Genomic DNA, 72,089 nt, shown 5'->3' on the forward strand with positions numbered 1-72,089 from the left:
TATTAGTAGTGGTATAGAACTAGAGATGCAGGTATGGGCAAAGTACCCTCCACCTAAACCCACACTCTACCCCCTCGGCCAGGTAACACATTCACTGCTCAGTGGAGCTCTGAGAGATAACACGGCCATGTGGCTAAATTCCTTATAACTTTATAACCCTTGTCCTCACCTCACTTTTCCTTTTCTTTCTCTCATATGTCCCTCCCTGCTTCTCCTCCATGCTTGTAATTAGGCAGCCCCCTTTCTCTCCTCCTCTTCCTCTTCCTCCTCCATCACTGGGTTTGCCCCGAAGGCATCAGCAGACCAGCCAATCGGAGTGGAGAGGATGTGGCACTCACCCCCACCCCGCCTAAACCACACACACTCACCAGCCAATGAGATCACACTATGTGGGCAGGACTCATGTCCAGGCCCTCCCTTCCCCTTTCTCTCTCTCTCTCTCTCTCTCTCTCTCTCTCTCTCTCTGCAGCTAAACCTGCTGTCTCACTCATGCTTCCTGGCTACACTCACATGCACAGACAAGGAAGGGCTGTAGAGTCTTAGCTGCTCTGTCTATTTTAAACCACTCTGTGTTGGACTATATTTATATCTCCAGAAGCGTGTGACTGAGTGTGTGCACAGGGAAGAGCCAGGGCAAAGACTATCCATCTATTTTTTTACTTTTATTTTTTTAATTTTGGGGATTTTGCCTCCAACTTACTGTGGCTCACCGTGTGTGTTACAGAGAAACACAGTGTGTGTGTGATCGAGTGAGCCTGCATGTGTGTGTGAAAGAGGAGAGAGGAGCAGAATGATTGCAGCCCAGCTACTTGCCTATTACTTCACCGAACTCAAGGATGACCAGGTTAAAAAGGTGAGTGATCTGTGTTTGTGATCAGCCTCTGTTTCTGATGTCGGAGGGAAAAGGAGAGCATGTGTTGTAGAGGTCATTGGGTTTACCCACACGGTCACCATCACAACTTTGCCATGAAGAGTTTGCCAGTGCAGAACATATTAGGAAATGTAGAGACGTCTCTTTCAGGAAGTGAATGAAAAGATTCACCATGTGGGGAGGGCGCTTGCATGAATCACTGATGTGGTACGTGACAGTTTTGGTGTAGTAGGATGTGTAAGGAGACATTACACAGGGGGCGAGTTATTGGTGTCAGTTGAGAGAGGTGTGGCGAGGAGAAGGAAGCCGGTCAGAAGGGAGGAAGACAGATAAGCAGAGGGATGAGAAGGAGGAGGTTGGCATGAAGGAGCAAAGTCATTTTAGGGGTCACTGACTTTTTAATGATGTTGTCAAAATGATACTTACACCTTCACTTCCTTCAGAGGAACTCGATGGATAAGAAAAAGGAGAACAAGTTAAGAGGCCTAAGTTACTCAACCTGACTCGTGTAACTTCTTTTCAGTAAGTTTTGAGTTCAGCTTGTAATGGGGGGGAGAATGACATGAGGTGAACACCATGAATGTGAGTCTTTCATGACTCCTCAGCTGAGCAGCCCCCCACTGTAAGACCTCCAGTGTAAAACTGACTGGACCCGTTTGAGCGCCCCTCAGACTGAGAGGTGAGTGTGTCGGTCGAGCTTTTCCTGTTACTCAGACCTGCTCGTGTAGTCTCTCGATCGACTGTGCCGGAAAAATCCTGTTGTCAGGCAACAAACACAGTCATATGCTGCAATCTAAGGTCTTCCGAATAAATATAACTGAGTCAGAGGACGGTAAAATACTTCCAGACCCACTAGTGTCGTCATATTTTGCTTAAACCTAACATGATTCAAAGGAAATTTCTCAACATGTTTCCGTTTAGTTCACACATGATGCAGGGGCCCTTTAAGGTCTCCTGCTGATGATGTCACGCGTCATCACCGACTGCAGATCATGCATCAAACACTGGTCTTTTTCCTGCATAGATGAAAAACGTTGCCACACTTCCTCTCTCCGTTTTCTTCCCCTGTCCTTCTCCGCTCTCTGATTTACATGGTGCACTCTTTAATCGCACACAGAGACGCACAGGAGTGTCGGCCCCAGTTGTGCTTGCTGTGCCAATGTCACAATCTGTTAAGACGAAATACATCTCTCAGCTGCAAGGATCTGATGTAATGCTACACATCTACCTCCCTCCTCACTCCCGCTGACTTTCTCTCCCTGAAATAGGCCAGCTTTGAGCCATGTGACCATAGGTGTCAGGAGGAGAAGGCTTATACACAAATACGCCCACACACACACATTCATACCGTCAGGGCCAGGTGTGTACCTATTGTGTGGCTTTTTCAAACAGCAGGTTTTAGTCTAGGACTCGAGGAACAACTTCCAACACACGGCGCAGGTTTCAAGCTGCGATGAGTGAGAGTGTTCAGCGGATTTAGTCACGACCTCGGGTGGAATCTGCAGTTGGCAAAGCGCCTCAGTCAGCTGAGTGCGTCTCCTCTCAATCCACCGCACTGTCCTTGGCCAGGTCCTTGATACACTGTGGGTGGTTAGTGTGAATCCAGAGCAGTGTTTTAATCTGTGTGGGTGTGTGTGTGTGCATAAGGTGTAAGAAGGAAGGTGCAGGAGAGGGCAGTGTAGAGGACAGTGTTTTTCCACATGGCGAGGCCGTGCGTGTGCACATGTACACACACAGAGGAGTCGGGTTTCAGTGCGTCCCCCTGCATCACCTCGCAGGGACAAGGAGAGCCGGGCATTGTTAAGAGGTGGAATGCGAACAGAAAGGAGAAGGAGGGACAAGGAGAAAGGGAGGGGGGGAGGGAAGGAAGGAGAGGCAGAGGGTGTGATCTCTCCCTGAAACTCAAACCATGCTGCTGCTGGTGTCAGAGAAAGTTGTGTGTCAGAGGTGTGTTTTGGGGAAAATGTGGCCTCTACTGACTCATGCGTGCAGGCGACAAGGGCCTCATGTCCCCTCACTGGGGAACGTTACTTTGCTCAACATTACTGGAAAAAGTAGAAACTCCTTTTTGGGCCAGAACTTGTATAATTCAATTGCCTAAGGAGAAGCTTTCACCCCAGTCTGTTTGTCGGTTAGTTCATTGAGTGGATTTCCATGAAACTCGGTGGAAGTGTGTGGTATGGGTCAGGGAAGAACCCATTATATTATGGTGCGGATCTGGATCAGGGGGTGGATCCAAGAAGTTTTCTTCACTTAATTTAATATATTGAGCCCTTTTCCACTAAGGAAGTTTAAAGGACGGTTTGGAGCCAGTGCCTAATCTAGAACCAACTCTTTGTGTTTCAACAGCCAACAAACTGGTTCTTGGCCAGAACAAAAACTGTTCAACTCCATCCCCAACACTTTTCTGGTTGAGAAGAAAGAACTGGGCCTGGACCAAATTATTGTGACCTCCATTTGAATAAGTGTAGTTTGCAAAGGCGATTTAATTATTTTAAATATGGGAGACAAAGTGAAGCAACAGTGGTCTGTGGAGGACACAGTCTCACTTGAAAAGAGAAGCTGTTGTCCGCCATTGTTGATATTGTGCTTGAAGTCTGCCACGGTGTCGCTGGGTAATCAGAGACGTATGAGTAATGTATACAGTGATGTAATGACGGGGGCTTGATGTTGACTGTAGCCCATGGAAACGCAATTTGGTCCTTAAAAAGTTTGCAAGTTAAACCAACTCCGAACCAGCACGAGCACCAGGTTCCCCTCGGTCAAAAAGGTTTATTTAGGGAGTGATATCTTTGAATGAGTCCCATTCTAGTTGTTAGACTGATGAAGTGAAGTTATTTGTGAAAAATGAGGACGAATCATTTCTTTTTTTTTTGTCTGTATTCATGTGAGTAATAAATCCTACAGCAGATATATTTATCTGAGCTGAGTGAGGTGCAGTCATGCTCTGCTATCATAAAGTGCTTAGACATGGTTTCTATCTGCAGAGCGCTGAGTCATAATACGGCGCTGTTTTTTTCTTCCCTGCGGCATGAACTGAGTCTAGTCAGGGGTTCAGTGGATTTATCTTAGTTTGTTGTGGAGAACAATGTCTGCTGTTAATCCTCCCCTTTGTATCCAGGCCGTGGCACATTGTTATTCAAACCAAGCTAAGAACTAAGAACTCATCCTCCTTCAGTTGGCTAATGAGGAATTCATTCTTATTTTAACAGAGCAATTTGAATAAGAATCCATGTTAGCTGAGTGGACATATACACTTTATATAAACTCATAAAGTGAGCAGTTATGTATGTTAAACAAATGATGCAGCACAGTTTCCGTCATCAGCATTGATTCATGGCAGAAGAGGAGGAGGAGGCTGGGTGGTGAGCAGAGGGAGATAGGGAGCAGCAGTGGTGTGCACACTGATGTGTTATCAATTTCAGTGGATCACTGTGAATCGAGGCACCCAAACTGAATGGATCTGTTTACATCAGCTGACACAGCATGACCTACATGATCCGCACTCAACTCAGAACACAGGTGGTCTGTCCTGCAGAGGTGAAAATAGTGTTATGACCTCCACCAAGGAGATTATGTTATCACCCCCGTCCATTCGTCTATTGGTTTGTTTGTTTGTAAGCAAGACTACGCAAAAAATAAATTAACCGATTTCCACAAAAGGATTGGGTCAAGGAAGAACCCATTAAATTTTGGTGAGGATCCAGATCAGGAGGCGTATTCAGGACACCCCCCCCCTTTCTTTAGAATCACGAGTTAAGAAATTAATGGATCTTCATGAAAAAAATCAAGCATGTTGTGATGTTGTGCTGATATTTGTGTGTATTAGTGTGTGGAATTTGTTGCAGAGGTATGCGCTGTACTGAGTGATGTTCTGGGTTTTCTGAATTGCTAAATAAATTTTGGATGTTGCTTCTTTGAATGAAGGTCTCGCTGGTACGAGGCCTAAGTGTTATTTAACCGATTCTGTTAAATAATGCAAAGTCAGAGGAGTTGGAGAAGAGGTGGATGGAAGCAGCCACAAACACCACTGAACTTTATAAATGAATTACACAGACAATTGATTGCCAGTAGATTCACCAGCAACAATTTCACATTAACATAATTAGTTTGTCCCAGTGTTAATACAACTTTAATACGGTTTCATTTAAAGAGGAGCTCAAATGTTTCACTACAGAACCATGCAACCTTTTTTTTCCCACTACATTATTCAGCCATAAACTTTAAGGATTTTCACTTTTACATTCTGTAAGGGATGTTGTTTTTGGAAACATTCAAGCAGACGTCTGTGGGGCAATACCTCTTGTTCAAATCTGCTTTTGATTCTTCATAAATACACGTAACATTCAACAACCTCTTTGTTTTCGTTTGCAAGCTGTTTTACCATAAGGACACAATGTCACGTCAGGACAAACGTACAGGATGTTAGGATAACAAGCTGACTTTTAAATGCATTCAAATACTTTAGACTGAGTTTTTTGATAAAGCTTCTTATGTATCTGCATACCTACATAAATCTATATTATATACCGAGACATTTAGTTTGTGCATAGTTTCAAACGATATCAATCATTTTTGCAATATAATTTCACTCAATAGCAAAAACGACAATATATGTCGATTTAATTCTTATGCATTTTGCAAGCACAGTGAGGAGGTGTAAAACCCATCAAATGTTTGTCATGTGCTCGCGGTACTCTGTCCACACAGAAAACTTCAATCAAAAGTTTAAATCAGTCTTCAAAGTTTTGACTGAAGATTTTGATCTTTATATAAACCAATGCACTCTTGGTGTAAGAAAAAGCAGTTATTGGTATGGCTAATACATGGCAAAGTTTAAAAAAATATATAAAAAATGCACCTACATGTTGCGGCACACTGTCTGGGTGACTAACAACCATAATAGTAATGATAATAATCTTCCTTTTAAGTGTTTAAAAGGAAGATTGTAATGTTGTTGTGTTCAAAGAGTTGTGTAGGGGAAGCGTTAACTTTGCAATAGAAATAACAGATGCTGAGGACTGACAGTAGCTTCATGAGGAGTTTTCAGGCACCGACATGTCTCTTCAAATCACAGACGAGACTTCAGTGTAAATTACAGACTTGGGTTGTTGACCTTTTTTATGGCATTTTCCAGCAGTTTCCACTACAAATGTCGTTTACTGAGCCTTTGAGGGTCAGATGTCTCAGCTGCGGACTCCTGTCTGACAGAGCATGTGCTAATGAGCTTTTGTCCCAGAGGCAGACTCATTCCACATGTAGACAATATATAGGGAATGTAACACCAGTAGAGGAGTTAAATGTTCGACAGTGTTGTACTCTTGTATGTGAGTCTGCAGCCATTTTGGCTCACAGCCTGTTTATATTATTCAGCTGCCTGTTAACACCCAGCTACTGTATCATAAAATCTAGGCTGACCATGTACAGGAGCCAAAACCTCATGACTAATCATGACCTTTTCTCCGCTGCCCACTAACACATTGTTATCATGTTCTATTTCACTTTGTATACATTTATTTGATTGTCTTCATTATTATAATTTGAGTTTATATAATTTGCTATCTGCAATCAAACTATAGTTGTTTATACATTAAGGTAAAGGTAAACATTTGTTTTGTGCTATCGGGCCATATTCACCATTTGACACATGGGCCACTTTAGGTTCACATCCAGATTACACCTTGTGAAGAGCACCACATGTTTGCCATAGAAGGCCAGCATTTGTTTTGGGATATTTGGGCCACATTTGCCCCCTTAGTGACCCCTTACACAGGAAGTGGCAGAATTCCCAACTGTGCCGGTTACAATGAGTATAGATCCAGTAAATTACAGCACAAGGCTATAATGTACGTCACAGCACGCACACCCATTATGAGTGTGTGGATACTAAAAATGAGTCATGCTTGTGTGAACTTGTGTGACCCTGTGAGTGTTATATATTTCATATACATACTGTATATACATACCTCGCATATTCTGGGACTGATTGTTAAGAAGAAGACTGGTGATAATCCAGTTATGAGCCACTGGTGACTGGAGGAGTTAATCCTGCTTAGCCCCGCTGTCATTTTACAGAGCAACTCGCAATGAACCTGACATTTGAGTATAATCCTCTGCTCTGGGTTTGTCTCACACTTGAATCATAAAGCAGCTCTTTGCTTCATCACACGGTGTGACGCAACTGTGGACTTCACCAGGATTGTTTAACATCCTGTTCCTGAAAGGTCATAAAGCTCAGACTGTTGTTTGCTGTGTTACACACTGAGCAGTTTTGACTGACTGATTTAAGGACCTGTGCAATGTCTGGGATTTTGTGAATATTCCTTAGTCGAATAATTTATGGCCTTCTTGTCTTTTTCTGTACTCGTTCCTGTGTATATCCTCTACTTGTATCACTTTCATACAAATATGGCCTATGGCATGTGGCCTTGAAAACAAGACTGATGATGCTCTGCTTTTCACTTTATTTGCTGTATTCAAAGACTTTTATTCCATAATTCTGTAATAAAGAAATTTAGAAATAGCTATGTTATATGGATGTGATTAATTTCTGGGTTAAACAGTACCTGTGGTCAGTTAACCAGGAAGTAGATTGTCCCATGGGTGACTGAAACATCATGGGATCAGGAGTTAGTCATATTCACTTCCTTATGCTTATAGAAAATAAAGGCTATGTTATATGTAAATATCTGCTACTTTAATTTAATCATAGGCCATCTCACGGGTTAGTGTTGTGTATACAGAGGGGTCCAGTCACCTGAAACCATTTCCCCATTTACTTGAATGGACTCTGTACATTTTAAAACGTGGATGATTGATAGTCCAGCTTAAGAAGATTAATGCTTCAGTTTTTGTGTCTAATCTTTCATTTTAGATCGATAAGTACCTGTACTCCATGCGTTTCTCTGATGAGACGTTGGTGGAAATCATGCAGCGCTTCCGGAGGGAGCTGTCCAAAGGACTGGGTCGGGACACCAACCCCACCGCTGCACTAAAGATGCTGCCTACGTTTGTGCGATCGATCCCTGACGGCTCAGGTGAGCATCTCCAGCCCTCATTGTCTGAAGTCCACTGGGTCAAGCACTTCCTGTGACGACAGTTTGACTTTTCTGTATGAACGAGAGTCCACAGAATACCTCAGTAAACCCAGTGTTTGCGAACATAAAGCTGTGGACTCTGATACAAAATTGGAGAATTTTATGAAAAGTAAATGATCTACTAAAAAATGTTGTCTGGTCTTCACTTGGCCTTTAATTTCATGTAGTCTAACTCTGATGTATCAATACCTTTATCATTTGGATGAAGCACAGGCAGGAAAGACTATTTTTGTCACAGAAGCTAAATCAAATGCATTTTAATCAAAGCCACTGAGCTCTACAGAGTTACAGTCACAACAGATCATATTTCAGCATTAAAGCTCAGTCATGCATTCACCATGTGTATTGTCATGGAGAGAGGGATGGTAAAAGTCAGTATTTTTTTAAATTAAAGTAGTTGCACCTCGTCTCATCTTTCAGAAGACAAGTCAAAAACTGTCATTGACATTTACGAAGTGTGTCCACTTGACCTGATCTGCATGTCTTTGTCATTTCGGGAGGAAACCAGATGTAAACATCATACAGGGAAAACACCGTTGTGTCTAGTTGTGAGTCAACAGAGCTGAACACTGCAGAAGGTCTTGTTGGTGATGACGACAAGAGAAGTAGTTATTCTGGTTTAAGAACAAAACAGTCCTGAAACCATGCCGGCAGAAAAATGTTTATCTTGTAGAAAATTACCATACAGTACTTTTCACTTAGTCTTTTGCACATCAGATGACTTGTGTGTTTATAAGCTGAGCTCAAAACAGTGAAGTGTATGTGGACGTGAATATATCTATGCCTCTCTGTCCCTAATGTCATTGTCTGCTGCATGCTGACTAATACTGATTCACTGCAGTCGTTCTGTCCTTTAAGCGTCAATGTGCGTCAGAATGTTTTTTTTAATATCCTTTACATAATGCACTCGTGGAAGAGGGTGTCTGTCAGAAATGGATGTTATTACCTTAGGCAGCCCCCCCCTCTCTGTCCCTCTCAAAGAAAATCTAATTTAGTGTACAACGTGAACGCTGTACGTCCAGACACACACACACACACTCACACACACAGATTAGCAGTAATCACACAAATCCTGCTGCCATTGTTAGCGAAGACAGTGTAAGTGAAATTCCTTCAGCACTCACAGATATTAGTTCCTAACAACAATGCATACGTATAGACTTATATGACATAAGTATTTATTTAAATGTTGAGCCTCATACTGTACATCCAACTGCAGCAGCAGCAGCCTGCTCTGGATAATGAACTGATGGAACTATCAGGGTTGTATGATACAGCAGGTATCTATGGATGAATGCACACCACAGGCGATACAACGTATAGTCAACATGTCTGTCAAGAGGCAATTCAGCATGTCAGTCTTCATTTGTTAAAGCTGCTCTTAGTGTTGTTTGTTTACGCAACATTAGACAAGATTCACAGACTGGCAGAGATTCAAAGGGATGGGATTATTCTGTCTGATTAGTGAGGGCAGAAATTAGCCTGTGTGTTGTTCACCTGATCTTTTCCCTGTGAGCCACTGCAGCATGTTTATTATATAAAATAACACTGCACAGCCATGAGAAAAATAACTCTTTAATCCATGGCTCACTCCCCTCTGTGCACAGTTACCAACAGAGATTGACAGGTTGTCTTTACTGAATTCACATTCCTTTCAGACACATTATCAGTCACTCTGACCCAAGTGAGCTACACTGACCTGACCTTGCATTTCTCATCTGCACAAAATGTTCCAGCACAGGATCGCAATAATCTGAAAAATTACAACACAAAGTTTTTGTAATCTTCATTGAACCTTTACTCGGAGTAATACACAACGTAGCATTTTGACATTTTAAATCATTATCTGTAATAATTGTTGCCTGTAATCTTTGAGAAGTGGGTAAACAACGGCTCTAGCTAAGTTTGTTATACTAATCAGTGGGTTCTTTACTCTGTGTGTGTGCAGCAGCAGCACCAAGAACCTTCTGACCTAGTGAGACGCGTTGTCAGTACTTTCTAAATGTGAAGTTGAGGTGAAGGTTACAGTTTGTACGAGATCACCAGGGAATAAAAGCTGTAAAACAGGAGTAAGAGGGAGGAAGCAGACGGTATCACCTCATACTAATGGTCAATACGCAATACAAGTCCTATTATTCAGATCCGATTCAGACAGAAATATAATCCCTTCTTGTTGTCAGGAGACCGTGTTGAATATTAAATCTATACCAGGTTTTTATGGGATTTAAAATGAGTAAAGACACCAAAGTGTTTTCTTAGAGATTATGATGCAGGTTTCTTTTTGCAACCATTAACCAATACTATACAGGAAGTTGCAGGACAGAATAGAGTCAAGCAAGACACACACACACACACACACACACACACACACACACACACACACACACACACACACACACACACACACACACACACACACACACACACACACACACACACACACACACACACACACACACACACACACACACACACACACACACACACACGAAGAAACACATCCTGTAAGAAGGCCTACAATAAAATGTATGCACCTGTCCATTTCTATCTATTTTGTGGATGTGCTCTGTCACATGTGACATCTACTGCACTTTTCTCCGTCCTGGGAGAGAAATCCTTCACTCGTTAGTCTCTCTGAGGTTTCTGTGTGTTTTTCTTTCCTGCTATAAAGGTTTCTACTTTTTAGGACGTTTTTCCTCACCGAAGTGGAGGTTAAAGGATGCTACACCTTGTACAGATTGATAAGCCCCATGTGTCAAATTGTAATTTGCGAATATGGGCTTTACAAATATAAATTGGAATAGAAATATAATGTTAGACTGCAAACATACATTTCTAGGTATGTATTTACTTATTTTGCTTTATTGTAGTTGGAGGAGTTTAAAGGTGTCATCTTTGGCCCAAAGAGAAGACATAACTTTGAATGAAAGCTATGTCTGTAAGCTTTATCTTTCCATACAAACTTATTTTCCATGTTGCTTATAGTGTGACACTGTAGAGTGATACTGAGATCTGTATTTGTTTGCTAAGCTAACAGGAGGAAGATGTACCGATAATGCATGTCCTGTTCAAAGCTTCCGTTATTATCTGTGTGCTGAAACATTGGCCCTTACAATGAAGCGAAGGGAAGACTTCTGCTACAAATGTATAAATCTATAGCCATGTAACTGTAAGATGACATTTCTCCCCGTCTCTGTCTTCTTTCTGTCTCAACAGAGAAAGGGGACTTCATTGCGTTGGACCTGGGAGGCAGCAACTTCCGGATCCTCCGCGTCAAAGTGAGCCACGAGAAGAAACAGACGGTTCTGATGGAGAGTCAAATCTACGACACACCAGAGGACATCATTCATGGAAGTGGAACGAGGGTAGGTTCATATACCCCCCCCCACACACACACACACACCACACACACACACACACACACACACTCTCGCTCAAGCTTAACCTGAGACGCCCTCCCTCTCTCTTCCAGCTGTTCGACCATGTGGCAGAATGTCTCGGTGACTTCATGGAAAAACACAACATCAAAGATAAGAAACTCCCAGTGGGTTTCACCTTCTCGTTCCCCTGCCAGCAGACCAAACTAGATGAGGTAACGCATCACATTCATCAGCCAATCAAGGCTGTCAAGCTGTAGCCAGATTTACCTTTCTTGCTTATACATATATCGATATTATATATATATACTTTCCTGTGTAGTTGACTTGCTTATGACGCACTACTGTATCCAAATATCTGAAGATTGTCAGAAAGTCCAGTTTACACTAGGAGTTGCCACAGCTGCGATAGAGTCCACAGTGACTTGTGTGTGCCACACGAAACCATGTCTCCATGAATGATTGAATCACTCTGTTACGTTTCTCTCTCTGTTGGCCTGCAGGGCTATCTGATAACATGGACAAAGCGTTTCAAGGCAGGTGGCGTGGAGGGGATGGACGTTGTCAAGCTGCTCACCAAAGCCATTAAGAAACGAGGGGTGAGTCTCATGTCTTCGTCTGAGTCAACAATTATTTTTATCCTCATGAATTTGGTTTAATTCAACTTTGGATCCAAAGAGTTTGAAACATTTTAATAATTTTTCCTTTATGTGTGTGTGTAAATAATTTCAGGACTACGATGCTGACATCATGGCTGTAGTAAACGATACAGTTGGAACGATGATGACCTGTGGTTTCGATGATCAACGCTGTGAAGTCGGCATCATCATCGGTACTAAAAAAACGATGTGTATTTAAATAGTTAAGGCCCAATCACATTAAGGAATGTATTTTCAAATGTTCACAATATGAATCAAACGAGTATAATAAAAATTGGGTAAAGCTGTAGTGCTGAATGTGTTTGTGTTTGTAGGCACAGGCACCAATGCGTCCTACATGGAGGAGCTGCGCCACATCGACCAGGTGGAGGGAGACGAGGGCAGGATGTGTGTGAACACTGAGTGGGGGGCGTTCGGAGACGACGGCAGACTGGAAGACATCAGGACAGAGTTTGACAGAGAGATAGACCGAGGCTCTCTCAACCCCGGCAAACAGCTGTAAGTCAAAACAAAGCAATCAGAGCCTCATTCATCCCTGAGATCATCAAGAACTCTTTTGAGATGCAGTGGAAACAGATGATTAGCTGTCAGCTTCTCAGTCTGCTGCTGGTGTTAATGCAATTTGGAAAATATAAAAAATATGTGAAAGTTTTTTTTAAAGAGATATTATACTATTTTTATCCTATTTTCTTTTAGTGTGTTTTAGGTTTTTCATGTAAGTAAAAGTTCTGCCAAATGAAAAATGTCCAAAGTCTGCGTGATGTCATATGACGTTGTATGTTTCCCACAGAAATAGTTCAATCTATGACGCATGTGCACACCCACGAAGGTCACTCTTATGCAAAACATATTCAGAGTGACAGGTACGCAGACTAAAGAGTAAAAGAAAAGTTCCTGCGTGAGAGAAAGAACTGCATTGATGCTGCAGCTGCAGCTGAAGTCCTCACTCCTACTACTGCTGCTAAAAACACCAATAGTGACATCTTTAACCATCTGTTGTAAAAAGTATTAACCTAAGAGGTGTCTGTATGTCTGTTTCACTCCGTTCTCTTTGCTCTTGCTGTGATGTAGATTTGAGAAGATGGTCAGTGGTATGTACATGGGGGAGCTGGTTCGTCTCATTCTGGTGAAGATGGCCAGAGAGGGTCTGCTGTTCGAGGGGAGGATCACCCCTGAGCTGCTCACTAAAGAGACGTTTGAGACCAAACACGTCTCAGCCATAGAGAAGTAAGTCAATAGTTATAAACATTTTAAATAAACCTGCTTAATCAATTCTAAAAAATCATTCAAAATGTAATCATATCATTTTCTAGTCGGTGATGGTGTCCCTCTATGTGTGTGTGTGTGTCCTGTTTAGGAGTAAGGAAGGACTGAGCAAAGCCAGAGAGATTTTAACCAAACTTGGTGTGGAGCCGTCAAATGAGGACTGTATCGCTGTGCAGCATGTATGTACCGCTGCTGAAACAACACACTCTTTAAAGCATTTTTTAGATTTAAGTATTACAAGGAAATGTATAGTACCAGACAACTATTATATGTGAGGTTTTAAAGCCGGTTGTGCTGTAAAAAAGCACTTAACATATGAGGTGTGTTGTATGCAAAGTTAAATATGCTGCTTGACTTTCTCACCTCTCCTTTCCCTTCAGGTTTGCACCATTGTGTCTTTCCGCTCTGCCAACCTTATAGCTGCAACGCTGGCCGCCATCCTCATGAGGCTAAAGGAAAACAAAGGTGTGGCACGACTCCGAACCACCGTAGGCATCGACGGATCTCTCTACAAGATGCACCCACAGTGAGTAAAATTATAAATTTGTCTGCACTGTTTTAATTTGTTTGATTTCTCTTTTCATCATGCATGTCATTATTGCTTTTCATTTCCCCACCATAATCGCTGAGAACTGCTGTCCGCGGGTTATAAACTACATTATGTTGTTTGTTACCAGTCGAACTGTTAAAAATGTCAGCTCCTCCTTTCTACCCCTACTTCAGGTATGCCCGCCGTCTCCATAAGACAGTCCGTCGTTTGGTGCCGGACTCTGACATCCGATTCCTATTATCAGAGAGCGGCAGTGGAAAGGGGGCTGCCATGGTGACAGCTGTGGCCTACAGGCTCGCTGACCAATCGCGACAAATCACCGAAACGCTGTCCGAATTCCGCCTGACGAATGAACAGCTGTTGGAGGTGAGAGAGGGAGAGAGACTGTAGTGTGTGTGTGTGTGTGTGTCTGTGTCTGTAAGATTGCATCCTTCACTGTGTCTTACTTACCGATTTGAAATTGTCTTGATATATGTAGGTAAAGAAACGAATGAGGACAGAGATCCAAAATGGCCTTTCGAAGAGCACTCAGGACACTGCAACTGTCAAAATGCTGCCGACCTTCGTACAAAGCACTCCCGATGGCACAGGTGACACTCACAAACATACACACACCTGTGACTACACATGTGCGTCTGTTTGGAATATTAAGCAGCTAAATATCTCTATCTCTACCTCTCACATTATCCAGAGCATGGTGACTTCCTGGCTTTGGATTTGGGAGGAACCAACTTCAGAGTTCTGTTGGTCAAGATTCGTTCTGGCAAGAGGAGAACGGTGGAGATGCACAACAAGATTTACGCTATTCCTCTGGAGGTGATGCAGGGCACAGGAGAGGAGGTGAGAGAATAATCCATTATCCATGTAAACAGTCAAAAACAACACAAACTGAATAGAAGAAAGAAAGTCGGACATGTGGGGGAAAAGCTTTGAACTTTACCTCAAGTGGTAGTGTAAAGTTTAGGGTGGTTAGGTAGCTAAGCTTGTTGGCTTAGCGATAAGAAAATAGAAGGTTAGAGGTAAACAGGTAAATAGGTTGACTGTTGATCAAGATCAGCATTGAGTTGAGAGTCTTTGTAAACATAGATTTGAACTTGTGCATTGGCTTAGGCTAATCCTGTCTGTGACTTTTTGGCCTTTCCCCTCCTCCACCTGTTACTCTGTCCGTCAGAGCATGTGGTGTATATGTTAAAATGCTCCTTTTATCACATTTATTCATTTACGTGTATGTGGTTTGGTGAATTCACACGTCTCCCTGTACATCTCCACCCAAAATCGGATAAACACCTGATAGTCAAGGTTGCGACAAATGTTTTAAACAATTCTTATCATCATAGCCTCCTCTTTCTTCCAGTTGTTTGATCACATTGTGCAGTGCATCAGTGATTTCCTGGACTACATGGGGATGAAGAACACTCGTCTTCCTCTGGGCTTCACCTTCTCGTTCCCCTGCAGACAGACCAGCCTTGACGCTGTGAGTGCAGTCCGCTTCCTTCCTCTAGCTTGACAACATTTCATGAGGCCAAAGACAGAAACGCATCCGATGCAAGACGTAACCATTTTCACTTGTGTGTGTTTGCAGGGCATCCTGGTGACGTGGACCAAAGGCTTCAAGGCGACAGACTGTGAAGGAGAGGATGTGGTGGGACTGTTGAGGGAGGCCATCAAGAGGAGAGAGGTAGAATATGAGGAGCATCTTCATCATCCTGCCGTTAAACATGGCGCTGTGTTAAACTGTACTGTTTGCATCACCTCATGGGTTTTCTCTCCAGGAGTTTGACCTGGATGTCGTGGCTGTGGTGAACGATACCGTGGGAACGATGATGACTTGTGCCTACGAAGAATCCACCTGTGAGATCGGACTCATTGCTGGTTAGTCTATATCAATTCTTCTTCTTTTTTTTTTTTATATAAATATTCACTTTTCTTTGCTTTGTACATCTAATGTAACTGGACCGTCTGATCACAGGCACTGGGAGTAATGCGTGTTACATGGAGGAGATGAGGAACATCGAGATGATCGAGGGAGATGAGGGAAAGATGTGTGTCAACATGGAGTGGGGCGCTTTCGGAGACAATGGATGCCTTGACGACATCAGGACAGAGTATGACCGCGCTGTGGATGACTTGTCGCTCAACCCGGGCAAACAAAGGTTAACCTCCCACACGCACACATAGAAACCCTTCACTTTCCGCACTCATATCCTCATAAACGGCTTCCAGTGTTAACATGTCTATTCATGTGTATTTCTTCCCCCCTTGTGTTTTACAGATATGAGAAAATGTGTAGCGGCATGTACCTCGGTGAAATTGTGCGAAACATCCTCATCGACATGACCAAGAGAGGATTCCTGTTCAGAGGACAGATTTCTGAGACACTGAAGACCAGAGGCATCTTTGAGACAAAGTTCCTCTCTCAGATAGAGAGGTACAAAAAATGGGCCCAGTGTTTGTTTTGTGTTTGTGTCGAGTGACAATGCATTACTCATGGAGTTGATTGGAAGTATTCTGGACTTCTGTCTTCATTGATTGTAGTCTGCACTCCCATTAGGACCCCTTGTAGAACAGCGTCTTTATCTTCTGTTTTGGGCCACTGAGGTTAACGGCCCTTAAAGATGTATTTGCATTTTTGTGATCCGACTCAGTATTGTCTGTGTGTGTGTGTGTGTCTCTTTGTCTGTCTCCAGTGACAGACTGGCATTGCTGCAGGTCAGATCCATCCTGCAACACTTAGGACTAGACAGTTCCTGTGATGACAGTATCATCGTCAAAGAGGTAAAATAAAGCGAGAAACAGTAGGAAACATATTTAAATGTTTTTCAAATGTGGACACAATCTAAACGTTGCATGCATGTCAATGAGGTCTCATGCTCAACTCCTGATAATACGCCAGCTGCAGTTATCAACACTATCTCATTTGTGCACCACACATGGTGTTTGGGGAGAATATACTGTAGACTCTATTGCAGAGCTGTTGTTCTAGACTGTGTTGGTCTGAGCTCGGTGTACCTAATAAAATGGTAACTAAGTGTATACACTGGTTCATGAACACTGTGAAAGAGCCTGAGCCCCACAATACACTGTTATCAGGTTTACTTTGTGATAGAGAGCGAGGCAAATGTGACCAACAGGAAAAGACCTTTTGAGTTATGTTTGTTTTTGTGAAAGTGAGTTCTGGCTCAGTAAACTGTGGCATGTACAGTTGGTTAACTGTTGCTATAATGATAATGGCTTGTCATTGGTAGGTGTGTGGAGTAGTGTCTCATCGTGCAGCTCAGATATGCGGGGCAGGAATGGCGGCAGTGGTGGACAAGATCAGAGAGAACCGAGGACTGGACCATCTCAATATCACTGTAGGGGTGGATGGGACGCTCTACAAACTACACCCACAGTAAGTTAAATTCATCAGTAACTATTCTTACAAAAGTGACTGTTTTTTAAACTGCATTAGATTTTAAGGTAAGATATCATGTATAATGTATGATGAGCAGGTCATTTGGTCATACAGCTAATGACACATTCGCCTTATTTGCCTATTTCATGAATGTCAGGACTGTGCAGAAAACAAGCAAATACAAAGAAGGGCAGACTCCACCTGCTGTGGACAACTAGGAGGAGAAGAGCTTCAGGCCTTTCTAACCTTGCCAAACATATGTTCTTGTTCACTTTTTAAAATTGTAAAAACGCTTTTCTTACTTAGCATGTCATGACAATTTTAACTGTATTGTTGTTGAGTCTGCCAAAGAATTTGGCTTAAAAAGATCCCGGTGATCACATTATGGAAGAGAGGAAGCTGGATCCTTCAGACGGTTGTTGTCTGTTACCATGTGGCTTCACACAACAACATGGATTTATATCTGAACACTGTGCATTTACATTTGGAGAGTGGATAAAGATTAATTCTTGAAAGAGGCGAGACAGATTTTCTTCGCTAGCTTTATACTTTGTGAATAAAGAAAACAGCTAATTGAATGACATGTTCATTTAAGCAACGTATGATTCATTTTCAAGAAATCCAAAAAGCCATAAAAAGCCACATGATCATGTTATGAATAGTAAAACAGTTCATAACATGGAGAGAAAAAGTCATTTCACTACATTCTCTGAGCAGAAACGACTCGTGCTTTGCTGCATCTTGATCGTGTTGAGTCATGCTTTAGTTATGTTACAACGAAATATGAGGTGTTGCACAAGACAAGACATACCCACTCAACCTGTTTTCTATGCAATCTGCTCAAACGCTTCATTGATGAAACATTATTTATCAAAATAATTGAATTGATATGGGTCATTCAATGGCAAAATCATTAGGAACTAATGACGTCCTATATTCTGACCAGAGAGCTCAGTTATTCCGGAACCTGCATTCAAAGATGTTACACATGTATCAGGGGAGTTTTCTGCAGCTTTGGCTTCTCCACCTGCAGACAGATTCAGCCCAACCATAGTAAAGTGTTACTCACTGACTCATTGCATGTACAGTGTTACATTTACATTTAGAGGGACTCCGTTTTGTCTAATTTGGTACCACATTTGTCACTTCGGTGCACAGTAGTGCCTTGGTTATGACCGTTGTTTCACAGCAAGAAGGTTCCCAGTTTGAATCCCGGTTTGGTTGGGGGCCATCCTTGTGAAGTCTGCATGTTCTCTCCCTGTGTCTGTGTGATTTCTCTGGGTACTCCGACTTCCTCCTACAGGCCAAAGACATGCAGATTGGGGTTAGGTTGATTGGAGACTCTAAACTGACTGTAGGCGTGAATGTGAATGGTTGTTTGTCTCTATACTGTATGTTCGCCCTGCGATTCGCTGGCTACTTGTCCGGGGTGTATCCCGCCTCTCGCCAAATGTCAAGCTCACTCAGAGGATAAGTGGTATAGATGATGGATGGATGGATGTTTCACTTCACTGTATAACATCACATCAAATCTTTTGTCTCTGTCCAGTTTTTCCCAGATCATGCACCAGACAGTGAATGAACTGGCTCCCCAGTGTAACGTCAACTTCCTGCTGTCTGAGGATGGAAGCGGGAAAGGAGCTGCCCTCATCACAGCCGTGGGCTGCCGGCTGAGACAAGAGCTGAACAGCAAATAGAAAAAATCTCCTCGTGTCTCACTGTTATACCCCCACCTCCACTGTCTTTAACTCTTTCTCTCACCCATTGTCTCCTTTTCGCTCCCAAATGAAACCAGTCCACTCAATGTATCGCGCTCCAGTAGCTGCTTTAGTCTGTCCGCGTGTCAGGGCTAGAAGGAGATCGCTTTCTCCACTGTGTAAAGTAGCAGAGCCTCGGGCACTATGTGGTAGTTAGATTGTTTTTGATTGTAACAATACACAAACTCTTAAGATTTTGGTTTTCTGAGGTTAAACTTACGTAGATAAAACACGCACATTCAACTCTTGAGAATGTAGGGCGGAAAGAAAAGACTTTGCACACTCCTGTTATGCTCCTATGTCGCCATCTGGAGGATCCCTCTGATAACTTCTGGTAACAATATCTGTTGCAATACATCAAGCACAATAGTTGCAGTAGAAAAGGAAAAAACTCAAAATCCTTGTTCAGTCGCTGCCGGGATATAAAAACACTGTTTTAGACCAAAGTCGCCAACGTGTGTCTGCTGTCGGCCACTCACACACTGTAAAAAGGCATATGAGGTGATATATAAATGTGTAATGAGATGAAAGGGAATATTTTTTGGCTTTAAAGATTTGAACGTCTTTACCCAGATATAATACAATATGTTATACATACATTGATGCTATTTATTTTATTTTTATATTGGGATGTGTTGAAAAATGTTACTGTTGCAATAATGATGCACATAAAGGAAGCCATTGTCCTCGCCAGCGCCCTCAGACGGTACCTGTCCTGTAAATGTTGGAGGGAACATTCGAGGTGTCGCGTACTTGCTGAATGTGCACATTTGTCCTGATTGAAAGCATTAATCCTCTTTAATGTATTCTACTGTAAATTATGTCCAAAGAGCTCTTGTATTTTACCAAATAGAAATGCTTTTGTTGGTACTAATCGCAGCTTTTGATCATTCGCTTTAAGAAGTACTGGCTCATCATCGCGGCGATGGCTCACCAGCCATGAAAACAGGAACGAGGTGCTAACACAGATGCCAGAGGAACAACAACGGCCAATCTGTATAACAAGAACTTTGCAATGGTGAAACTTTAAGGGGATTTTAAACATTCTGGAAATAAAGCATTTTCCTACACTCACTCCCTGTTTGCCATATGCTCCTACAAGTCAGGAGGGTGTTTTAGTGAAACTACTGTGTGGCTCATTCAAGTAGCACAGTTCTTACAAATTCAATATTTATTTTTCTCTTTAATAAATGCGTCTAATTAATCAGACAAGTTACTGCTACATATGATGTTCTTTGAGAGATGGGCTCATTTGATTTTTAGTGTAGGCTGGTTGCTTTTTAGATCTCACATAAAGATACTCCGGACTACAGTTCAGATTCTGGCTTGTGGGGAAAGTTAGCACCAGTTTGACCTGAAGCTAATACTTACAATAAATTAAAGCAATAAAACTGCAAGCTAGTTCCATTTGAATATACTGTGTAGATAAATAAGGTCAGCCTCTCCGGTAGGTCCTGAGCTACCCTGCCTTCACACACACACACACATTTTAATCTCTTTGCCTCTGTTCACAAAACCCGGACTAACTGTCCAACACTGTCAGTCGATCAGTCATTAAATAAAAACAAACCTGTGTCAAACTGACGTTGTCGTTCTTTGCACCAGAGAATCAGCACTTGTACATGTATGCTTTCTGTTTGGTGATGGTGTTTGTAAGTTCAACTAGAATGGCTCTCAGTATAGTGCATCTCTCCGCCAAGGCCCAACAGTCTGCTTATGAAACCCAATTTCACACACTCGCATGTATCAGCATTTCTTGTGTAATTTTGCTAACAATCAACCAAACAGAGAAACGCAGACAACAACATAACCTCCTTGGTGGAGGTAAGACGAACATGAGCTCCAGCCCTCGTGTCTGTAATCATTAGTCTGACATGTTGTTGATAAAACTGCTCCAGCTCTAAACCTGAACCAGACCCCTGATGCTCTTTTAGCTGGGGGCAACAGACGTTAACAAAATGGCTATTACCACAGTTTAAATTTGAGCAGTCATGTGCGAAACGACAAAACTCTAATGGGATCTCTCCTGGATACTGAAAAAGTTGTTCGGTGATCACAGCATTGCAATGTTAATACCATCTTCACATTTATTAAGCACATAATATTATATTTTCATGTTGAATAAAGATCTTTTACATCGTCACTGTGTGTATTTTGAAAGTTTAAAGTATTATTATATTATATTGATAGTTAAAAGGAATCAAAACGTTTTTATTACAATCTGAAATGTTAGCGCTGAAACACTGACAGGCTGTGTTCTTTTTATTTTATATTTTATTTAGATAATGACCTGACTGTAAATGTGCAACCATCACACCAATTGCATATATTTACATTTGCACTTCATCAGCATATTTCACATGAATATTCTCAGTAGATGTCAATGTTACATTTCACATCAGATTCAGTAGCAGCACTTAACATTTAATCAGGACTCTACACTGACCATGAGAAATATTACAGATGTCTGAACCAGTGAAATCACAACATACGCGAGACACACTTCTTGACCCCAGACGACGTGACGGAGATTTCAAAGACGTATTGCACTTTAAAGAGAATTTTAAAAGGTTGAAAAGAGTTTTCTTCATTAAAGTGAGTAACCAGTGAATCACTATGTGCAGGACGAATGGAGATAAACAGGAAATAAAGGGAAAATACAGTTCTGGGTTCAGTGGCAGCCAAAAGCAAGAAAAACATAGAAAAGCAACAACAATAATGCTTGGTGCTGATGCCAGTAGAAATCCAGTAACCACACATTTAAGAAGAACTGTACACTTTCAATAGAACATCATAGTTAGCAGCTTTTCTTTAAAAGAGAGGGAAGAAGAAAAGCAACAGTGACGGAAGGATTTAGAAGATGGAGCATGGGAGGTGCAAGAGAAAGAGATGAAAGATGGACGGATTTATGTACAGACCCAGCAGCAAACGCCAACAATGCCAGAATCAGATGTTCTTATTAATCAGTGTGCAGATGTATTTTCACATGTTGATATGACCACGTTGGCATTAACAGCAACAGCTTCTAATTCACATAGAGTCGTTTATCTCTGTTATAAAAACATGGTCATAGTCCCAGGTCACATGGTTAAGTAACTTTCCTGTCCAGGTGGATGAACGTTGCCACAGTTTGAACAGCTCTGATTGGCTGTCGGTGGCCTCTTTGTGGAGTTCAGCTCTGCAGAAGAGCCCTGCTGTCTTCCCACTAAGGGTGTCCTCATCATGACTTCAGTGGTTGGCAGCTGCTGACTTTGTGTCATCCGGACTCGTCACCCTGTGTGTGTTGTACGCTGACGTGCATTTGTCAAGACGCACACAAGCGTCGCTCTCCGGGTTCAGCTCAGTTTTGATGTCTGAGTCGGGGGCGTTTGTCTTGATGGAGGCGCGTGAGTACGAGGCGCGTGTGTACGAGGCGTCGTTGCGGTGGCTGCGTGTCATGGTGACTCTGAAGGTGTGTGTGTGCTGCAGCTCCATCTTGTCCTCCTCCGACAATTTGATGAAGGGACACCAAGCAAAGGCGTGACGGAAACCAGCACGGAACCTGCAGAAAGACGGCAGAGTGGGGTTTTTTTCTGCTTCCTGTTTTGGGGGATGATGGAACTTGAGGTTTTCTAATTTTGTTTTACCTTTGGTTTAGACAGCAGTAAATAATGGGATTGTACATGGTGGAACTCATCGCCAACCAGAATATGGCCAGGTACACCTGGAGAGGAGAGGAAACATGAAGCCCAGTAAAAAGACAACACAGATTGTATAGTGTGGATAACAGGCAGAGGGGCAGCTGCTGACCTGCTGAATGTAATGTTGTTTATAAATGTCTCTGTTGAAGGATCCCAGTATGAAGTAGATGTGGTAGGGCAGCCAGCAGAGGGCAAAGGTCATCACCACGACAACCATCATCTTCACCACCTATAGAGAATCACAGACTGATGATACATACCCATGTTACTGCTGTTTTTTTCATTTTCAGCTATTTGTTTACATGGCATCTCATTTTTCTTCAGCTCAGCTAAATCTATTCCAGCTTGTCTGAGCATTTTTATCAAAGAGACACATTAAAAGGGCAGAGTCCTTGTTTCCAACAGCAGAACAAATGGAAGTGTGTGTTGACCTTTCTCTTGGCTGTGATCTGGCTGTGGTAATGCTCTGTCGCCTCCCCTGGGATGTGTCCGCCCCACAGCGTTTGGCCGACCAAACTGTAGGTCACCAGCATCACCAGCAGAGGGAGGACGTAGATCAGCAATATCAATGCAAACTGGTAACTACAGTGGGTGAAGGAGAGAGAGAGAAAGAGAGAGAAAGAGAAAGAGAAAGAGAGAGTGAGATGGAAACTGATTTAAACAAATAAACAATAGATTCAGACGTTGGACTCTGTCCTCACTGATCATCAGCGGCATGCAGATATCCTTTTACTCTATTTTTATTTTTATTTAAGTTTTCCTTCTAATATCCTACTTTTCATTTCTGTTTTTATTCATTTTACACAAAAACAAAATACTTTGTTATTGTGCTATTGATCCTATTCTCATCTTGTTCTGTGGGTGGATTATGGAGGGGTTATGTTTTTGTTATGTAATGCACTTTGTACATTCACACCAGTGGAATCTTTTTGTATTTGTGTGATTTCAAATTTGTGCTTGTCGATGCTCATGTCTCTCTGTGAGCACTTCATCGTTGGATTGTCTAATAATCCTGCATACTTGGACTCTTGAGTCTTTAAAACAAGAACGGTTCATTAGTAATTGTTTCATATTTTCATCCCACATTTTGTGAATGTTTAATAAGTGTCTTCAGCTGAAATAACAACCCACTCCATGTGCTGACTTGGACTGACATTTACAGGTGCAGACATAACTGCATACAAATACTTCTTATTTTTAGAAGTGTACTCACTCTGTAACAGGAAGTATCAGTCATTATGTGCTAAAGAGGCACACTAGAGGACATGAACCATTCAAATGTAATAACTGTGCTCTCCTATATGAAGGCTGACAGGTTTATAATTATAAAATCTTGCTGTACACTGATCTGCAGGTGTTATGTTATAAATGCTATTTGAGTTAGTATATATATATATATAAATAAAATGTATCATGTCATATTGACAGTAAATAGTGTGTCTTCACTCACAAGCAGATATATGTTCCATGTTTCCATGCATGTGTGGAAAATAGACCGCTTGTTATTTCATGTTATAGATCGGCCTTGTTGTAAATGTCACAGTTTCTTTCAATTAATCTTGTTTATTCACCTCAGTTGATGTTTTCCTCCGTAATCATCAGGCCAGTTGACCATGCACACGGTCCTGGGGTAATAAAATCGGGTCACGCTGTAGTAGCACTGAGGGAAGGCCAATGAAATCGCCACGATCCAAATCAGAGCGATCCCGACCTTTGTGGAGGTGGAGGAGAGGCGGGGCTTCAGAGGGTGGATGATGGCCATATACCTGAGAAAGCAACGAAGGGTTTATTTGTGTACGTGTTTGTGCGTCTTTGTCTGCAGACGTACAGTCAGATATCTGATGGAACTCAGGGGAATAGATGTAAAGTGTGACTCTTACACCCCATGTCTGCTTGGAAATCTGTGTCACAGGTGGTAAAAAGACTTCTTTACCACGCTGAGTCAAGACATGATGGGAGGTAACAACTTAAAAATCTAATATTTTTACTTATGGCAATTTAAAGTTATTTCTGTGTTATATTTCATATTGTGTATTCAAAAGATAAATTGCTTAAACTAATAAGCTTTACAATGATGTCAAGATAAATAAATATCCCATAATTCAAACTAATAACGATGTATGAAAGGTCTCTTGTCTTTAATTCAAAGTCGATTGTTTCAAGGCACTTGAAGAATCGAATGGGCAACAAGCAGAGACATAATCATGCATAAATCTGCATTTGATTAAAAATTCTAAAGATTTATTATCTGCCCATCTCTCTCTCTCTCTCTCTCTCTCTCTCTCTCTCTCTCTCTCTCTCTCTCTCGCTTTCTCCGCCATTTACCAAAGTTATGATCACAACATCTCATTCCTCCCTCTATCATATCTCTACAATATAAACAACTCAAAGACAGAGCGAATTGAAACTGCAGATCTTTATCATCAAATTTAAAACACATCCTGCATATTTATCATAGTGATTTTCATGGATTCCGAGAAATTATTTTGTGAATTAACTTTCAAGAGGAAGAGACTGAATAATCCTGAAACTGATATTAACTAAAGCAAATACTCATTGGTCATTTGCATCAAATGGTTAAGTGAAATAATGATAATAAACCAATAATCCTGATGGCCATGGTGACTCACCATTAATTTTAGACAAAGTAATTCAATACTTGCTTGGCATCATTGCTCAGTGTTATCACCATTATAGTCAAATGATTCATGACTATGAATCATTCATCTGAATTATTCAGGACTGACAGCATGGATACATTTGAAATGCTCTTCCTCTGTTATCTCATTTTTACTTCTATGGATAATCATACTGTGATCTTGCATAGAATGATTTTCATTTAAGATGAAATTCCAATTTGTTACAGCATCGTTTCTGGCTGATGTGGTTAGAACAGCTAAAGAGATCACAACTGAAAAATATTAATAATGTATAAGACAAGTGCAAGTGAAATAATAAACCATGAATCAGAAAAACACTGTATCACATAAGCACTGATAATCTCTTTCACTTGCTTTTACATCAACCTTATCTCTCACTTCTCCTTTTCTCTCTTACTTCCATTGACCTCGCGGTGTTTCGATTGGCACCTGTCACATCAGCCTCACATCTGGAAACCCCCCTTCAGGGTTGCTGTTGCTGCAGCAGCGGTCAACGCACGTCTCGTGTCTCTTAATGAATGTGGATCATGTTTCACAGTTTACCTATTTACTGTGTGATTGAATCAGTTGCTCCTGCAGCTGATGACACGCTACAGCTCAATAAAGTCACGTAAAGTGAGGATTCCACAAACTGGAAATTAATGGGGATGCATTGTCGCGTTGTGACCAGATATCCCACCCGGTCTGATTCCTGCATGTCGCGGCACATTCATCACTACACCTGCCCTGAGCCACAGTGAGCCAACAACGTCTGTCAGGAACACGTATGATCATCTCATGAAACTCTCTCCTCTGAGACAACTGCATCACAGTGTATGTAGAGTAAGTTTTTGGATTGAAATGCAGCCTCATACATCATCCCTCTCTAGTTTAAAAGCTTCAGTTTGTGTCGGGAAAAGTGAGGTTCAACTCTGTGGTCTTTTGTGAGGCTATAATTACTGTTGTTGTGCGGGACTGAAATATATCAACTTTAAGTTCCCTTTGTGCATGCAAATGAGCGTGGTCCATAAATTTGTAAACACCTGCCGTCGAATGTAGCGGCCTCTAAAATGAACACAAGCATCATAAAGAGCATGTTATTGACCTGCTGTAGCTTGTAGCATCAGATCGTACACGTTTGAGTGTGAAGTGTTAACTGAGTCCCGTGTTACAGACTGAAACTTCAAGCTCCACTGAGCATTCATGACATCTGTATCTTGTGCTGCCTGTTGACCCATACTGTATCTCCTTCATGCTGCGTTTTCATCTGTATGGGGGGGACAGTTCCTGCAGCTGAGGATGCTTCAAGTGAAGCTGGAGTGTCTGAATGACTGGCCACTTCACAGGGAGTTGTTGTTTAACTATTAATTAAATGTCAGATCGATCACATATTACTGAAAGCACATTTACAGTGCACTCTATAATTGAAATCCACAGACAGAGCAATGGCAGATGGTGCAGTAAAGATAATGTAGTATAGTTAAATGGGTTATTTGTTAATACAGCTTGTTTTCCGTACTGCTGGGTTGACTGTTTGAGTAGCTGGTCATCCAGCCCTTTTTGACCATTTGCATAATGCAGCTGCTAAATGGGGGGTTGTTGGAGCCGAGGTCATTCTGGATGTAAGAGTATCAGCTTAATGGTAATGTAATTCTATTTGAGACAATTCAAAGTTGTAGTTGTTATGGTCTTTGCACAATCTTTCTTACCTGTCCACCGCGATGGCAGCCATGGAGTATATTGATGAAAACATTGCAGTGATGGGGAAAAAGTTCTGAAATCTGCAGTAGCCCAGACCAAAGTACCAGTCGTTGTGAAGTGCATAGACAAAGTTAAAAAGGGTGTTGAAGGTTGCCATGGAGACGTCGGAGAAGGCCAGGTTGACGATGAAGTAGTTGGTTACGGTCCTCATGCGTCGGTGAGCGAGGATAATCCAGATGACTGTGACATTTCCAGTGATGGACACCAGGATGATCAGGGAGTAGGCTATAGCCCACAGAGCCACCTGAGAGAGGAGGAGAGGAGAGGAGAGGGAGAGGAGAGGAGAGGAGAGGAGAGGAGAGGAGAGGAGGACAGGAAAGGGCAGCAGGACAATCAAAATTATAAACTGCCAAATTAACTCTGACAACAAGATAACAATAAAACATTATGTCCTAAATTGTGGATTGTAGATTTAAAATCACTGGTTGTGTTTTAAGACAAATCAGTCTGCAAGTGTTTGTCAAAATAACTTCAAAGTGGACTTCATTATATTTCAATTTAATTTATTTCACCACTTCCCATTATGTCACAGCTAGATTATAGACAATAGGCTTTTTAGGTTTTAAACATTTGAGGACTATATCCAACCGACTTCAACTTGTGATCTCTGTGTTCCTCTCACCTGCCAGTCTGGCTGTTGGAACTGATTCCCAGTGGTCTCGTTCCCGTCCTCCCTCCAGTCGGCGGTGACTGATAAGGGAAATGAAGTGGCCTCCGTGTCTCGCTCAATGTGTTGAATAAGACTGTCGACGTCCATGTTTTCCTCCCTGTTCACCTGCTGACAGAAACTTTCTATATGACTGGATGTACTTTGTGCGTCATGCGTAATGAGACTGACTGGTGGATCTTATACATGTATAAAGATGTGGCGTGTATTTCTGCCTTGCAAAAAAACACAGTATACAACAGACATTACCTCTATGTGACATATTCTTCCACTGTATGTGAAATAGGCTATTTTTCTTTTGGGGTTTCATATAAGAGTTGCTTTAATTCTGTTTTATTTTAACCTTTTTGAAGCCTGCATTTCAGATTTAAGGTCAGGTATTCATTTTCTCTGTTAAGGCAATTGGCTCTCTGAGCATCAGCAGACTCAAGTTAATAATCATGCATCATATCGCTCTTTGGCAAGTTTCACAGTATCCAGATAACCTTATCTTACAGTTTCAATAAACGCTTTCCTAGTACATCAAATAAAGCTCGCCACACTTGTGCGTTAATGACTGTTATTAAAGGAAACATTCATTTATAACCCAACGTGCACAAAGTCCATGCATTTGGCACACTCGCAACAACAGGGTAGTTTGGCTGTACAGTGAGCGCAACAGTGTGGCACGAGTGATAAATCCATGCGTTGGAGAACCCAGGGGATAATATCTCACAAAGACAATATCATCACTTCACTGTGCCTTACCTCTCTATTCACGCGGCTGAGTGGTCAGTTGCAACATCAGTTTGTCCAATTCACCGCAGCATATGTCCGAATATTAGACTTCTTCTGCGCCATGGACAGCCAGGTCCATCCAATAATCCATCAAGACATCGCTGCTCTCTCTCCCGCCGTCACACACGCACGCACACACTCTCTCTCTCTCGCTCTCTCTCTCTCTCTCCTGGAATGTGGAACTTGCTTATTGTGGCACAAGCTGCTAAGAGTGACGGAGACGCACAAACAGGCACGCGACTGTGCGCGTGGAGCTGCGCCAACTCCACGTACACAGGGGGGGGGAGAGAGGAAGAGAGAGAGGAAGAGGAGAGTAGCTGTTGGCCCCTCGGTTTCCACTTATAAAATGCTGCAAAAATAACTGTTGGCGTGTTAACGTGAGAGAGAGAATGTGAGAAAATGCAAAAATAGTCAATGGAATATTGGAGGAGAGAGATGTAATTGAATTGGTTTTGCATGACTCCGTCTAAAACAAGAAGGAAATGAAGAGAGAATGAGACTAAATTAGTGAGGTGATGAGAGAAAGGTGATGAGATCTGCAGACATGGATTCCCAGCTCTCCTTGAAATCTGAATCAGTTTTGTGGCTCTTACCTGTGAAACTGCCTTAGTCACTTCTATATGTGGAGTCATTTCTATTTCTTACTGCCACTTTTCCAGCTCCTACAAGATCCCTGAAGGCCTCTGTGGATGTTTCTGAGGTTGTGCTTGATGCCAACTGGAATCAGCGCGGTATCTATAGCCGACTCAATTCTCTCTCTGTCGATCACACTCAGACACTCAGACACTCAGCAAAGAGGTGGTCAGTGGAGCAATATTTTTGACATCGAAATGAGCTGGGATGTTTCCCACAGACTGGGTGTTTTACAGATGTGAACTGATAGCAGGGCTGAAAATGGGAATTATCAAGTCACCTATGTGTTTTCAGTTAGTCGCAGTCACACATTTAGAGAAGCTGCTAGTGTCTGTGCTGTTGGTTAAGCCGTGAATTATGACAAAACACTGTGAAGATAAATAAAGGTATTAAAATATGTGTTTATGTGATTTAACTCCACGTGTCTGTGTCCTGTTGATACGTGTTATATGTGTACCCTACCCATATCCAATTATTTCCTATCCTATCCTATCCTTCCTATCCTATCCTTCCTATCCTATCCTATACCTATAGAACCTTAACCAAGCCTATGCCTACGAAAACATCCAGTAAACCCACTTCTTCAGACAAAAAGCAGAAATAATGGGTTGCCAAAGGTTTCAGCACTGAGGACATCACTCAGTCGTCTCTATGTATTGATTGACAAATCCTTCAGCCCCACAGCTGTTAGATGCTCTCTGTGCCACGGTTATAAAGAATCAGACCCTGTGGTCTATCATAGTAGAGACAAATAGTGCTTTCACAACTGACTTGCAAAGGGTTTTGAGGAAAATCATTAAATTAATGGCAGTTTTGGTGGTGATGACGCAGATCTTCTGTGCAGAAGATGAGAGATTGATCACAATGATGATGAGAATGCTTCTTGTTCAGGCGCGAAGAGCACCAGTGGTAATTATGCTGATGTTCTGACTAGCAGCTATGACAATCCACCCGCACCATCAGCAGCAACTGACTGTCATGATGGGGCCAGAGACATTACTCTCCACTGCTTCTACATTCTGTATTGATAATAGTTGCCTGTTGCCAAGACAGACCTTCAGCCTCCATTTCTTTAAACAGCATAGATGCAGCCACCATCAGACCCGTTGATGGCCTAAAGACTGGCCCTGATGGAGCCCACTGGAAGAAGGAAAATTCTTCTGCAGAGTGAGGGAGCGAGTGGTTTCCTTCTTTGAAGAACTGGTCTGAATTTAGCACAGCGCCATGCCCCCTAACTTCATTCACTGTCATTCTTATAATATTAAGTCTAGTTAGCTAGAGTTAGGCCCAGACTGACATTCATAAGAGAATGAAGTTAGGGGAGAGTGGGCTCAGCTTTCCAGTGGATAACTCTTCCACCTCATAGCAGTACATTTCTGGGCCTGCTGGTCAGGCTGATGGGCTGGTCTGTGTCTGTGCCTTTTCTGTGTCTATTTGTATATGTAACATCCCCCCGGCATAATTACCTCACTTCAACCATGACAGCTCGAGGTCTGGTTCAGAGCCGGGGCTTAATCTCAAACCAGTTCTTCATGTTTCGACAGCCAGAGATCCCAGCTCTCGGCCAGGAAAACTGGTTCAAGAGCAACAATAACACTTTGCTAGTCTAGAAATGACAGCTGTTGCCGATACCTCTCTTTCCTACTGTTATATATTTTCTTGTACTTTCTGTTGCTTTTATATTTCACCCGACCACCACTTTGTTTTCTGTTGTACATTACATTTGTACTCTTTTTGTGTGTCTCCTCCCTCCTGCTCTGTGTGAACCTCCCTCTCTGGGGTAATCAGCATGTGGCCTGTGTTCACAAGTGTTTGAACAGCAAAGAGTGGATAGCGGCAGTCTGATCTCATTCAGCTGGGCTCATTCTGTCTTTTTTTTCTGTTGTGTGTGTACAGTATGAACTGCATGTGTGTACTTTCACATGCATACAAACCTTTACTGGCCAGCAGGGCCCTGGGGAAGGGCACATTGAAGGGTAAAGGCAGGGGAATTCAAAGTTTCTACCAAGGTGGTATAATGCTGCCTCCTGAGGCGCTGTGGTTAAAGGACAGTGGGGACAGTGGGGACTGACTATTCATGGCCTGATGAGGAAGGGGGGTGACGTATCTTGTCTACCACTAACTCGCTCGAACAAAGACAAATGGCTGCAAGAACTCACACTGCTCCATATCTTGGGTCAAAAGTTATACACTACAAAAAAAACACATCAGACTTAATATTTTGCGAATACTAACTAGTCAGGTCACTGGGTACCTCGTCCAGAAAAATTGAAAGACAAACTAAAACAACAATTCTATATATATTATTGTCAATGTTAATCATAACCAGTCTTGTTAGGTTTTCAGAATTAAGAATTAAGTGTGATGAAACATGAAACTCTTTTGGTTCACTCAATTTTGCGTTGCATTGTTGTTGTCAGTCCAAGGTCTTTTCCCTTTGGAAGAAGATAAGAGAAGGCGGTGATGGTAAACAGGATATAAGTGCACTAACTGGGTGAAAACAATGATTCAAGTGACTGAACAGCAACTCACCAACACAACATGTGTCCCCAGCTGAACGGCTGCTGGTGAGAGTTGACTTTAGCCAATGGTGGAGACACTGGTGTGGCAACAGGGTAGGGAAAGGAAGCAATTTTAATATGTTTGTGTCTGAAAACCCCCTTAATTTCCTTGATTGTCTTTGTACAGAGGACTGCATCAACACTGTGGTCAGAGACCACTTACTGAGGTCCCATGGCACCAGTTTTCACCCAAAAGCTTCATAATGGTAAAGGTTAGGTTGAATACTAGAATGTCTAAATGTGTGTGCAGTGTCATTAGTCCAACATGTGTGTGGTGGTTTAATGTGGGGCCCTCCAGGTTCCTTTTGCCTTAAAATCCCTTCAACGTTCCTGGCTGGAGACACAGTAAGGGAGGCCCCTGGCTATATACAGCCCAGTGATGCTGCCAGTCGTTTGGTTGTAGCAGGACCATAAAATGTCTTTTGTGGTCTATGGCTGTATATTCATAACACTTTGCACACTCTGTTCGAATCGGACCTACATGTGATATAACTAAACAGCGTTCGAATCAAACACAACCCTATCAAAATACCTCACTAGATTTATATTTGTGAGCTTTTATACTGCACAGAATTCAGGGCAAAACTTGCAACATAACACTGCAATGTACTAATGGTGCATGTGTTTTATTGATCCATGTGTGATTAGTGGGATTCAGAAGTATTATTCTATTTACCAGTAACAGAGCAGCTGGTGAGTGTAACGCGTGGAAGTCAGAAATTCAATAAGTGCACATTTTGGCTTTTTTATCTGAGGGTTTTATTGGATGTTTCTCTGTGCCTCTATTATAATTCACCACCAGGGGGCAAAATTACATGTTATGGGCATAGAAAGTGGATGGTTTTAAATGGTTATGGAATCAATAAAGTCTGTCATACCAGTTCTGTATGGGCACAATTGATCAATTAAAGATGTTTCATTAGCTGTTTCATATACAAGATTGCACAAATGGAACCTATATTAAATATATCTGGTGTGCTTCAAGCTAGTTTGTAAATCTTAATCATTACTTTCAGCAGACTGAAACCAGATCAGGAAAACGTCATTCTATTAAAGAGAACCCACACCCCAATTTAAAGAGGAAAATTTACTCAGTATTATTTGTTGTAGAAGCATTGTTTTTATGCTGCCATCTTGGCCAGAAGGTTTATAACCTAATCTCAGAGATTTTTACCTGGAAATGAAGCAAAAGTAGAGCATGAAGTATAATGAGAGAAACACAGACACCTACACAGGAACAAGAGGCTGTATTTTATTTCTGAGACAGTAAAGTGTTGCCTGAAGAGCACTTCTTTTCCACACTCTATTTCGGATGAATTAGTAAGTGAATAAAAACATACATTGGGTCATGCCATACCAACAACACAGAAATCTCCGGAGTTTCAGGTGAGGGGTGAGGATTGGAAAATGCACAGAGGAGTTATAATAAATCCCTCTTTTTTGGCAAATCATCAAACCTTGACGCCACGGCACAGTCAGACCATGTGATGTACTATAAAACTTCGGGCTGGGACTCTTGTCAAACATGTCCGGTTTGGAGTCAATTGGACCATGTATGTCCGAGATACAAGAACCTTGTGTTTTGATGGGGATTCGAATGCCAAGCAGCACTTGCGAACCTGGGACCTGATGGGGCAGCGGGGGAGGGCGGTCGGGGACCGGGCCCAGTGGAGAGTCATCCACGGTCTATATTATTATTCAGTGTCATTTAAGAATCCCATAATAATTCATTAAGAAAAAAAGCACTTTAGTATTGTAACTTGTGCCTTGTTGTACACACTAGTTTTCAGTTACGCATGTTTACCATACTGCTTTATGTTGCATATTGAGTTGTGCAATATGATTTAAGGACTTTAGAATTTAATGTATTATATTATTACTTCTTTCATCAGTCACATCACTTTATTATTTTATATACACATGTGCTACATTTAAGAAGCTGTTAATCCCCTCCTCTGAGGTACATTTTTTCACCTTTATTTTAAATTTTAATTCTGTTTTCTTTAATTCATATTTTTTTCCCTTCAACCACTCTGAACTAATTTATGGAATTTTTATGAATGCATTTCTAGATGGCATCGATTTCCTTGTAACAAAAATAAGATGTTCGACAAGGTCATGCACATGAGATGTTTTTGCGTAATCCTGCGAACTAACAGACAAAGAATCGTGGTTGTAAAAATAACCTCCTTGGCGGAAGTAATTATCTGTGTATATCTTTTTGTGCATAGGATGGAAGGTGATACATCATTAATTTTAACTGTTTTAATCACAATTTCTTGCAGTTTATACCAAAACTGTGGTTATCACATTTATTATCTAACATCGTCTAACATTATCTAACAGGTCGCTTTATTTGCCTTTATATAGACTTAGATGGCTGTAATATCAAAGACACCTTGACAGTCTTTGACATGTCATGAAGGAAAACAGGGAATGAAGAAGAAGAAGAAGAAGAAGAAGAAGAAGAAGAAGAAGAAGAAGAAGAAGAAGAAGAAGAAGAAACAGTAGATGGACATATAATTGGATCAGAGACTTTATATTTAATAAGTTTATTCAGGTAAGAATTGGGACAGCTTTATCAGGAAGGTATAGGATGGAAAACGGTACTCCTCAGGGCAGCGTCATTAGTCCAATATTGTTTTCCATTATGATTAATGATGTGTTCTCTCAAGTTCAGGGTGACATTGGGATCTTTGCTGATGAGTATTCATCATATTATGGGAGAAAATACAAGAGGTAATTCATGTGGTAGAAAATGGTTATATTCACAGGGTTTCAAGTTGTCAGTGTAAAAAAACGTAAGCATTGGTGTTCACTAGAATGAGAGGGTTGATACACAGCTAGGTATGTATGGACAACGAATAGAGTTGCGTGCGCTTTGTGCACCGCGGGAAGGATAAACTGTGTCCGTCACGCAACGCCGAACCACGCCCACTAATCACGCATCACGGTCCACGCCATCAAGTTGATCGAATTAAAGTTGCAAAACGAGGCGTACCAGTAGGTGGCGCTATCACCACCACTACCTAAAGACTAATAGATCTGTTCAGGTCGGGACTCCGATGAAGCGTGAGAATTCTGGGCCCTAAAAACCCCGGACTAACACAGTCGGTGCTCGGGCCTTTAACCATATGACGTCTCCCACCCACAGTTTACGTCAGGCCACCAACCTCCCATCATCCCTCCATCCGGCCGCCGCGCGCTTCCAGGTGTGGACACCGTGGAGACAACGCGGAAGTGCTCAGTCAGCAGCAGCAGCAGCAGCGTAGGAAGCCGCTGGCGTCCACTGAGCTCCGTCTGACAACATGTCCAACAACGACGAGATACGATACTGCCACAGGTTCTCCTACATCGTCCTCAAATTCACCCTGTTCGCGTATTCCATCGTCTGGTGGGTAAGTAACCTCCGCGTTCGCTTACAGGGGCGCGTGCTGCTGCGCCTGGACACAGCTCTGGGACAAACAGGCAGGGAGTGAGTGTGTGTGTGTGTTTCCGCTCCATAAAAGCGACCCTCGTTATGGCGAGGAACAACAGCGCACAGTTCAGTGTCTAGTTCTGTGAGCGACAGGTGTTGTACCTGTTGGAGAGCTGTTATTCTGCAGGAGTGGAATGACACCATATAACCGTGTGTCTGCTGCAGGCTGACCACACCCTCCTCCGTGCACCTTCACCTTGATCTTACCTGGTATTACACACTGTCATTGTGAACACACAGAGAGAGAGAGAGAGAGAGAGAGAGAGAGAGAGAGAGAGAGCAGATAAGGAGGAGGAGAAAGAGGAACAGTAGATTCAGACTAAGAAGTATCTGGGTATGGGGCCGTTGTTGTAGCAACACTATTGACAAATGTGAGTCTCAATCCGTCTGTGTATTATCAGATTGGTGAATGTGTAGAAGAATCTCCAAATGCGAAATGAGATTTGTGAATGTGTACATGGATCTGCAAACAGTATTTAGATTATGTGTGTGTGTGTGTGTGTGTGTGTGTGTGTGTGTGTATAAACAGATTTGAAAATGTGTTCAAAAAAGTCTTCAAATCCGTATTTAACATCCGTGTGTGTGACTGTATCACGACATGAGTCATGTGTGGGCCACGCACCACATGATAAGTCAGCAACCTGTCGTCAGTAAATGGAAAAAACAAAAAAGCAACCGAAATGACCGCAGTCTAGTGCTGTAAATGACACTTAGGCCGATACGGTTTCAGTCCTTTAGCCCAATAATACAACTCTGTCTGCATATACAGCCTAACATTAATTATAAGCATTTTATATTTCTAAAATATTGGAGATGAAATACCTTTTTTTTTTTTATACACAAGGAGGCACACAACTAGAGATGCTCCAAAGCCATTTTTCCCGCCTCGATACCAATTCCGATAGCTGGACTTTGTTTATCGGCCAATACTGAGTACTGACCAGTGCATTAAAAAAAGAATAACAACCAAACTGTACTATATCTGTTGTATGACATTAATCCTGTATGGAAGTAATGATTGCTGATATTGTTGAATGGCCTGGCTCGGGTTTAACCCCTTGAAAAACAAATACACAGAGAATACATCTTCTTTAATTATCTAGTTTTACTGTCAGTTTCAAAAAGAGCACAAATTAATACATTAAGGAATACACAGCAATTACTTTCTTTAAATAGCACGACACTGACGTCTTGCATAACATGTCGCTGTTTTACTTGTAGGACCTTCCTGTGTGAAGTACTGCCAAAAACTGTCTGCTCTAAAAACAGTACAGCAACTGCATATTTTACATCATTTTCTGCAGTATTGGGACATCTCCACACACAACATTAATGCATTGGACTTGAAGTAGTGTTGGGTTGAATGCAACTTAAAGAAGGAAGTCAGAACAAAAATAAGTGCAGTAAGATTCTCATTCTTGCTTAAAGTGTATTTTTCAATTGAGATAAAAATGAGGGGCATCTATGACCAGCATGTGTAAGACAAATAAATAAATACATTCGATACCGAAAAAGAGGAAATAAACAGAAAAGGGAAGTGTCGAATAAAATGGCTAACCAGGCAATTCCTTGGTACTGGTAATATTGAATACTTACATCTTTTAATAGACCCGCAGAAGGAAACTGCCAACTTGCTGTAGAATAGCATAAGCCCACGTCTTCATGACTCATTACTGTGTCCCTAATATGACGACGGCACAGGATGTTGTCGTGCTTGTGAAATGCACAATTCAAGTGCCACTGCTTTGTAAGTAGAGTACAGTAAAGGGGAGAACAAGGTTGAGTAACTGAAAGTCTTTAAAGACTTTATAGATTTTCTATAACGGACTATTTTGGTCATTTTTGAACTCAAGCTTTAAGTATTACCATCTTCTCAAAAGTGTTTTTTTTTTTATTAAGTAAGCATTTTTAAAACCCTATTTCACCCACTGCTTTTAGAGATGTATATGGCAATGTACACAACAAGGCTTCTCAGAATATGAAGTTATCTGCTGATCAATTATGTTGGAGATAGTTGTAAGCTGATGACTTTGTGCCGCCACCAAACGTCAGGATTACTCACAGGGACAATGGGCCGATGTCCGGCGACCAAGTGCCATCAGAGGCCCTAGAAGCTGAAGTTAAGATGTAGATCCAGACTTCTTCAAGGAGAACGTAGGAGAAATAGAGACACCTACACAGGAATAAGAGGCTGTATTTGATTTCTGAGGCAGTTAAGAGGTGAAATGAAGTGTTGCCTGAAGAGCACTTCTCATCCTTTCTACGTTGGATGAATCAGTAAATGAATAAAAAAAACATACTTAGGTTTATTCCAAACCAACTCACCCAGAATTCATATTTTCCCAGTCCATGACTTTGTTGGAAAATAAAATCATGTAAAAAGAAAAACTCTTCCTGCACTAAAAAATCTTGCACTAGTGTAAAAAGTCACGGGCAAATCATGAGTGGTTCAGTCTGCTTTAGTTATGTATTTTTCAAGTTTTCAATCAATCAAATTTTCACAAATCACAATTTGTTTCACAGGTCTTACCAAGGTTCAACATTCTCTGCCCGTAGCCCCCAGCAAGAGTAATGAAAAACTAAGAAAAACCTATTAACGGGGAAAAAGGAGAAACCTCGGAGAGAGCTCAGAGAGAGCTGCTGGGGGGGGCTCCTAACAGGATGGACAGAAGTGCAAATAACAATATTTGAGACAGTGTCTAACATAAATAGAAATAAGAAAATGTATGACTGCTAAGAGATGAAGGGAGCAGCAGTTGTAGTTATAGCGGTATATAGCCATTGATAGTAGCATAAGTGAGTAGACATATTGTATATCCAAACAATCTACTTCCATGTTATATATATATATATATATATATCCAAACCACATGGAATTCTTTAATTATAATCATTTGCATACATTAGTTTGTGTTCAAATGGCAAGAATAAAATGTGACTCCAGGAAATGACACCAGCAAAATTATTTTGATAACTGAAACAAGATGCATTAAGGGCTTACATTCTGTCAGAATAAAGATTTTGTGCAGCATAGCCAAACCCTGCAGCAGCTCCTTCACATATAGACCACATGGCAGATTGTATATCTGATTGAGACAACAGTCAGCGCGCTAAAGAAAATCACTTATATAAAATCCTTACACATGGAGAGAGAGAGAGGGATGGTGCTGTAGAGACAAGCAGAAGAGTCAGTATTGGTTTTATTATTGAGAATGAAAGGGTGTGGTGGGGGGGTGAGACAGATTAAAATGTGATATTTACTTTTTTATTGATTCAGTCACGTTAAAGACACAATCTCACAGCCCACTGTCTCTGAAGTACGTGTTTATCTCAGCACCATACTGTTAAGAACAAAGGGCAGTTTACGTCATATTGTCACATCCTCCTATTGTCACATGTAGACATCTGCAAATGTTCACACAAACACACGCACATACACACACACACACGCGCATACACATAAACACACACACACACACATACACATTAGTTAAAAATATTATTATTGGCTCCTAATTTAAGATCCATTTTTTTAATGACCTGTTCTTCACACTGATTCAGTCGCAGAGGACAGGATGTCCTTGGGCCAGAGAACAGCTGCAAACAGTTGAGCAACATTGCATATGTTGGACGAACAATGTAAGAGAATGTGACTTATTTCCTTCTCAATGTGGAAAATAATTAAAGTCATAGAAAGACAATAGCTTAATCTAATCTAGCTTTGTTGTGTGTGATCCAATGTGTTAAAGTTGACAAAGACTAAAACTAAAACTAAAACCAAGTATGGGAGCGATGTGAACTCCACAGGTCTTGTGTTACAGTCATTGGGAACCTATACATTTCTATTCCATAACTCTGTGTAGAGACATAATGCAAACAGTGCATTCAGTAGTAGGCCGAGCAGAAGTTATTTTTTTGATTACTGGGACATAATTAGCGGTGTGTAAAATGAGTTCTGACTGCCATCAGTTGTTTATTCCTCTCAGTTAAATCTCAGAGCAACGCAAGAAAAACTGCATTTTGATTGTCTTGTTGCTGTGGGTTTATTTAGCCTCAGCCCGCTGCATGGTGTTATCAGCTTTTGTTAACTTTTATTTACTCACTCAAGGTTTATCTAACAGTGTCTCACCAGAACCAGAATACAAACTGGTACACAGTTAACTGGAGCCTCACAGCGCTGAGGCTCCAGTTAACTGTGTACCAGTTTGTATTCTGGTTTCAAAGCTACATTTTAGTTTCAGCTCTGTACCCTCTCGTACCCTCATAGCGGTTGGTCAAGCACATTAACAGCTCTGTAAAGTTGTTTTATTGAGGTGTTGGCTAATGCCCTGGTATTGTCACCAAGTCATCTGCATTATCTCAGCCATTTCAGTTAAGATTGGTTTACATGAACCTGAATGATTTCACAAGACTCTTTGTAAAGATAATCACTCATCAGTGTTGACATATTTTATTGTTGGCAGAAATTTAGACTTGCTCTGTTTAAAATGCTCTTGGCTGAATGGAAGGGAGGTTTGGGGGTTGGCTGGCATACAATAACAGACAGCAAGCAGGGACATGTAAGGGAAAGACATCATGGTGGAGTGTAAACACTGCTCGGACCTTTAGAACTCAGATTTGTCTTTCTTCCTTTGCTTCTTCCTCTCCTCCCTGTCTGAAGAAAGATTATGTGGAGGCTGACTGCACCATTAGCAATTAGCAGCAAATGTGTCGAGGAATACATGCTGCTATTTTATGTGTACCACTGCTCTCTCTCTCTGTGTGTGTGTGTGTGTGTGTGTGTGTGTGTGTGTGTGTGTGTGTGTGTGTGTGTGTGTGTGTGTGTGTGTGTGTGTGTGTGTGTGTGTGTGTGTGTGTGTGTGTGTGTGTGTGTGTGTGTGTGTGTGTGTGTGTGTGTGTGTGTGTGTGTGTTCCTGGAAGTCATTAGACTTCAAGGTGTGGAGTAAAAACCAACGCAGTGAGTTTGAAGTGTGAAAATGAATGAATGGAGCATGGCATTGTTTTATTTATTGATTTTCAAAAGGCGTTATCAATAGGAAGCAAAAATATATATATATAAAGTTTGTCTTCCTCTGGTTCCTTGTGCAAGAAGCATAAGCTCTAATGTTGGTGAACCATTGCTTTGTGTTTGTATTGAGTTTAGCAGCCAACAGGTTAATGTGAAGCTACATGTGAGGCAGAAAACATACCCACCTAACACAAATTAATTGATGGCACTCTGGTTCATTGGGATTTGATCAGTCACTACTTCAGTTGCCTGCTCACAGGCCTACATTCATCATGATAAATAGAAAAATGGATGAAGAGATGAAAAACTGAGCAACTGAAAGAATCATAAAGTTGTGTGTGTGCGCGCGTGCGTGCGGTCTAGACAAATGATCTGCTTCACACCACTGATGGTTCAAAATATTAAAGTCAGGCTTCAATTGATTATTGAATTAAGTTGGAGTAATTGACAATGAGTCAGATGGGGTAAGGCTGTGTGTGTGTGTGTGTGTGTGTGTGTGTGTGTGTGTGTGTGTGTGTGTGTGTGTGTGTGTGTGTGTGTGTGTGTGTGTGTGTGTGTGTGTGTGTGTGTGTGTGTGTGTGTGTGTGTGTGTGTGTGTGTGTGTGTGTGTGTGTGTGTGTCAAACAAAGTGTTACTGAGAACCTAATTAAAGAAAGCTGTCATTTATAAACAATAATGCTACATTATCTGTCCTCTCCAGTCGGATGAAAATGCAGATTATAATTAGACTAATTACTCTGTGTGGGCTCACAGCAGAAGTTTCATGCTATCGAGGCTGTAGAGATTCCTACAGACAGGCCAATGCTCAGAGAGGTCAGTTTTCAGTTTCAGCTTTTCATAGATAGTTTGTCCATGGAAGATTAAACAAGGTTAGTCTACAGCCATTCTAGCACAGCACTGTGCTGCTACACTTAGGCCTAGCAGTGCTTCAAGCTAAATGCTAAAGCAAGCATGTTAATATGTTCACAGTGACAATGCTAAAATGCCCGAGGTGAAGCAGGTACAACCATGTTAAACATATTGGTTTAGCACAATTAGCATGATAGCATTTTCCTAATTGGCAGAAAGCACAAAGGTTTCAATAACTCAGGTGGGTTTCCAGGTTATTGCAATTCATTCCGATAATAATAAATGTACGTAACAAATTTCATGCGAGTTGATCCAAGTCACAAATGTCCACCTCATGGTGGCACTCGGAGGCAGATCGTCCGTTTCCTGGTGGTTCAGTTTGGCATGCTGTCAACATGATCAATTGAACATAACCTTTTTTTTTTCCCTATCTGGACATTTTTTGAATGCAAAACTTTACTCCCCGGTGAACATAGTGGCCAAGTTTATAATTAGCCTAGTAACAGTTAAATCAAATAGGATGAGCCTACAAAATGAGCTGGTGGCCGAGCTGGAGTCAAGTTCACAGACTGAATTATTGTTTTTCTGCCTCTGGTGGCACTAGAGGAAGAATCAGGGGGTCGCCTGATTGAAGTTCTGTGGTTTCCTCCAGATATCCTCCTGTGGCCCACTCACAGACCAACATCCAGAGAAATGGGATAGCAGCTTAAATACGAGAGGCTTAAATAGGAATAAAATCAAAAGAAAGTTAATGAACATGTTGCAGGTTCTGCGTTTTTACAGCTTTATTTGATTATAAAACCATCACAACTAATGAGTAATGCCATGTGGTCATCCTAGTGATTCTTTACATTAACCATTAATGAACATATGAACTTATAAGACTATAACTATATGTGTTATATCTTATACTATTAACTAATGTAGCATAATTAAAGAATTCAGTGTTTTTTCAAAAGTTGTTAATAGAAATTATTTTTGATTTAATTAGCTAATTTAATATTGAATTTAGATTTGACCAAACTCCAATGATTCTAATTAAAGTGTGTGTGTGTGTGTGTGTGTGTGTGTGTGTGTGTGTGTGTGTTTTACATTTGTCAACCTGGAGACAAAGCTTCATGCTTCTTTGTGTGTGTTACGAATATTTAAAGTTGCTGAATAATAATAATTCACAAATTCTACCTGTTTCCCATTATGTCAAAGCTGATGACTAAGCCTCGCTATCTACTTCCTCTTTGTTTCCAGTTAATAGGTGGATTTCTCCTTGCCATTGGTATCTATGCTGAGGTGGAGAGACAACGCTTCAAGACGCTGGAGGGGATGTTTTTGGCCCCCGCTGTAATCCTGATCGTCCTGGGAATTGTCATGTTTATAGTCTCGTTGATTGGAGTCTTGGCCTCACTGAGAGATAATCTAACTCTACTGAAAGTGGTGAGTGGTGTTCTTGTACACAAGTTATGTACGTGGCCCCTAGATTCTTAGTAAAAGACTTAATACTTAAGACTTTAGACTTTATTGTATGTAAATGTTTAATTCTGTGTTTTTCATAGTGCTGTTCATTTGAATTCATATGAGCTAAAATCTGTTTATAAAGCATCTCTTTAGCAGTGATGCTCTTGCAGTGATGCAGACAGACAGACATCCCCTTTTGCACTGATGTCTTTCAGAGCACACAAACAAACAGAGCACAGATGTCTGCCTCTTTGGCAACAGATATAGTTTAAGACAGTGTTGAAAAACCCTGATGTATAATTTCTAAACTACAAATTATTGAATTCGTAATTTTTTAATGTATTGTGTTTATTTATGTTTATTGTGAATTTTATTTCACTAGTATAAAGGTAAATATGTCTAAGTATATAATTGTTCTTTTCTCTGTTATCTGTTTGATCACAGTTCATGTACACTCTGTCAGTTTGTCTGATCCTGGAGCTGCTCGGAGGAATCTTGGCGCTGGTGTTCCGCAACCAGGTGAGCTGTCCCTGGTGTTGATCAATAATTTTTTAGAAACACTTCCATCCTCAGCTATGTCTGGCTAAGATTAGAAAAATAAATCTAAATAACATTCCATTTTCGTCCTATGGTCTCAGTATCACTGCATACATCAGGCGAGGTAATAGAAATGGTCTAGCTAAATTTGGTCATAAATAAAAAAGTATTAATGCCATATCAATGTCAGCTGCATATTTTAAACAAATAATGAACTAAACCATGCAGGTGGTATATTATCTTTATTAAATGGGGACTATGACACCAGACTGAAATCTTATTTGCACATATTTCTGGTCTGGAAATGTACAGGGACTCCATAATCAGAATGAACCTGCTCAAGATGAGATAGGATTATTGGTTGTGTGATATTGGTATGCTTGACCTGTCTTTGTATTTAATCCTCTGTCTCTCTCTCACACATTTCTTCCTTCTAATCCTTCTTTCAAATTCTTCATTTCTTTCTCCTTTAGTCTTTTAGGCTGCCTCTGTCTTCAGTTGTGGAACACATCCACCTCCCTGCAAACTTAAACTTAATAATGACCTCCTTTTAAATTAACTTTTATAGTTTCTAAATAGTTTATAGTTTTAAATAGTGTCCTGCAATGCATTTGAATGTAAATGTCCAGCTGCTTGCATGTCTTTTCTTTATTTTACCATTATCTCATTTACATTTGGCCAAATAAGTAGAGTTTTATAAAGACAGGTTTTTCTCTATTGCTCATTTCCATGACTGCCATGTTTAAGATGAAAATACCAAGTGATCTTGTGATGAGTTCTTTAATAATGGTTCAGTGTCATCTGTCTCAAAGGGAAACTAGTAGATTAAGTCCATGTCTATAAAGTCGCTTATTGTAATGTGGTTTAAAAGGCAATGTCTCGCCCAATAGATTCACTGTGAGGGCCTGGTATGTTCAGAGGAGGAAGAAAATAAATCAAATGAAAAGCTCATTTGCTTAAATCTCATGAGGGTAGCAGTCTCAATTCATCAAAGAGACGTGAAGACAGAGCACTGCTAGGCCTGAATAAGAAAACACGTCCAAGGCTAATAAACTAGAAACTAGAATAGCTCTCAGTAGAGCACGTACCTCAGACGAGGCCCAATAGTCTCCTTTAATTCTGCACCAAATCTGTAATTTTCATTTGAAAATTGTTCTCTTCTCTTGAAGATGCATATCAATTTTTGATTCCCACTAAATCCAGATTATCTCAGCTACTCATTGATGTAGGTTTCTCGCCCTATTTGTTACTGAACAACAGCTAGACCCCCATGAAACCACATTTAAATCAGCCAGATCGGGATTTTTGACTGGATATCAGTCCCCTAAATATAAATATATTTTTCATCAATATCCATGCATTAAAATTCTGTGAAAATGTCTATAAATGCCCTATTTCGCAATTTAACATTTCTTTAAGTCTGCATCCACCCTAAGATTGAATGACTTCTTTCTTGACCCTCCTCCCCTCCTTCCACCAAGTTTTATGGATATTAGTTTAGCAGTTTTTGCATAATCCTACTGACAATAAACAAACCAACATACAAATGGACAGGGGCAAAAGCATAACCTCCATTGCGGAGTTTTTAAAACTAAAGAATTACAAACAGTACAGTGCAGTAAATGATGAGAATAAATTAACATCTTCCTAAATTCAAACTTTCCACGAGTTTACTTAAGTGGAGTTCCAAGCTGCAAATATGTATTTCCAGTCTGTGGATAGATTGACACATTAACCTAATGTGACCCCTCGGCACCAGATTGTCAGTGACAGATGTTCGCTGATGCTCAACACATTTTGATATTCCACTTCAGTGGATCAGTCACCTTGACTAGTCACAGCACTTCCTCTGCAGAGCCGAGCTGCCTGTGTGACACACTGATGGTCCATCAGCTGTGACATTGACATAAACAACAAGGTAGCATGACCCCCCTCTGTCCCTTGAACACACCCTAACTGTATTATGTATTTTTACTCACGTAGACGGTGGACTTACTGAACAAGAACATCCGGAAGGGCATAGTCAACTACTATGATGACCTGGACTTCAAAAATATCATGGACTTTGTTCAGAAGAAGGTAAGGTTATACCACTCCTACTTTTCTGTCATTTCACCAAAACATTCCTGTCAACAAAAGACTCAATTTAAAGGTCACGTTCAAATAATGCACATACAGAACAGACAGCAACCATGGTTACCATCACACGTCTGATTCAAGGTCTGTTAAAACTACCATCAGTGAACTTGGATAATCACAGCAAGTCGTGTCCAAAATACTGAGCGAAATGTGACAAGCCAACACTGTACACCTGCTCCCAGAGTCCATCATCCTGCCACACACACAGCAGCTGAGGATTTCACTGCCAACTTTTAGCAAGTACACAGTGATGCAGTGTCAGACTGATCACACAGTGAAATTAAGAAGCAGCCGGCAAGTCCTCTTATTAATAGAAGAGAAACAACAAATGCTCCTTCAGTCTGCAGGCGTCACTCCGTGTCGCAGAGTGACCAGATTGTGACTTGATCAAATGATAGTTTGGATGATTGAAGCCACATAAGTAGTTACTTAGCTGGTTGTGAGATATGAAGGTTTAGGAATTGAAAGTCGGGTAAAGTTCCTCATCTGGGGAACTGTGTCAGCTTGTAGTTACGTTACTCTGATCTGCCAATGTGTGGTGAGGCTACCATTCATATGTTTCTTTCTATGATCAAGATGCACTTGTTGAATTTTCTGTCAGATTTAGATCAGCTGTGGATATTTGGAATGAGAGATTTCTTTTTTTTATTCTCTCTGGTTTGTGGGACTGAGCTCAGATGGAAATTAGAATGATACTAGAGCACCTTTTTTTGCCCCCGCTCAACAATCCCCTTATAAAAAACATTTGAATCCGCTATATCTGCATCTGTATTTCGATCTGCACCAACTTGAACGCACACAGAGAGATCAGTCCACAAAAAATGTCAATTAATCAAGATTCATGTATTATTCATAGAGAAATTAGTTAAAATATCAAAAAACACAACTTCTCACAATGTTAAAGAAAGTGGAAAGAAAATCCTAGATCTGTCGCTTTGTCGGGATCCGCACCAAAATGTATTTGGCTCTTTCTTGACCCATACCACATCCTTCCACAAAATTTCATGGTAATCTGTCAAAATTTTAAATCTGGGATGTGTTCAAAGCTTCAGGGGCCAAACAAATAATTTCATATTAAGACATTCATGAATGTCTTGGTTGATTGAGAGACTCTGTCATCAGTGCCAATTGTTTATGTGCTGCCAGAAAGTTGTTGTTGCTGGAGAGACGGCAAAAAATTACACTTCAAAGTTTATGTCAAAATATGACTTGGCCATTTTTATTTTTGCTCGACTCAACTACTTAGCCTGACCTGCACGTGTTTATTAACTTCAAATGCAGTACTACATCGTTATCACTCCAAACACCTGTTTTGGGTGTGCTCTGTAACCTCCTCAACCTACATTTACAGATGTTTTATTCCCCTATTCCCTGAAGATTATATCACCTGACCAAGTATACTTTATTTTAGTGTGTTATGTGCATTGTAATATTGTGATTTATCAGCTTTGGGCAGCCTTATAACCAGACTGGGGACATCACTCTAATGGATAAAGTTTGAGATCAGGGATGTCAACTGTAACCCTAACACTAACAGGACCGATGTGAAGTGTAAATTCAACAGGAGGTGTTTTATAAAAAATATAATTACATGTCATATCCTATCATAGAGGAGAGTATCAGTCCATGTTTGTTTGCTGCGATTGTTGATTGATTTAGATTTTCCCACTTCTTTATTAATATTTCCTAATCAACATTGCAGTGTTTGAATCAGCCTTGTCACAAATACAATAAGATAAAATAAAAGGCTAAAAATGGACAATCAACAGGCTGAGAAAACATGTGGGTCTTCAGTTTAACCTACGTGTACAAAGGGCAAACACCTAATTGTAAACAGGGAATTGTTCAGGGAACACACCATTTAAAAAGTTTTAAAATAAAAGAAGTTTATACTGAACCCAATACTTTGTGGTATACCTGTGTGGCAACCACTTTCATCAATCAATCACCAATCAATATATAATTTGTCCCTTTTATTGCAAAATTGTAGAATATTCCCTGGTTTCAGGTTCATATTTATAAGCATTTGTAGCAGAGCTGTGAGTGGAGACTTGTGTTGTATCACCTCATTCTGTGTGCATAATCAGATTGTTCTGATATGTGTACAGGAATCTGCAAATGTGGTGTGTGTGTGCCAAATGTAAAAAAAAAACAAAAAAACTCTAATCTGTATTCAAATGTATTGAAGTTTGTAAACGTGTCGCCAATTCGTAGATGTGTTCACAAAAAAACTCAGTCTTTCCAGTTACATAAGACACCTTTAAGCTTTTGGATCCAGCTGTAAAACACATATCAGGTTTTCAACAACAGGAAATGAGAAAACTCCCATCCTCTAACCACAACACAAACACATGGATCAGTGGCAGGTCACATCATATCCTGTATCAAATTAATTCCAATCTGACCTTTTCCGTCCACTGCTCCTCAGTATTCTAATGGAAATATGACATTTACTACATCAGAAATTATTCTATTGTCTTCAACACTGCAAGACAGTGAAGCGCTTCTCCCCAACACAATTACATTGCCTAGTTATTCAAAATACTAATGAGTCCTCAGTATTGTAATGGGAATTTGACATTTATTACACCAGAAACGATTCCATTGTCTTCAACACCGAGAAAGACAGCAAAGAGCACAATTACATTGCCTATTCAAAACACTAATAATAATATTGACTACTGCTGTGCCTTTTTGCAATAAGCTTCATTTTTCCTTTGATTTGTCAGAGGACACCTTAGCGAATCAAGACGCCCATCCTCACAAACACCACACAGATTAAATATTCCAGATCGTTTTTAATCAGGAGTTACAGCTGTCAGTGTTCTCACAGCTTCTGGGATTATGTGCTTTGCATCAACACGTTTCACAGCACTGCAAACAACAGAGCTGTTCCGTCATTTGGACGGACGCTGACTTCATTACTGCTGTGAGTGACACAAAAGAGATCATTCATATTTATAAGTTCATTCTGGATTCATCACGAGAGCCATTTTGTCAATGCAAGTCAAGGCCATTTTTATTTACATCGCACATTTTCTGTCGAAGTGCAACTAACTTTTTTAAAATGTGTATATATAAACACCTCTCTACCACGGCTCCATCCCCTGTTTGCTACTGGGTAGACTCTGGTTCTAAAACTCCAATCTTTCTCAAGGGCCTTTACAGTTAAACAGTGCAGTAGGGATGGAGCTGAGGGTCTTCAAACCATTAAATAACAAACTCTGATTTGATTATACAGAATCATAATGTCATATTTACAATGTTAGTATAAAGATAAATAATAAATCTAATGTTTCACGTGATTTTCACAAATCCTGTCCATAAATATTCCTTAAAAACCATATAAAACCATAAACAAACTAACAGTCAGAGAGGAGCATATGCTTGGGCTTCATCTCTTATTAAACTAAACAGTAACACCCTAAAATGAGGTAAAACAGCTTCTTTCTTTCTTTGACCACCGGACTGTCACGTGAGTATTAAATATATTTAGTTGATGCAACCTTAGGAAAAAAATGTATTAACAAAACCTATGAAATGAAGAGGCGATCAAAGTGTAGTGGTAGTGAAGCTATTTAAAATATCCAGTCAATGATGCCCTGTCAAAACTGACCAATCAATAACTCCGCCTGTCCATCTATCTATTGATTGATGATTGCTCAGTTTTAAGACTGTATCCATCCATCAGATAGGAGGCTGGCTTAACATCGGCAGGAACAGTCCATTCTCGTTTGGAGCCATTGATTGTTCGGTCAGGTTGTGTTACTCTAGATCCTCTGCTGCTTTACAACAAGATAAGAGTTCCTCCTTATCATCACGTGGCCACTAGCTGTCTGCCAGTGTTTCACTGACTGATTACCTCCTGGTTGTTGTTGTTGTCCACTGTGTCCTTTTCAATCATGGAGGGATGCTAACACCTTCAGCTGTAAACAAGAGGCTGATTATTAACTTAACGTCTTACTACTCTAGGAACGGTAGAGGTTGTTTATATGACATTTTAACTTTTAACACAATGAAAATAAAATACTAACATATTAAACTTTTACAGAACATTTCAATATGAAAGTCACGCTTCATGCAAATCAAATAATGTCAGGCTGATTTGAATGCTGAAGCAGTTGCTGCAGAGTTAATACCCCCACAGTGGACCATTGTGCCCGTAAAACCTTGTTTACTGAAAACAGGAACTTCATCAGGTATCGAAACGTAACAGGTCAGCATCAAAAACTCCCCATCGATATCATTATTGTTAATTTAGCTTTCAATCAGCATGCAATAATGTTAAAGACAAATTTTAAACACATACACACTTATACACACATTGGTACAGTGAGTCTCTATCACACATATATTCACACACTGATGGTAAAGTCTGGGGATCAGTATCTTGCACAAGGCCACTTCAACATGCAATCTGAAGGAGTTTGTGATTCGAACCACTGACATTCCGATTAGTGGACAACCCAGTCGACCTCCTGAGCCACAAATCCTGTAGTAATAGAATAGGTACCCAGTACTTCAAATATAACTGCAGTATAAATAATTGTTTTTAGAATCCCAAAATTGTTACCCCCTTAATCCATAACTTCAGCTCTCAGATATACTACATGTATGCACTGATTGGTGCACTGTAACTCTGGAGTAATTACTCCGGGCTGTGATATAAGGCATTACCCTTTGTTTTAGGGTCTAACAGAAGTAGTGTTTGATTATGACAGAGATGAAAATAAAGGAAAACACTAGAATAACTGGTCACAATTCTTTACGTACTTTATATTTTGCTTTAATATTAGTCAACAGTCGTCTGCAAAGTGACTGCAGGGACAGTTTATAGTGTGAGAGGTACTTCAGTCATCTTCTGCAGTCTCGTTGGTGTTGGCCGGTGTTTTGAGAGATCGGAGCTTCAGGTTGATCTTAAAAACTGCACTCGACATGACTCTTCCCAAAGTGATTATTAACTGCATGACTGATGAATTGCATTGTACTGTACAGCTGCACCTACTTGTTACTCTGCCTGTGTGAACTTGTAATGTTTTGTTGATTTAATACCTTACAGTTACAGATATGAATCACATCATAATTGCTTTGCCTCACTGCAACCTTTGTGTGGGTCCTGACCCAGAGTTGGTGTTCTCTGCTGTCACACCATCGGGAGGAAATATTTACTTCCTGGCAGCCTGACATCATGATCACACTGTCTGCCAAAGAGCCCACTCATTGTTATTCATTTATTCACCTTTCCTCTTTATCTCTTGTCTCATCCTCTCTTACTGTCTCTCTTGAGTCTGACCCTTTGTCCTGTTTGTCCTCTTTTTCTCTTTTACTGCCTTTTGGACTCACTTCCTCCCTCCCAAGAAAGTATCTGTCTCACTAAATGACCGCAGAGCACAGCTTATGGTGACTCTTGGGTTTTTTAGTCTTTACTATCTGCAGCAGCTCTGCAGCTGCTCTCTCCCCAGTGAAAATACAAATCAAATAGAAATGGAACTGATTCCAGATTAAAACATTTCAGATGTTACTGTTATTACAATTGTGCTGTAATTTGCAAAATAAGGTTTTCAATTAAAAAATCAGACAACACCAGTCAGTCTGTAACAGTGGTTAGTGCTCTCCACATTGATTTGACATTCATTAAGTTTAAACCAGCCTTGTTATAGGACATCGCTAAAGAAATGAAAGTAGCGCAAAACATGAATCGATTTTGTCCTGTTTCTGCATCGATGCAGAGTCCTCCATGTCCGTAGCGCGACGCATCTGAGAGTCGAGAAATCTCCCCACCTCTACATCACTAATAACATCAGTAACAGCTGCATCCTATTAGAGTTCTTTGTTACAGCTTTGCCTTAACTGCCCTGAGGAGTTCAACAACCCACCATGACAAATGTCTTTGTGTTTTGCATCAGAATGAATTATCTCAGTTTTTATTTATTCAATAAAAATGAAATAATCAGGGATGCTGAACAGAGCAGTTTTTACAAACAGCACGATTTGACACAGAAACAGTCAATTATACCAAATAATGAAGTTGTTTGAAACCATGTTTCAGTCATTGTGACTCAGAAGTTCTCAACCGAAAGCAAAAATAATTATCTTTCTATAGATAGCTGCTCCAGCCTCGTTTATTGGCCCTTTGAAATAATGTTTTTTTTAAATTTTTTTAAGGTTTGTTCAGTAATGGCTGGAATAGAGGACAATAAATGTAATTGGTTGCTGTCACATTATTTTGTGCCCGTAAACCAACAGCAGGAGGTTGGCACGAATCAGTGGAGTCTCTAGGTGAGATTGATTCTGGGGGAAACACTTTGGTCTTTGAGGCTGCCGCTTTCAAATGCTGCCTGAGTGTTTACGATAAGTTAGAGAGCCTGTGTATCGGAAAAAAATATGAATTTTGGATTTTATTATTTGTTAATGTGAGTAAGAGAACATAGAGCGATGTGGTCTTGATCTTCATAACATGCTAATTATTTATGTATTTTATCCCTGAAGAGGGGGGGACAAAGTTAATCATTGGTCAAATTGACGGAGGCCTCCTGACTGACCATGTTGGATTTGTGTCATACTTGATGATATTGCACCCAACAATGCAAATATTTTCAAAAGTTATCCCAAATTCCCTCAACTTATCCTGTTTATTAGTTGGTCATTGATGATCAGTATTGTTTTACGGTTCACTTTGTCATGCAAGAGCACTATGCACTTATATAGGTGAGAAACTTTATTTAATTATTTTTAGTTTGTGGGGGGGGTTACGACCCAAGGAAGAACCCATGACATTGTGGAATGGATCTTGATAAACCGCAAGATCCAGAATTATTGATTCCCTTTTTTCTTTACCACAGTGAGATAGGACGTTAACCTTGTTGGAGGTAGATGCTGTCTGAGGGCCCTTCTAGTTAACATTTTTGTTCCTGTAAAGCTCTTTGTAACTGTGTCATGAAATGTGTTATATAGATCAGGTTGATCAATATTCCGGTTGTATCTAAAAATCTAAAGAAAATACAATCTGAAATCTTTGCACATTGCTCGTTGGATATGATTCCATTACTTACATAAAGTATGAAGCGAATCCAAAACAATCATGAAGGAAAATGTTCACAAATCTATTGATTTGCATGTAATTACCCAAATGCTTCATGATGCACCAAACAATATAACTTATATATATATATATATATATATATATATATAATTTTCTTATGATTATCATATATCATTTCCAAACTGATATTGTCTAAATTAGTGATTCAGAGCAAATATTAAGCCTTACCACCACCTGTCCACAGATTGAGGTAAAGTAGGAGGGAGACAAACGCACACTTTGAAAAACAGACTCGTAATTACATGCAAATCATCATTAATTATGGTTCATATCATCGCAAAATGTTACTGGCATTGCCTGAGCACAGCAGAAATAATAAGAAATAGAAAGTTGTTTACTTTTTATCCCTCCCCTCATTCCTGCCCACCCCATCTCTACTCTTATCTCCTCCTCACCTTATACATTTTTCTCCATCTCGTTTTTTATCTCTGTTTTTCTTTCCTTCTTCCAATCCCTGCACTTGTCTCATCCCTGCACTTGTCTCATCCCTGCACTTGTCTCATCCCTGCACTTGTCTCATCCCTGCACTTGTCTCATCCCTGCACTTGTCTCATCTCTGCACTTGTCTCATCTCTGCACTTGTCTCATCTCTGCACTTGTCTCATCTCTGCACTTGTCTCATCTCTGCACTTGTCTCATCTCTGCACTTGTCTCATCCCTGCACTTGTCTCATCTCTGCACTTGTCTCATCTCTGGCAGTTTAAGTGTTGTGGAGCTCAGGAGTACAACGACTGGGAGGTCAACATGTACCACAACTGTTCTGCACCTGGTCCAATGGCCTGCGGTGTCCCGTATACCTGCTGCATTACTACTAAGGTAGGTACCACAATTACTTTAACTCTTACTACTATCACAACACTAACTGCTGCTGACAATATCTGACACCATTCCTGGCACTATTACTGCTAAACTACTAATATAGAATCCCAGTGTTATCTGTTCCGTTTCAGCTTGGGTTCAGCTATCACAACTAAACCAGTTATTTTACTACTGCTGCTAGTACACAATCATAGTAGGTGGTACGACTATATTGTACTTATATTGTTTTCATCACAACACAGCACTAGAAACCTAGAAAACAAGGCCTGCACATCATCATGAGCTCAATGTGTTTAAATGTTTACATGCACACTAATGTCCAGATTTTTATATTTCACTTATGTTTACATGGACACAAAAAATCTTGCTATTAACCTTATTCTGACAATTTTTTAATTATCTATCGGGACATGAGTTGCTTATAGAATATTACATTCATATTCCGTACATCTGATTATGACTCACATCAACATTATGTCCACTTCATCATACAATTTTCCCGCCAGAATTTTAAATGCACAATTTTGCAAAAGCTTCATCTCCTCATTATTTTTCCATCCTGTTTACACTCAAACCTAGAGCATGATTGGTCAAGCAGTTGGTAACTGCTGTAATTTCTATAATGTGATGAAGATGTTTAAATGTCTACGTAATGTGACTAATGTCAAAATACTTTACGAGTCCTAATAAGATTATTTCTTATTCAGAGTATAACCTTATTCAGGTTAAGGTAATCAGAAAGTGCTTTTTATTTCACAGTGTCTTATTCAGACTATTATTTATTCAGACTATTGTTTTAATCTGGCTAATATTGGAAATATTGGTGTCCTTGTTTGCATGTGTTGTGTTTCAGGAGTGCAAATCTACATTAGTGCAGTACTGTTTTAAAAGATAAAAAGCAATTTTCATGCATATTGAATGTTGTAGTTTTCCTTTGGTTGGTATGGTTCTTACTTACTAAATAAATACTGTTGTAATCCGCATTAACTGTAGCTGTCAATACCATCCATATCGATGATGGTGATTAAATCTGTGCGCTGACACACACACACACACAAAGACAGGTGATTTTCTCCCACACAAAACATCACATGTTCCCCTGTAATTTATACACCTACACTCTCCCAGAGTTCATAGAGAACAAACAAAAAGGTTTTATTCAGACAACTAAATTGATGAATAATCCCTCATAACTGAACTCACCAATCCTTTATCCTGTGTCCTCAATATTTAATTCAGTTACCAGAGCTATGCATTAAGATTTTAACTCAACTGACTCACAATGCTGCATTATTGAGTCTTTTGGTCTATTACAACAGACATTATTAAGTCAGTTGAAATGAAAAGTTTAATTAATAAAGTGATTTGATTTCCTATTACCCTACATGTTATGTCTATAATTGTTTTTATCCTTTCAGTGCTTGTAATTTGTTTTTCCTTCCGTTATTTAAGTATCGTATTGTGTCTAGTGAAGTTGCAGTTCTTGCTGCTTGGGCTCAAACAATGTTCAGCTACCTAATGGCAGCCAATAATATTTTTACTGTAGTCAGGCCTGCTTTTATCACAGTCAAGATATTGGACAGTGGTGAAGCAATAATACATTTTTAGAGGGGGTTCTCTTTATTAACTTTTTTATTCACATTGAGTTTAATTTATCCGTCATTACTATTAAAATATGTAGATCCACTGCCAGCAGCGTTTGTCGTTTCTACATAAATGTATCCAGAAAAAAACCTCATATTGAGAAAAAGTGTCTCACAGATCACAGAAGTTCAATTTGCTCTTGACATGTGGTGATGGAGGGAAAATCTGGCAAATGACACAACTCTGTGTGCCAGAGACGACACATGGCGGGGACAAAAGCTTAAACTGATCACATCTTGTTGCAGCTGATTGACAACTGTGATTTATTTATAATGCTTATTCTATTAACATAGGAAAATACTGGAATTACACACAGTCTTTATGTTCTTATATGAACAGTAAAATGCATGTGCACTCTTTAGACTGTAGTCAATTGGTACAAATGTAAAATAGATACCAGTGACGTCTTTCACATATTGAGTTTCATAGTCATTCTGGTAAAAGGGTCACTTCAATTCTCATTTAAATCATATTTAGTTCATGTATGAGGTCCATGTGCAAGTGCATTGTTCATTATCATTGACCTAACAGCATGAGCTCCAGTGACGAATCAAAGTCTTGCAATAGTTGCTTAAAACTTCAGTTGTTTAGTCTATGATGTTTTCAGCTTTTGATTGCAACCCTGCATATTTCCCTCTGTTTGCTGTGGACTCCTGATGCTCATAACTATTCAGTGTTTTTACTGTCTGTCTCTCACTGTCTTTTTATTTCTAACTCTTGTCTTTCTCTCTCTGCCTCTCTCTCTCCTGCAGCCTAATGAAGTGGCCAACACTATGTGTGGCTGCAATGTGCTCAAACAAGAGGTAAGACTGATTTACATGACTGAATTAAGACAAGATTGATGTTTGGACATGTTTATTGTCATACAGGTTATATAGGTTTACATATAATTGTGTGGATATTCACACGATTTCAGAGTTAAAAAGTGTCACAGGTGCCCCTCTGTTTTAAAGTCAGTTTAAATTATGGCGCTTGCTTTAAAAGCCAGATCATAATAATGTTCGCTGGCAGTGTCAGAACGTCGGACACATGCTGTGTATTTATGTAGATTTATGTGATGGTGGTGGTTGTTTTTCTCTGGCAGCAGGATGTTTTCCCTGCAGTGACACAGTGCGTCTGTGGCTGTTATGTGCACTTTGTGGTTCTCACCATTTCTGCAGCAAAGCCTTTCAGCAACTCACAAATAAAAGCATTTCATGATTGATTTAAGCACAGATATATAAAAAAAATAGCAGAGGAAATAAAGCTTTTAATATTACTGGAAGCAGGATGTAATTCAAGGTTTTCTGTTTGCAAGCCCCCAGGCCATTTTCTACAAGTATACACAAAATGTGAAATAGAATTTGAAAATAAAAATACAAACCAAACCACACAGAACACATTACCCATCATATTTGTGCAGCTGTTGGGGTTTGATAACTCAGCACACAGGTAAAATATATTATTGTTGTGTTTTCTCAGGTGTAAATGTTATAAAACTGTGAAAACTGGACCTACCTGATAAGAAGTGTTGTGTTTCTCGTAGCGTTTGGACTTGATTGAAGTCATTCACATCAGAGGCTGCACTGATGCTTTCTTCATCTGGCTGTTAGACAACTATAAGATCATGGCTGGAGTGCTGTTAGGGATCCTACTGCCGCAGGTATTCACGCACACACACACACACACACACACACACGCACACGCACGCACGCACGCTGAGGAACCATGTGAGACTACAGGGCTATTGCTTTAATTTTTCATCTGGGGTCCAGTGCATGTGTCATGCATGCAAGCACAAAAGCAGTAGCACATTGGCTCATGGGTATGCCTGAGGAGCACCAGTCATTGTTTTCTGTCAAACACACACACACACACACACACTGAGGAGCCACTAATCCCTGAGTGCATTGTTACATACAAGACCATTAGTTACAGAAACAGGCAGGTTTACTGGTCTGCCTGAGGAGAAAGGGATTAAGTCCATCTCAAGATTTATTGTACTGGTGTAAGGGCTACTCTCCTCTGTTGTGTCCCTGGGTGGATAATTATAGCAAACATTTAAGAAGGGAACCTTCATAGGTATCAAAGACTCACCGAAATATTTGCTAAAAGTCTCACAATGACGGAACAGGTGCATCTTTAGTTCCAGAATGTTTGTGAACATCAGAAGCACGAAAAACCTTTATCCATATTCAACAGCCTGTCTGATGAAAACAACTCTGACGCACCAGTAACTGTAAATTGCTTTACCTCGGGTTCATCTGACAACTCCACGCTGTTCCCAGGGAGAAAATAAGCAGTGCAATTTTCACAAAACGTTTTGCATGCTGGTCTTTTCATTGAAGTTTCAAATAAAGCAGGCGAAATTCTCGATACATAAACCGATTGAGAAAAATATATCTTACATTTAAGCGATGTGATTTTTGAAAAATTTAGTTTTTCTAGCGTTAAAAACATTTTCCAGAAGATATTGTGACACTTCCAAACCTGCATAAGATCCATTAGAGGATGTGGGAATGAGAGACATGAAAGCTATTTTCCATCATCTTGTCACTTCTGTCTCAGCCCTCTCATTTAAATTCACATAACACATTCAAATACACACACACACACACACACACACACACACACACACACACACACACACACACACACACACACACACACACTCACTGGCAGCTATCAATGAATCTAAGAGGGTATCTACATACATACAGGACTTTAACAAGCATAACAGGCTTCATTGGCCAATTTCATGTCTCCTCACACAAAAAATGTATCTGGTTCACCATCGTTAAAGATGTCTGCAGTTCCCATTCATCATTCATGAGATAGATTCTTTTCATTGTGGATCATTTTCCCATATTATTATCCCTGTCATGGATAATAATATAGTCATAGGAAGATTCTGTTGTCTGTTTAAATCAGCCAGATCTGGGTGATGATTTTAATGTGGATGTCTCCAGTTCTTTGCATCCATGTCATATCTCTTCCTCGCGTCCCTTTTGGAAACGACTAAGACCTGGGGGTAGGATTCAAGTGAGGGAAACATCAACAAATGACAAGCACCAACGGTGACATTCCTTCCTTACTTTCCGGCACTTGGCTTATCTCTCTGTCTCTCTCTCTCTAGTTCTTTGGTGTGATAATCAGCTGGCTGTACATCACGCGTGTTGAAGATTCCATCAGTGAGTACGGTCACTCCGTGGACGGGCTACTGGGCCCACAGGGGAGAACAGCCAAGAGTCATGGCCGTGTGTCCAAATGGTTTAAGTGTATGCCCGACTTCGACTGATGGAGCTGAGCAGAGGGCAGCTAATGGACTCCAGTCAACGCTCACAGCTGGTTAAAGCACTGGAGTCGACGCAGAGACTGTTGCAACCACTGGCAGGAGTCTGCCCTCGAACTGCCGGCTCAATACAAGTGCACGTCAGCATGTGGAATGTTTTTTTTTTTTATTGGGAAGAAGGAATTGTTTTGCATCCTCATTGTTTGGAATTTAATATTCATGTTTTGTTTTTTTCCAGTTTTACTGTAAATTGAGTGTATATATCCAAGAAAGTGAATCGTTTTGAATGACTTTGTTAAGTGTACTGATGCCTGAGTGGGAAATAAGAGCTCATTAAGTGATGAGCTGCACTGTGCCACAGACAATCTCAGGGATAAACACAGAAACCAACATAACCACTTTTGCTCTTAGTGTTATTATATATCCTGAAATGTATCTGTTCAGTTACACAAACACAGTCTACAGCACTAACTGTGTTCACTAATGGTTTTCTACCACCAGTTAAACTCTTTGTGACTGCTTTATACAAACTCTGCTCCGTTAATGCTAACACCACTGTTTACACTGCAACACTGTAGCGCTAAATACACATTGTCTGTCATCTGAAAGCAGGACTCCTTTCCTTGGTTGTATGTTTGAACACACCCTGAGGTTTGAAATGGAACTCTGCATCATACCCTGCCTGCATATTCCTCTATGACCATAAGTGCTCACTGAACCTTCAAGATGTGTTAACAATGGCTCCCTGCTGAATGTTGAGAAAGAGCTCAACATTATCCATTGTGAGTTGATTTTAAAGAGATAGATGCTAATGTAGTGCCTTTGCCATAACAAGACAGAAGCTCAGGGTTTAGTTAAGTTTCCCCAGATGCTACATTTGCTGTGTGTGCTGATTTTCAACGCTAATAGAGTGCACACTTTGAGTGTCAACGTGAGGGGAGGAGTTTAGGGAATAAGTCTACATTGGTCAGACAGGACATGCTTTAAAATGCAAAACCTTGTGACTCGTGACATTCGACTTGAACCTCACAGTATGACACGTTCAAACTGGCTTTGTTCCCTGAAACCTGACCAATCAGAGGACTCGAACAACCGTATATATGCTGTCTGAGTGCTACAGTACCAGACCCCCTCATCACTACTTGTTCCTGCAAAAGTTTCTTCATTTGAAAACATGTTGCACTGAAAATAATCCAGGCAGTTATGACATTGGTCTCCAAAACAGAATGAGATGAGTAATTCCCAGGACAAATCATTATCCTTATTATGCTTTTAACCCATATGAAACATGTGCCTTAGAACATGTTACAACTTCCTGTAAACTCCAGAGTGGTTTTAAGATTTCCAGACACATATTTGTCATGACTTAATGTGAAATGAATGTGCTTCTGAACTTAGGTTTGTTGTGAAGTTGCAAACTGAGACCAAAGAGCTCATCCATCTTGAAGTGAATTTTAATTTCACATCTCCCCGCCTTTTCCTCCTTTTGTGGCTGCACACAACTGCACCACCACCTCTTAATGATATGTCTAATACTTCACTTACATCACTGCTCAAACACAATTACAAGCATTTCAAGTTTAAATGATTGCCTTATTTTATTTTTTTTATTTTTTTACATTTTTTACAGGACATTAGGTGAAATAGGACTTACAGAGGTTTACATAGGAGCCCACTTTGCTTTGTAGGGTTGAAGGAGCGTTATCACTTTATTCTTATTGGCATATTTAGCATTTTAAGACCAAATCTAATAATCCAGGTTAATTGAACTGGTTAATAAAGTTCATACTCGACTGGCTGCACGAAAAGAGTAAATTTCCATGAAAGGGAATGAACTATATTAACTAAATTAACTTTTACTACCTGCTTCTCACAGTAAAGCTGAGTTCACACACTCCCAATAAACAGTGACAAAGATTCAACACACACCAACACACTGTACTGATTTCACTGTAGTGAGACGAAAATGTGTTTTATGCTTTGTGACATAATTAATTTGGAATTAAAAACGACTTTATAAAACAAACACAGTGCCTCATTAATGCAAATGTGATGATGAGTTAAATGGAGCATTTTTACTATTTAACGAGGCGTCAGACACATTAAGCAGCCTCGCTCTTTTTCAACCTTTTCTGAATCTTATGCAAACTGTAATACCGATGACAAAAGAAATTCCATATTTGATACATTTAGTGTGCAGCATGAAAGACGTACCAAATATTACATTACATAAAGAATGTTTAAAAATGAGACTTGAGTAATGATTTTGATGTAGTAACTACAGTCTATTTTCACAGGGTCTAAACATTAATGTGCCAGTGTTTTCTTTTTAAAAGAATAGATGTAGAACATTGTTGTAATTGCGAACTTTCAAATTCACGGAGAAGAAAAAGTTTGTTGTCAGAGTTGCACAAAACCACATTTATCGAAAGAAGTATGTTGTCTATACATTTTGCCTTTTGTGGGGGATGGAAAATAAAGATGTAATTCTGTTGTAGAGGAGTTTTGTTGTTTATATATGAGCTGACTAGCATAGATCTTCCTGTTAAGAGGAATTTAGAGGTTGGGGGGGCTGTTAAATAATTGATGGCTGATCTCACACTGCGTTTTCGACGACATGCTTCACCCTGAGTCACAAGCAGAGTCTAAATCTTTCATGCTACAGTATGTTAATGAAGTATGTGAAAGCTCCAACCATGGTAGAGTTCAAACAGAGGAAAACATCTTCGAATTATCTCTGCTAACATCATTTAAACAAAGCAAACTAGTTTAAAGTGAAAGTAGTGACATGGTGTTTGCACAACATAAGTAGTGATGGATATTATTGAATAATTATCAGCTTATAGCTTTTTTAGTCACACGATAGATATAATTCTTTTTTTTTTTTACAAGAATTCAATATAATTAGTATTTTGTTTAAGTCATTAAATTAGGACAATGTGAACGACAATTGAATGAAGGATTTCATTATAGTTTGTTTTTTTGAAACTCAAAAGCTTAAATGTAGCAAAAGAAAATCTGTATAAAATGTAAAAAAAAAACATTTTCTTCTGTGATCTTTTTTAAATTCATACATTTAGTGTATGTTTATTTGTTTGTGTTTCCATATTTAAAAAAAGAAAAGAAATTTACAATATACACCAGGGGGTGGGGAACCACTAGCCTTTAGGCCAAATATGAGGCAATCAATAAATATATATTTTTTTAAACATCTCAGACATACAATTGATTTTTTCTGCGATTAAGACGAACGGTGATCTCAAGCATCGTTATCCAAACATCTGGATGAAATACTAAGACAAATATGTTTGGAAGTTGATGCTTTTCATCTGAGTTTGTTGGCTGCATTCTGACAGAGACAGTGGGGTGCAGGCCTGTGAATGTGCTGAGAGGGATGAGAAGCTGAAACATTCAGAAGGAGCCTTGTTCGTCTGACTACGCTGGCGAGTTTGCAAATCTCCTTCAGGAATTTGTTGGCTGGTTCCAGGAAATGAAAAGTAAACAAATGCAACTGAACATATTTGCAATGCAGGTTAATGTGGAACCAGCAGATTATTATGTACTTGTCGTATTCTCTTTCCTGCTCTTACTCGTGCTTCTCCTGCTGCTTCCAGGACTTCCTGCTGAACGGAACCTATTAATAATTTACTCCTACCACCACCAGAGAGGAGAACAGGATTTTCCTCCTTACGTTGCTCCAACACGACACTGGTTCGTGCTCAACCCACCAGCTCTTACTCCGGCAACTCCACAACCAGAAAAGAAATATTATTATCACCATCAGGCCTAAGTAATTAGTGTCACAGTTGTGTGAGATCAGAGCCTACAAACACATGTACTACTCGTGTCCCATGTTGACATTTCAAACAGAGCGTGCTACTTGCCTCCTTAATTGTAATGTCACTTGGAGAGTCGCTGCTGCAGGTGGGACCGACTCCTATCGCGACCCTCAGAGGATAAGCAGTGCAGCTAATGGAGTGCAACAGGGCTGCTGCTCTGCACGATGAAAACAAATGACACATGTAGTACAGTTGGTCATGTGGAAGCAGTGTTTCCTCACAAGTCCCACAATTCACCAGTGAACGGCCGTGCTGCCGAGTGTACGGATGTGTCGCACCTTTTCTTTCAGCACAAGTTTGTCCTCTGAGATTCTATCACATATCAAATCTTCAGATTTTTATTCAGTGTGTCGGTTCCATTTCCTGCTTTTTGCATCTCTTTAATCGGGCTTGCAGACCGTGGGCCGTTCAGTTTGCAATGGTTCATTAGTGCAGCTACTGCAGTGTTACAAACAAAACAACAACAAACAAACGGAAAATGTCGTGAAGTATTTTCCATGGGGCCAAACAAGCAAACATCACACACACAGAGAACTGTATGTCCTCTAACACCCATTTAACCTCTACTAATGGGCATCTTATTAAAAGTTAATGATCCTCACATAACTACAAAACTGTTGAATTAAGAAGCACGACACACCACATCGACCCGACAACATTTCACATTAGTTTGGTGACAGGGACCAAAAACATCAAGCTCAGTAATAATCACATTTCGGATGTATAATGTACCACACCTTTATGTTTAGGTAATGTACACACAGCTGAGCTATACATCAGATGACCAATGTGTCACCAACCTGGTTGTGGTGTTGGGATCTAAATTCAGTTACACATACATTCACAGAAATGTATATATTTGTATATATGTTGTTTAACTATTTGCTTGTGCCTGATAAAAACTAAACTATCCAGTGACAGGAGAGGATTTTTTTGGGGGGGGGTTCAACACATATTCAAGGAGAAAAGAAAAACAAAACACTCAGATTCACCATTGAAAAACACGGAGTCTTGTGTGTGTGTGTGTGTGTAACTATAAATATTCAATTTTCAATATCAGAAACCACGGTGCACTCAGATTATTAGTAAATCCATTAGCCTCCTCAGTCTGCACAGATATATTATCTGCGCTTCTTTTCTCACCTCACACACACACACACACACACACAGTGACTATGTCGCGGATCCAATATTGTGTGGGAGGATCCCGGTCCTTCATCAGTCTGGTTCACAGTCCTGTGTCTGGTCGGATGCTGACATTTAGCCCTGCACAACCCAACAAACGAACCTAATCACTCAGCGTGGACGGCAGCAGGAGCACAGAGGACGATCTTTAGAACCACACTTCCTGATGTTACTCATTCCTCTTTATTCCCCTCAGTAGTGAACGGTTTCAGCCAGCACCAACAAATGCATACAAACACCACATTAGGAATAACATCCAGTGGAGCGTGGCGGTGAATGTGTGAACGCCACGTGCACAGTAGATACAATCACACTGTTTTGAATGTATCAACCAGATGACTGCACAACAACAACCAATATCATGTGCGACTCATTTATTCGTCTGGCAATCAGTGGGATCTGATGCTGGCATTTAACACCGACGACAGCACTCAATAAACCAACCGTGGAAATAGATTGAGTCTCAGATGCAACAACAGTCTCAGGGCCCACAACAAATAATCATGTAATCAGAGATGCATCTTCAGCTTTGCTTTCAGAAGATAAAGACATTATTTGTCCAGTCTGGTCTTGTACCTACATCCTTCTCCTGTGAACCTACACGAATTGAAATGGCCAGGCAGTCAAAAAAAACCTCTTAGAACTTTATAGATGTGGATTTAGGGAGTTTTCGTGTCTCTTGTTATATTTTCGGTGTTTTGGCTCCAAGTTGTAAAACATCGTGAGTCAATGAGCTTGAAAATGAAAAAGGTCAGCGAGGGAAATTAAATGATGATGTTATTGAGCTTTTTAGAAAGAATTCAGTCATGCACAGTAAATAAAAAACCTATTCCCGACTCTGTGTGCTGAGTTCTACTCTTGACAGAAACAAGTGGATCTGAAATCTCACGGTGCACAACACTGATGGGGTTAATGTAGTGCAATATCAGTGTTATATATTGAAAGGGAAACATTGTGCTGCAATAACTGCAAATCCTCTCTCTCCTCCCACAGCCACCTTCATTCAACATATTTAAAATGCTCCAGTTCGGGGAGTCTGTTTATCAACTGCAGAAGTGACTGAAAGAGCAGTTTTTATATGTATAATAAGGAAATGAAATAGAAAGCAGCAATGTGTTCTGAAGCCATGTAGTGTGCAGTGTAATATTGCTGAGTATCTCTCTGGCTGTATCCTTGACTGAGTCTCATGTGTGATCATGTACTTCAGTGCAGACTGCAGCTGTAGCTTTAGAATCCACATGACTGTGATGAATGACTTTGTTTATCGAAAGAATCCAAACTCACACCCTTCTGCCGTTGAAGCTGTTTTTGTAGGTAGATTTATGGCGGGGGTGGGGGGGGTCATGGTGGTCTGGGTGGCACAGATTTCACAGTAAAGAATCCCATTAAAATTTTATCTCGGAGTTGTCATCACAAAAACAACTTAAGGAACTGGATCTCATTTTCAGCCGCTCGTTGTATCTGAGCAGCGTCGGTGACTAACCACGGGGTCGGATCAATGGCAAAGATCATCAAGATCACGGTGCACAATAACCACTTATAAATACTGAAACAGCAAAACTGTGGTTTGGGAGAAACATCCTCCTCCTCCTCCTCCTCCTCCTCCTCCTCCTTTAATAACTTCTGTACGGATGTCCTTGAAAAATGCATCACCTTTGACCTCTGCTGGAGCTCATTGTGGTTGAGTGAACGTGAAGAAGTAGAAACTAATCTTCTGTGACAGTTTGCTCCCTAAAAACATTTTCAGTAGATAAGTATTGTCCTGTTTAATTATCATATAAACAATATTTAGCATCGATAACTGTTGCAGTAGCACCGACGTCTCAAACCAAAACAAACGTTTCATCAAATACTTTAAATACTTTTGTCCTAACACACACACACAGGGACATACAGTAGGTTAAAGAATACCCTGCTTGCTGCTATGCACAGTGTCAGTGCTGAAATAAAAAAATAATTAATAAACTACCATTGAAACTGCTCTGGATGTTCAAATAGTGTTAATCCAACAACGTGGTGATTTTTGAATAAACGGAAAACAAAAGCTCTTGTGTCAGTTTGAAGTTTGAACTGTTGTGCAATGGGAGAATCTGACATGTTCCCTGTCGAGTGTGTGTGGTGTGGGAATATTCCTGTGTGCGTGTGTTGTGCTGAATGTGCAATTTGTACGTCCCCATTTTGTGTGTTAGTGTGTCTGTGCACGCATACTTGTTTTTGTTACCTCCTCAGGACCTTGTCCACAAGAAAAATTGATCTTGTCAAGCACAGGGGACCTCATGGGGACCACAGCCTGGTCTAATGAGGCCAAACACCATTCCTCAGCTCCTGGTTAAGGTTAGAGGTGAGATATGAATTGTGTTTAGATGGAGGTCGGTTAGTCATGAACTGGTCATGGTAAAGATTCGGTATAAGGTTTTGCTTTGGCTCTCTACAAGGAATGGAAGTCAATACAAAGTCCTAATAAGGATAGCTGCGCCAACTTGTGTGTTAGTGTGTGCACATGCACCTTATTGTAAAATATGACAAGACATTATGATCAACTAATTAATTATGATGAATTCCGACCTTCTGCAAGAATTTTATTGTATTATATTTTCTATACTGATATGGAGTCTGAAATAAAGCTTAACTTCCAGCATGCGTAAATTGGATTCAAATTTGAATGTCTTGTTGAATCACACTTTTTTTCATATATAGGACAAAGTAAAGATATTTGATTCACTCATAAATGAGTAAATTAGGATTGTTTTAGCTTTGGCTGCAGGAAGTAACATTATCTGATATAATAGTTTAAATATTCTGCTTTAAAAAAGTAAGATTAAAATTTGATGCGTGTAGCGAATCTCTTTAAAACAGGTAAGATGGTTAAATATGCAGAAATTCTGTTGTGTTTGCTGATTTCTTAAATGATGTTTAGCATGGACAGTGAACAGCACAGTTATTCATGCTGACACTGTAAAATACATATTGTGATCTTACCACTTTTCAGATCATTTGTCAAACTCTCTCAGTCATGTGATCCCTTTCTGATACTGACCTCGGGGCCAAACATGTACGTTCAACATACTATTTACTTTTTGATCAACAGGCAGAACTCCTTGCTCTGTCTTATATTAATGGCAGCTAAAATAACAAAGCTATTATAAACAATCGTTCTCCACAGTTCTTCTGCAGTGAAACTAATTTCTCTGTGCTACTGTGCATGAAAAGGTTACTACAGATAAAACCAACGACCCTCAAGCACAAATAAACCACAAATTAACTTGAGAATCATTTAGAGAAAATTGCCCTTAAATTTTGTATTTTCATGTTGGTTACTTTATGTATTCTTTCTGTTGTTTCTGGAACTTCCTCGCTGGTGGTTGTATGGTGGTTACTTCCTGCCCCCACCCGTCTCAGTAGAGTAGAATGGTGCTACAGTCATACAGTCACGAGGCTTTAGCACACAGAGTAAATATTAAAGTAAACGAGTAAATACTGGTGTAAATAATAAAGTAAATCAATGTAAAAAATTCACACACACATACTGTATGCACCACTCTACCACCAACCACCACTTTATAAAGCGCTCCACTTCTATCATGTATACAAAGAAAAATGTATCTCAAAAATTGTATCACTTACCAGCTAATGATTCTTATTTCGACAGCCGTCTACTTTAGTGCTACTTGGCTAGGATTGGCGTGACACCATTTCCAATGCACAGATTCACCAACTGCTTCATTAGGAGGGGGTGAGATGTTCATAGGTTCATGCTAAACACCCTGATGTGCCATTGCCAAGACATGCAGCTCGTCCTCACCCAGCCCTGGTTCCTCCTCACCTGGAGGTAACTGTCAGTAACAACATCCATCAGTCACGCTGATCGATTTCTGTCACACATTCACACACAGAGACGCAGCTGCTGCTGTCAGCCTCCATCTCAGGTGACAGGTGTGTTAGAGACAGGCTCTTAGGCTCACACTCATATAGGCTGAAGCAGGGATGTAGGTTATCTCCATGGTGCTCATGACCAGGCCCAGGTCATTGTGTCAGTTTATTAAGAGAGATGAGAATAGGAGCTCAACCTACAGTGTTCTGTCATTAGCGCAGTAATGTCTTTACTCCAGAATTTACAAAATGTTCACATATCTTTTCCAGACGTTTTAACCACATCTAGCTCCTTCATGTCATGAAGATTTTTCATTTAACTTATTTCTAACTAAGTGGAACCCAGTAGAGCATTTAAGTCCACCGAGGCCTGACAGTCCCCTGATGAAACCACATTTAAATTCACTAGATTTTTATTTGGATCTGCTCCAAATTTCCCACACTTGAAAAAATATCAATCCTCTAAACCTGCCTGATTTTGTTCATTGAGATCCATGAATATTTTCTGAGAAATCAATAAAAAACACACACTATTTCATTATTTTAAAGAAAGTCTCTACCAAAATGTAATAGGTTCTTTCCTAAGCCATATCCACAATCCACCCTGACCCCACACCACATCCCTCCACCAAGTTTTGTTGTAATCTGTCCAATAGTCTTTGTGTAATCCTGCTCACAAACAAACAAATACTGATGCAAACATGCCACCCTTGGTAAAGGAGTAGGAATAAGCTATATATAGGAAACATATATCTTCTATATACAATAATGGATTTTGTCGTGGTTACACTGTTCACAAGTGAAGCTTCTAAAGACTCTCCTTGTATGCTTTACATGAGAAGTTGACTTTAAAGCCAGTCTTTGACAACTTAATGAGTTAAACATGACTGAACATATTAAGGAGCTTGATCATTAATATGTCGGAAGAGATTCAAAGGTCAAATGAATCATGTATTCAGGTGCTTTGCTTTGCTGCTAATGAGTCTCCCAAAAAACAGTTTACCCCTGTGTCTTTACCTCTGTCACTCTTAACTTGTCCTTCTTTCACTAAATGTGGCTTTGACTTTTGTAAAAAATTAAAAAACTAAATGAAATAAGTGAGTGAGGGAACGAGTCAGTGGGGTGAGGGGGTCAGATTGTGTTAATATGTAGGGAGAACTGTGATCCTCATCCTTCACACCGCGCTGGGCTCCCTCATCATGGAGGTTCACATGCAGCGGGTGGTGCACACTGATCCAGTAATCTCTCTGAGCTGCTGCACCCACATGTTGACATGAGTGTCAACAACAGCAGTGACCTGACAGATGCAGCAAATTCATATCGACAGATTTCACACGAACAACAGGTGTCAGGCGTAAATGTCAAAGTCCTTCAAGACACAACTTAGAGAAAGAAGGATACCTGCATACTTCTGGGAATAATGTTTTCATTTGCCACAAGGATAGATTGTGTCATCTTGTTTTCTTTTAGGCCACGTTTGATTCTCTCAGTACATTGAAATACCAAATGATTATTGTGATTATTTGAAGAATGGGCTGTGAATAGAGTTTCAGAAATAAAATGGACAATGAGCGATCTCTTTCAGATCTTAGCACAGTAATTGACCTGACTTTGCCCTAACTAAGCCGATGATTGATGTTGTCAGTAAGTGGGCTGTACGTTTTCTAGAGTAACTCCTACACAATTTAGAACGAACAGGAAATCATATAGATGTGGTATCCTACCACTCGTAACATGTTTCCTTTAATGATTTGTTAGCTCTGCCAAGGATATGTTTTCACTCTGTCTATTTGTTTGTATGTAAGCAAGGTTACACAAAAACGACTAGACAGATTACCACAAATTATAATTTTCTTTAACAATCTGAGATATAGGACATTTTTAATTCATGGATTTTGGTGGAAAAAATCTGGCATATTGACAGAGTATGCCTGATTGCCTGAGTGTATGAAATGTGATGCAGCTTGATTTTGAATTAAATGAGACTGTTATATATAGACTGTATATGATCTACTGAGTAACATTCTAGTTTTACATTTAATTTTGAGATCTTTCTCGGACTGTCCAACTGTCATCTGTAATGTTCTCCAAGTGTGTAGCATGGAACTCAACATGGTTTTAGATTCCAAAGAAACAATGATGTGACACCCAAAAGCAATTAGATCAAAATGAAAGAAGACACCATCAACATGTGTTTCAGTAAACAGCGCAGTTGTGTTGGGCTTTTTGTGATGGTGTGATATTGGCATTGAAGCCCTTGATGAAAAATATCTAACACTGTTGTCTCGAAGGAAAGTGTGTCAGCTTCTACGAGAGAGGAAGAATAATTGTCGGAGCTCTGTGTATCTTGAACTCTTTGAACTATACGACAGAAGAAATATATATATATATATATTTCTTCTGTCGTATATATATATAACGTTCTGATCCTTCTGAGTATCCTTCAAGTTCAGAGTAAGGGAGATTAAACACTTTAAATGCTGTGAAGGGCACAATAAGGTTTTCTTTCTGATGTCAGAAGTGATACAATGAACTGGTGAAGACTAAGAGGTATGGAGTTAAAAAGAAAAAGCCTCTGCACTGTGTTTGACCGACAGCTGGGTCTGCAGGTAACACACACTGTTTTCCTGTGGTAGCTGCAGTTTACAAGCTACACCCCAAATACCTGCAGATAACACTGTACATTTATAATCATACAACAAAACATTGCAGATATTACCTGAAAGAAAACAATGATGATGCACTACTTAACCATTATCCACTAGATCCAATTTGCAAGTGTTTGAACTACAGCTACCAGTTCACAATACAATGTAAACATGTGTGTGTGTGTGTGTGTGTGTGTGCGTGCGTGCGTGCGTGCGTGCGTGCGTGCGTGCGCAAACCAGTGATAATCACAAGAGTACCAGCTGTAGATGTATTCACTTTAAAAGTAAATTTTACTCTTCCAGTTTTCCATGTGACTGACAGTTGAGGACAGAAACCAGATGCAAACACTCAACAAGTCAAAACAAAGTATTTTAATTTCAGCTGGACTTTAAGAGTAAAGAGATGGAGGTGGTGGGTCTGTGCAGAGTGAGCTGGCACAGAAGCATCTGTCATGTTGGCATGTAAAGTTTATACGTGATGCTGTGTGTGTGTGTGTGTGTGTGTGTGTGTGTGTGTGTGTGTGCCTGCATGTGTGCAAGTGTGGGGGGCCCCCACTGGTATGTTATTGTCTGACTATACAGAAACAGTGAACTTTAATCCCAATGTCTCAACTAACAATACCATGAATGGTATTTCTGGTATTTTTCAAAAGCCTGACATGCAGGGACACAAAGAAATAAGTTCAGAGGAAAACATACTGAGACGGTATGAACATAAAATGAAAAAACATAAAATAAATGATGGTAAAAAATGAAAAGACTGTTAGGATTGATCATTGATAATAATTTGTCTATAGAAATTGTATTAATTTTGATTTTTGGAAGAAGTTGTTTTCAAAAGCAGACATAAATCATCAAAGCAGCTTTTGGCATATTTCACATCAAAAGATTATCTTCAAAACTTCATGAGAATGAAAGTAAATAATAAAGGATAAGTTGAAAAAATCCACAAGAGGTGAGAAAGAAGTAGTTCAAAATGATGATGAATTTTGTACTGAAAACATGCATCTGTTTTATTAAAAGTGTCAGTTAACCTGTACATCCTATCTTGTTTTTGTACTATGATAAATCTGGTAGATATCAACGCTCACTGAGGCAAATATCACTCATAATGATAAAAGCATTGGCATTTTAAAGTGTCAAATAATAGCACTGCAGTCATTTATATCATGAAGCTCACGGTTGTATTCCACGATATCTGCTGCCATCTGCTGGTCAGCTACTGTAAATGTAAACTCCACTGCTTCTTTCTTATGAAGGCAGCAGGCAGGCTGGCAGGTAGGTGTAGGTAGGCAGGTAGGTAGGTAGGTAGGTAGGTAGGTAGGTAGGTAGGTAGGTAGGTAGGTAGGTAGGTAGGCTATTAGACAGAGAGACGGACGGATAGACATGAACATACATAGGTCAATCGGTCGGTAGGTATATGGCTAGGTAGGTAGGTTGGCAGGTAGGTATGCAAGTAGGTAGGTAGGCTTTTAGACAGACAGACAGACAGATTGACGGATGGACAGGAAAATAGGTAGGTAGGTAGGTAGGTAGGTAGGTAGTTGGGTTGCTAGGTAGGTAAATAGGTTGGTAGGTCTTACAAAATAAAACAGCCTTGAATTTGTTCATGTTTCTGTTTGTCAAAACGTTCAAGATTAGATCTAAGCTGTAAAGTGAATAACCTAATAAAAAGCTCAACAACCCACTGTTGAAGACGTCTATGATGATGGTGTTGTTTCAGACCAGTAGGTGGCAGCAAAGCTCCATCAAGCTGAGGGGCTGGGTCCATTGTGTGCCTGTTGTGTTGCCATGTCTGTTTACTCAGAGACTTATCTCGTCCACAGAGTTGCTGAAGTTGATCAGTCAGATGCCCTGTGCATATTCATCACCATCTGTGCTTCTGTCTGTTTGATTGGTGGGATAGCTAAAATATACAAACACAAAATATCTCAATTGCATTTTTGAGATGCGAATAAATATTGGTCCATGAACAAAAAATATTGTATTTTACTTTAAAAAAACAATGATATCCAGGATGTTTGGCTTATAGAAATACTTCATTTGAAACATGCCATCAAACAAGCACATTCATTATAACATTAGTAATTATGAAAAAACTAACTTTAGGCTAACTGATTATAATATAAAGTGTATTACTATTATTATTATTATTATTATTATTATTATTATTGCCATTGTTATTATTATTATTATTATTATTATTATTATTATCATTATTGTTATTGTTATTGTTATTGTTATTACTATATTATTATTAATTGATGTTTTCACCCGAGAATTCATTCAGTATACCCTCAAAGAGATGGAAGGAAGACGAGTGTGCGTCTTTTCGCCTTTTCCAGCAATAAGAGAGTTTACTTGTTTTTCGGGTGGTATCTGGCAACCCAGAAGCAGCAGCAGCAGCAGCAGCGGCTCGCCGCGTTCAAACCAGAGACTGTGTATGGTCCGAACCCAGAGAGGAGCTGCTCAGACACAATGTCCAACTCACAACTCCTCAAAGCTGCGGTGCAGCAGAAACTGGCCGCAGCTGCTGAGGACATTTTCCGCCTGTTCGAA

At 40.2% G+C, this 72,089-nt stretch overlaps 4 protein-coding genes across 6 annotated transcripts in view; 3 read left to right on the top strand and 1 right to left on the bottom strand.

Annotated features, from left to right (window-relative positions):
• Positions 1 to 471: 471 nt before the first annotated feature.
• LOC118106128 (hexokinase-1) lies at positions 472 to 20,551 on the top strand. The gene is made up of 21 exons (XM_035154412.2): positions 472 to 853; positions 7,746 to 7,908; positions 11,185 to 11,333; positions 11,441 to 11,560; positions 11,849 to 11,944; positions 12,078 to 12,177; positions 12,319 to 12,502; positions 13,076 to 13,231; positions 13,362 to 13,449; positions 13,651 to 13,796; positions 13,994 to 14,186; positions 14,299 to 14,410; positions 14,512 to 14,660; positions 15,175 to 15,294; positions 15,403 to 15,498; positions 15,593 to 15,692; positions 15,790 to 15,973; positions 16,093 to 16,248; positions 16,508 to 16,595; positions 17,066 to 17,211; positions 18,764 to 20,551. The coding sequence occupies exons 1-21, from the start codon at positions 791 to 793 to the stop codon at positions 18,909 to 18,911; spliced, it is 2,757 nt and encodes a 918-aa protein (XP_035010303.1). The 5' UTR covers positions 472 to 790; the 3' UTR covers positions 18,912 to 20,551.
• Positions 20,552 to 21,207: 656 nt separating this feature from the next.
• tacr2 (tachykinin receptor 2) lies at positions 21,208 to 28,706 on the bottom strand. Of its 2 annotated transcripts, none has more exons than XM_035164908.1 (8): positions 28,466 to 28,706; positions 27,674 to 27,826; positions 27,000 to 27,295; positions 24,223 to 24,417; positions 23,083 to 23,233; positions 22,761 to 22,880; positions 22,598 to 22,674; positions 21,208 to 22,512 (listed from the first exon to the last, which is right to left on the bottom strand). In XM_035164908.1, exons 2-8 carry the CDS (start codon positions 27,806 to 27,808, stop codon positions 22,200 to 22,202), a joined length of 1,287 nt encoding a protein of 428 aa, XP_035020799.1. In that variant the 5' UTR covers positions 27,809 to 27,826; positions 28,466 to 28,706; the 3' UTR covers positions 21,208 to 22,199. The 2 variants fall into 2 exon arrangements, with proteins under 2 accessions (XP_035020799.1, XP_035020792.1); XM_035164901.1 differs by having other exon boundaries at positions 27,674 to 27,829.
• Positions 28,707 to 34,677: 5,971 nt separating this feature from the next.
• tspan15 (tetraspanin 15) lies at positions 34,678 to 60,485 on the top strand. Of its 2 annotated transcripts, none has more exons than XM_035160357.2 (8): positions 34,678 to 35,087; positions 42,270 to 42,455; positions 42,921 to 42,995; positions 44,997 to 45,092; positions 52,954 to 53,070; positions 55,470 to 55,520; positions 56,243 to 56,359; positions 57,833 to 60,485. In XM_035160357.2, exons 1-8 carry the CDS (start codon positions 34,998 to 35,000, stop codon positions 57,992 to 57,994), a joined length of 894 nt encoding a protein of 297 aa, XP_035016248.1. In that variant the 5' UTR covers positions 34,678 to 34,997; the 3' UTR covers positions 57,995 to 60,485. The 2 variants fall into 2 exon arrangements, with proteins under 2 accessions (XP_035016248.1, XP_035016259.1); XM_035160368.2 differs by having other exon boundaries at positions 34,678 to 35,083.
• Positions 60,486 to 71,977: 11,492 nt separating this feature from the next.
• The window catches only part of LOC118109123 (zinc finger protein 260), a 2,452-nt gene continuing 2,340 nt past the window's right edge, over positions 71,978 to 72,089 (top strand). The window contains exon 1 of the mRNA XM_035155971.2: positions 71,978 to 72,089. This exon is cut by the window's right edge and continues 82 nt beyond it. Within this exon, the coding sequence (XP_035011862.2) occupies positions 72,009 to 72,089 (81 nt within the window). The 5' untranslated portion in view covers positions 71,978 to 72,008.

Source organism: Hippoglossus stenolepis, chromosome 1, assembly GCF_022539355.2.
Source record: "Hippoglossus stenolepis isolate QCI-W04-F060 chromosome 1, HSTE1.2, whole genome shotgun sequence".
Classification (NCBI taxonomy): domain Eukaryota; kingdom Metazoa; phylum Chordata; class Actinopteri; order Pleuronectiformes; family Pleuronectidae; genus Hippoglossus; species Hippoglossus stenolepis.

Bases quoted from the DNA above. Each gene is read 5' to 3' on its own strand.
- LOC118106128 (XM_035154412.2), top strand. From the start codon at position 791: ATGATTGCAGCCCAGCTACTTGCCTATTACTTCACCGAACTCAAGGAT. The intron at 854-7,745 runs GTGAGTGATCTG...CTTTCATTTTAG, and splicing joins AGGATGACCAGGTTAAAAAG to ATCGATAAGTACCTGTACTC. The intron at 11,945-12,077 runs GTGAGTCTCATG...AAATAATTTCAG, and splicing joins AAGCCATTAAGAAACGAGGG to GACTACGATGCTGACATCAT.
- tacr2 (XM_035164908.1), bottom strand. From the start codon at position 27,808: ATGGACGTCGACAGTCTTATTCAACACATTGAGCGAGACACGGAGGCC. The intron at 27,296-27,673 runs GTGAGAGGAACA...CTCCTCTCTCAG, and splicing joins TCCAACAGCCAGACTGGCAG to GTGGCTCTGTGGGCTATAGC. The intron at 23,234-24,222 runs GTGAATAAACAA...CACCCACTGTAG, and splicing joins GGAGGAAAACATCAACTGAG to TTACCAGTTTGCATTGATAT.
- tspan15 (XM_035160357.2), top strand. From the start codon at position 34,998: ATGTCCAACAACGACGAGATACGATACTGCCACAGGTTCTCCTACATC. The intron at 35,088-42,269 runs GTAAGTAACCTC...CTTTGTTTCCAG, and splicing joins CGTATTCCATCGTCTGGTGG to TTAATAGGTGGATTTCTCCT. The intron at 45,093-52,953 runs GTAAGGTTATAC...CATCTCTGGCAG, and splicing joins TGGACTTTGTTCAGAAGAAG to TTTAAGTGTTGTGGAGCTCA.